The sequence below is a fragment of the Neofelis nebulosa genome, chromosome 2, assembly GCF_028018385.1.
Source record: "Neofelis nebulosa isolate mNeoNeb1 chromosome 2, mNeoNeb1.pri, whole genome shotgun sequence".
Classification (NCBI taxonomy): domain Eukaryota; kingdom Metazoa; phylum Chordata; class Mammalia; order Carnivora; family Felidae; genus Neofelis; species Neofelis nebulosa.
This window is the reverse complement of record NC_080783.1, coordinates 199,642,084-199,713,101: the sequence shown is the minus strand read 5'-3', so window position 1 is coordinate 199,713,101 and position 71,018 is coordinate 199,642,084. Positions and strand designations below refer to the sequence as shown.

General features: G+C 53.3%; 1 long non-coding RNA gene across 1 annotated transcript; it reads left to right on the top strand.

Moving 5' to 3' along the window:
• Positions 1 to 41,259: 41,259 nt before the first annotated feature.
• LOC131505141 (uncharacterized) lies at positions 41,260 to 44,283 on the top strand. Its single transcript, XR_009258289.1, has 2 exons — positions 41,260 to 41,591; positions 44,079 to 44,283. It is a non-coding gene; the product is annotated as an uncharacterized LOC131505141 (long non-coding RNA).
• Positions 44,284 to 71,018: the final 26,735 nt, after the last annotated feature.

Genomic DNA, 71,018 nt, shown 5'->3' with positions numbered 1-71,018 from the left:
ATCCAGCCACAGACCGTCCTCCTTCTCCCAGAGATACTGAGTGTGGCACCCCCAAGCCCCACAGAGGTGCTCCCATACTGACCTGGGCACCGATTGGGCACCCGGTGCCGGATCCCCGATCCGCCCTCCCCAGTGGATGTCCTGAAGGCCAGCACCCCACAGAAGATTTGGGCTCAGTGATCTTAGTGCTGTGTTGGCTGATTCTAATCCAGGCATCAAAGGGCCTACACTTGGAGAAGCTCTGGGATTTTCTCTGATTTGCAGGCCGAAGAGGAGAGCAGGGGGCCGAGGAGCCAGAATGGACTCTGCCTTTTGGAAGGGGTGCCCCGCGGTGTCTTTTAGCCTAAGGGAATGGGGGAGCTCATGGTGGGCACACAGGGTCCCTGCCCCCGCCTCAGCAGCTCTCATTTGTCTGCAAACTCCCGGGGTCCAGTGAGCCTCAGGTGGGGGGTTCCTAACGTCCCTGGCAGAGGTCGGCCAGGCCTGAGTGTTTCTGGAGGAGTGACCGCCATGATCATTCTGTGTGGCGGACGCAGGGGTCCTGGGATCTAGGGTAAACAAACTGTTTTTAACACAGCCCTACGGGGCCGAGGTCTCAGGTTCCTGTCCCGACCCTCCACTAGCCTAGTGTGTCACCCTAGGCAAGTCATTTCCCTTCCCCGGGTCTCTGTCTCCTTGTCTGTAAGGCAGGAAAGCGCTGTGATCCCGCATGCTGCCAGTGGGGACAGATGGCCCTAGAGGCGGGGCGAGCGCTGACTTGGGAACAGACAAAGATATACCGGGTTTAACCCTAGTGCTGCTTCTCATGGAAAGCCTTTCTTGGGGACCCGGTCAGAGGTCCGCATTGGTCTCTTCTCCCTCTATTCCGTGGGGATTCCTGTCCCCACTGCACCACGGCTGCCTCAGCTCCGGGCCACGTCACCCCTCCCTCACTCCCCAGCCCCCGTCGCCATAAATAACTTAACAAAGTCCTCAGCACCCTCGAAAGTCTCGATCAAGTCCACGTTGGACTCCAGGCCCTGTCTGAACTCAGTTCAACTTCGAAAAACTGTGTAGCGACGAAAATAATCTTAAAAGGGATTTCCATTCTTACTCCAATCCCTTAATGAAAATAGAAGGGGGATTCAATTTGTCCCCCCCCCCCCCATGACACTTCGCAAAGGCCCATCCCTCCCCTGGAGCAGCGGCCGACTTCTCCAAGGCCAAGCCCCCCTCCCCCAGTGTCCCCAGAAGCACGCGCATGGCTTTGCCTCTCTGCTACCCTGACCCCTTCCCCGTCCTGTAGGTTAACTCACGCTGCTGGCTCTCTGCTGTCTTTCACTCCGCTATCACTTCTCTGCACCCCGACCTTTAAAAAGTGTCCCACAGAGACAGTGTCTTCCTTCGAGGGCAGGAGAGGGGAGAGGTGGAGTGGGCAGAGCGGAGGGCACAGCACGGTGACACATCTCCTCCTGGTCGTGCAGTTTCTCCATCAACGCCCAGACAAAACTCCCTGCAGCCCCAGGCCCCTTGAGTGTATGAATTTTGAAATTGAGAACGTGACAGTGGTCAAACCCCGAGGGATCAGGGATGGTCTCCCCCCGGTGACTCTCAGTTCCCTGATGCCCCCAACGGCCTCTGGGCAGGTCCGGTCCTGCCATGGCAGAAACCCGCCGGCAAGGAGCCTTCTTACGATGCCAGTGAACCCTCTTCTCGGAGGAGTCATGTGGGCCCTACCTCTCTGTGACTCTGTCTCTGGCGGCCGGACCCCACACACCACAGGCTGTGGAGCCCCGGTGAGGGAGACGGATTTTCCCAGAATCTCCGAGGGTTGTCACATCATCCGGGTCACAGCTGGGGCAGGCGGGACGGTGTGGGTCTCAGCGGGCAGAGCAAAGAGCTTTCGACCCCTGTGGACAGCCAAGTGCTTTCCTTCTCGCGAATGCCCCTCCCTCACGACATCAGAAACACTCCGCTCCGCGTGCCTGCTCTGTGCCCCGCTTTGGATATAGCCCGGCCTTCAAAGTGTCCCCAGTCTGGCTGGGGAGGCAGGCGGGGACACGCCATCGATGAAGCAGTGCGCTGCAGGCTCCAGGGACAGGAACCCAGAGGAATATGCCCGGGAATTGAGTCTGGGGTCAGAGAAGTTTGCCGGGGTCGGGAGTCCCAGGCCTCATAGGTCAGTCAGAGCCATAGGACTTAGTTAACCTCCCCCTTCTCTCTCCTCCTCCCCCTCACTCCCTCCCTCCTCTTTCTCTCTCTCAGGCACCTGTTCCATATTTCTTGTCTAGACCATGATGTTGGAGGGACAGGTGACTAGGACACAGGGGCTGCCCTCTCGGACCTTGCAGCCAGCAGAGGAGAGATGTCCTGGTCGGATCACCGCCCACATCGTTAATTCATCTCTCCTGGGGCAAATGTCACCCAGGAGAGGGCTTTGATGCTCTGAGAGAGACACTATAGGGGCGCCTGGGTGGCTCAGTCAGTTGAGCGTCTGACTTCCGATTTCGGCTCAAGTCACAATCTCGCAGTTCGTGGGATCGAGCCCCGTGTCGGGTTCTGTGCTGTTGGCATGGAGCCTGCTTGGGCTTCTCTCGCTCTTTGCCCCTCCCCCGCTCATGCATGACTGTGCAAGAGCTCTCTCTCAAAATAAATAAAGTAGGGGCGCCTGGGTGGCTCAGTCGGTTGAGCGTCCGACTTCGGCTCAGGTCACGATCTCGTGGTCCGTGAGTTCGAGCCCCGCGTCGGGCCCTGTGCTGACAGCTCAGAGCCTGGAGCCTGCTTCCGATTCTGTGTCTCCCTCTCTCTCTGCCCCTCCCCCGTTCATGCTCTGTCTCTCTCTGTCTCAAAAATAAGTAAAACTTTAAAAAAAAAATTAAAAAAAAATAAATAAATAAAATAAAAATTAAAAAAAAAAAAAATGGAAGAGACACAATAATATAGACTTGACCTGCCGCGAGGAGGCGGGGAAGAGACACAGGGACCGGGAGGGTAATCTCGGCAGAGAAGAGCATGCGTAAAGGTCTTGTGGTGGGTGGGAGCCTGGTGCATTCTGGGAGGCTGAGCGAAGGCTCTAAATGCTGGAGGGCCGAGAGCACAGTTTGGGGAGGCCTGGCCTGACGGAAAGTGGGGAAGGAGGAGGGGTCAGGCTGAGTTGCCCATTGGTGAACCTTCCATTCCCCTGGCCCATGGCTGGGCCATCACTTCCCTACCCCACATACCAGGCGACGCCTTCTCAGAGTCATGCTCTGTGCCAGGTAAGTGGGATTCTGGGACTGACCGAGACCTTACCCCACTGATCCCACCCTTCACCCCCCTGTCTCTGACTCTGCTTTGGGTACTTGCTCTTGACCTCCGAATGACCCGAGAAGGGGCCTTGGTCTGACAGAGAATGGGGGCCCGTGTTCTGACCTGAAAATGGGATAGCGACAGTACGGACGGTGGGTGTGAGGAATAAAAGAGACAGTGTGGGAAGAGGACGGAGCCCCCTAAACCCAGCTACAAGGCTCCTTCCGCCCTGTGCAGCCACACCTCCTGGGGCCCCTCTTTTCTCCAGAACAACATCGAATGTTCACTGAAGCAGAGCACCCCATCCCCCCAGGGTGATAAAAAGATCCCCGCAACTGGATGAGATCCGTGCTGGTCCCACAGGGTGGGCGTTGTCCCAGGGGGAGGACTCCAACTGCCCTCCCACTCCCCCTGTCCCTAGATGGTGACCCAGGCCCCTCCGCTCATAACAACAGAAGGAGGGGGCAGCCCAGCTTTTGTGCCTCACCTGCCGGAGATCGGCTTCCTCCCCACAAGCCCCAAGGGCAGAGCGTGTTGCCTGCACACAGTAGGTGCTCCGGGCTGTCCCTGACACCTGAGGCACCCAGCGAAGTAGCCCAGGCTGAGGCCCACATTCCTAAATATCTAAAATGGTAAACTAAGGCTGCAAACTGGTAAACAGAATCCACCCTGACCAATGCAACTTTGTAACAGCCTGGGCGACCAGGTTTGATTCTCATGTCCTTAGGGCCCCTGGAACTCCAGCCCAGACTGGGAGGAGCCAGACGAGGTCCCTCCTGGGCCCACCCCCGTCTCCGCCCATCCCCAGATCTGCCCCACGCCTCCAGGACCGCACCTGCCGCGGACATCCCAGCGCATGCGTTCAAATGCTTCCAGGACCCCACAAACAGCTGCCCCCGGCAGGCCCGGGGCGCTCACCCCACGGAGGGTCCACCCGCAGCAGACAGACCCAGGGAAGGGGCCCACCAGGCACAGGAAGTGGGCCTCGAGCCTTTCAGACGGGGAATTCTGGGGCCCCGGGGACCAAACGGGAGTCTAGAATGCAGAGGCACCAAGCAGACCGGGCTGGACCCACGTCACCCGCAGACTCCTTGTGCCGTGGGGAGGGGACAGGCGGAGCAGGCTCCCCTCCAGCGTGGGACCCACGGCCTGGACTCTTGCTCAGCTCTCTCTCCACCTGCCAGGCTGTCTGCCCGGTTCTGCTGTGGGAAGGATCCCAGAGGCTGGAACAGGTGCGGGGAGAGTAAGGCTCACAGCCCGGCGCCAAGGCCACAGTCAAAGATCCACAAGGAGGGCCTGGAGCTCACGAGGTGAAGTCCGCCAGCGAAGCGGCCTGGGCTCAAGGGTGCTGTCCAGGTGAGAGGTGCGGCTGGGGCCTCGCCTGGCTGCCTTGCGGGGTGGAGGCAGGGCCCGCGTCTGCTGCACCACTTTCCCAAGTGTCCCCCTCAGAAACCGAAGCCACGAACCTCAGTTAGGAGCCGGTGATTATAGACGGGTCCACAGCAAGACCGCGCGAGTTGGCACCTTTATGGCCCCGCGAAATTGCCCGCATTTCCACACGCGCTGAGCCCTATTTCACGCGGCAGACGAGCATGTTTTCAGGAGCCAGAGCATCCTAGGAGTTCATGAATTTCCTGGGCTCATTCTTTCAAGCTCTTTCGTGAGAAAAAAGCATGAGCAAGAGATGCAGTCGTTTAGAGGGGGAAAAAAAAAGAAAAAAAGGAATGGCTCATAGTGTGTAAATTCTGCCTTTTATATATTGTGTCCTAAAGGATTAGCCTCATTTTCCCAAATTGTCAGCCAGGAGCCCCTCGCTGGTCGTGGGGGAGGGTGTGCTGCAGCCTGAATTGTTCAGAGAGGTGCAAAGTGGTACACTGACAGGTCTGTGCTCCCGGCATAGCGAGGAAGAGGGAAATAGGGCTTTCGGCGGGATATTCGAGGTAACTGGACAGGTCTCACGAGCACAGAGAAACCACCACTGCAGACTGAGCTCACACGTGCCTTGTCATAGCGGGACAGAGAGGCACAGGATGGCATGGGGTCAGGAGACGGACAGCCACAAACCTCCCATGTGAAATTCTGGAGGGGACCCCCGGGGTGAACGGTGGTTGTGGGAATAGCAACCGTCCTCTGGGTCTAGGAGTTCACCGAGTAAAAGGGCCCCGCAGAGCCCCAGCTCGAGGGGACACCTGCTGCCTTTGATCTGTGCGTCTTCTGTGCCCAGCCCTGTGCCGGGCACCCTGCAAGGATTATCTCACTGAGTCCTCACCATGACTTGGAGGAGGGAGGTGCTGTCATGATTCCCATTTTGCAGATGAGGGAACTGAGGCCCGGGGAAGGGGAGGGGCTTGCCTGGAGGTCCCACAGCCAGGAGGCAGTGGAGCAGGACACAAGTCCCAGAAGTGTGACTGTGGAGCCCACGTTCCTGCGCTGGGGTGTCTGGGCCCCGGGGAGGGCAGGAGGGAGCCCCGTCTTTCTGGGACCTTCACATGCGAGGCTCTGGGCCAGGCATGGTGTGTATTTCAGGGCACATCACCTGGTCCTGGGACCGCGGTCATCGGGGGCGGTGTTGGTATCCCCTTCCCTGGCTCAGAGCAATGAGGCAGCCGGCCCGGGGCACAGAGAAGTGTGCGTGGAGCAGATCACTCGCCCCACACCCGGCTCGTCCCCGCGGAAGAGCGGTCCCTGGGGTGCGGCGTCCACCTGGCACCTGCACCTGTCTCCCTCGGGCCCCCCCTCCTCCCGGGCTCGCTGGGCCTCGCGCTGCCTGCTGACCCCGCCCCCGTCACGCAGAGTCACTGCCTGGTCCCAGACGGACCCGCTGGGGGCTGACGGGGAGGGGCCGGCACAGCCCTTCCGGGGAGCGGGGAGCCGCTGGCAGGGGCCTCCTGAGAAGGCACACCCAGTGGGAGCGACTCCTCAGAGGGAGACCTGAGCTGTGATGTTGTCAGAGGCTGATGCCCCGGTGGGACGGAGGCACCAGAGGGTGTCCCTCGCTCTCTGTGGGTGGCCTGGGGTTTGGTCCGGCTCAGCCCTGGCTCACGGTGCGAATTGGGACAGGCCCCGGCCTGTCTAGACCGCAGTATCTCTGCCTGCCAGGCTGTGGGGCCAGCTTCTATGCAGGGGCTTCCTGAGCCCCAAGTCTCTGGGGGCCCCTGAGCCCTTGACAAGATTTTCTGTCACATTTGCACCATCCAGGGTGGCCTGGACCCCGCAAGGTCAAGGAGCCCGTGGCTCAGCCCGAGAGAGGCCTGAGCTGTCTCTGAGCCACCACCCCTCTGCCACGCCCCACCCCCCACTCCACACACGCAGGGGACACTTCATATCTGTCCCCCTGCCAATTTCCAAGATTGATCTCTGAAGTCCCCAACCCTGCTTCACCTCACCCGTCCCTCTCTGATACCTCCCAGCCCCTGACCCCCCTCCCCTCCCATCCACCCGAGGTCAGCACTCCTTTCCAGCCCCTCCCGCCCTTGGTGGACACTCAGCTCCACCTTGTCCCCCATTGCCCAGAAAACAGCTGCTCCCTCCCCGCCCTGAACACCAGGCCTCATGGAAAATTCCAGACATCTTCAAGGTAGACTCCACAACAAAGGTAATGTGGAGCCAGGCCAGCCCTCTCATTCTTAGCATCTCTGGGACACCTGTTCTTTCTTCCTCCCCAGTCACCAACACATCTGGATCGGGGACCGTTCATTTCACACGGACAGAAACCCAGATGGGTTCCTGCTTTGGCTGCATTTCAATGGCTCTCCCTCCCCACCTCCCCCCAGCCAGTTTCATCCGAATCTTTTCCAGCTGCCAGGCTCCCATCACTGGGGCCTCCCGGTTCCCTCCTTCTAAGGATCCTCCTATATTCCAACACATCGCTTTTTTCTCAGTGAAGCGAGTCACCAGCTTTGCAGGAAGTTCATCCTCCCCGGGCCTGAAGGATGGCTCTCCACCTTCCCTCAGCCTCCTCCAGCCCCACGCTGACTTCCCAGTTTCCTGATCTCCAAAGGAAGATGGACTAGGGCGTTTTCTGTGAGAGAAAGTTCTCTCTCCCTGCTCATTAAGGAGGCTCCCCACGAAAGGGGGCCCGCTGGCCATAAACATACTCCCGAGTGGACTGATAGGACGGGCTCATGTGACAACCGTCTGCCGTGGTCGGGGAGTGTTGACATCGCTGGGGCGTTCACTGGGTTGGCCACTGAGCTGAGCTCTCCCCAGACACGGTTTCCTCCAGCCGCTCGAGGAGGGCTCTGATGGCTTCCAACATGCCAGCCTGGCTGGCCGCACCGTGGCTCCCAGGATTCCTTTCTCCTGTGTTTCCCGCAAGGCTGGGGGCAAAGGAGGTCCTCGAGAGACAACTTGTTGGTGCTGATCTGCTGACCCACCCGTCAGGGGGAGGCACGTTGAGCCTACAGTTGGCTTTTCATCCCCCTCTTCCCCCCATCTTCCTTGAGTTTCTCTGACTCCTGGGTCAGGTGTGTGTGTGTGTGTGTGTGTGTGTGTGTGTGTGTTGAGCTCCATGACGAAGGACTCCGGCACCCAAGGTATGCTTGTCACCAAACTATTCTACAAGAATAGACAGGGGTTTCTGCTAGTCCTCATGGGCTGCCTTCCTTCATGCTCTTCCCTCCCCGACTGCCTGGCCGTGGGCGCTGGGCTGCAGCGCTAGATGTGGGAGCAGCCTTGCGGAGACGGCATGGTCAGCCACACCATTCGGCAGAAGCTGAGTCCCCCAATGAATCCTTACCGCGCATGCGCGCATCCTTACCGCGCACACGCACGCGCACACACACATGCACACGTGCACGGGTATATGCATACGGATCGTCTCCTACTGGTTCTGCCGCTCCTGGATGAAACCTGATTGACACCGTGATACAGGTGGAAACCGTTAACACCCTTATTCTCCAGATGACGGCATCAAAGTGCAGAATTCCAGTTTCACGGGTCCACAGATGGGAGAGGAATTTTGCCCCAGGGTGTCTCACACCCAGAAGCTCACCAGATACCTGATTTGGATTATTTAGATGCTTAGATTTGGGGCTTTTGAGCTGACGAGATTGAGATGAACCTTTGCTCTCTGGGTTGATGCTATCCATGGATTGAGGTTTTGGAGGATGTTGGGATGGGGCGAATGAGTTTTGCACGGAGGATAGGTATGAATCTTTGGAGGGCAGAGGGCAGACTGTGGTAGGAAGGACAGTGGCTGTCCAAGGGTATGTCTTTGTCCCCCGCACCTGCATATATGTTACCTTGCATGTTGAAAGGGACTTTGCACACATGACTAAATTGAGGATCTAGAAATGGGGAGTTTGTTCTGGAGTTTCCGTGTGGGTCCAATGTACTCACAAGGGTCCTCGTAAGGGAACGGGAGAGGCAAGGCAGTCAGAAGGAAGTGGGGTGGCAGAATCAGACCAAGCGATGCAGAGGCACAAGTCAAGGGAAGTGGGAGCCTGTAGATGAAAAAGGCAAGGAAAGAAGAGGAAACAAGGAAGGAAAGGAATGTTCTCCTAGGACTTCCAGAAGAAATGGAGCTCTGCCAGTCCTTTTTAGATTTCTTATCTTCAAGACTTAAGATAATAAATGCGTGGAGTTTTGAAGACTTTATTTATTTTTAATGTTTTTTTCTTTCTTTCTCTTTTTTATGTTTATTTTTGAGAGAGAGAGAGAGGTGAGGGCAGAGAGAGAGAGGGAGACACAGAATCCCAAGCAGGCTGGGACAGCCTGAGACAGCTCAGAGCCTGATTTGGGGCTCGAGCTCATGGACCACGAAATCATGACCTGAGCCAGAGTCGGAGGCTTAACTGACCCTTGAAGACTTTATTTCTTTAGGAGTAGTTTTATACTTACAACGAAATTAAGAGGGAGGTACAGAGATTTCTGGCATACCCCCGACCTCGTTCACACACAGCTCCCCCTTAATCGTCACTCAATAGAATCGTGTACTTGTTCCCAAGCATGAGTTTATACTGACATATCATAGTCATCCACAGTCCCTCCTTCACCTTAGGGCTCAATCTTGCTGGTATATGTTCTCTGGGTTTGAGAAAATGTGTAAGGACATGCATCCATCATTATAACATCATATGGAGTATTTTCACTGCCCTAAAAATCCTCTGTGCTCTATTCACACCTCCGTCACTGGCAACTACAAATCCTTCTTTTGTCTCTATAGTGTCTCTTCCAGAATGTCATGTAATTGGGGAAAAAGAAATCAGCAAAGACTTTTCTGCCTTTTGTGGTTTTAACTGAACATCTTATAGGATTTAATTTCTACCTTTCTTAGCATATCAGCTATATGTCTTTCAGTACTTTTTAAATTTTTGCAATATACATTTGCAACTAATGTAAGTCCACTTTCACATAAGGCTACACCACTTCACGGGTAGTATGACTAACTTATAATGATGAAATAATCCTAATTCCTTCCTCTTGTTCCTTGTATCATTGCTGCCTTTCATTTCACTTACCTGTAAGCATACATAAGCATATTATATGTACTCACACACACATACATAAAATAGATATATACAGAAACATACCTAATCAAATACATTGTTGCTATTAATATTTTGAACAAACTATAATCTCTTAAATCTATTAAGAGTAAGAAAAACAAATGTTTTGCTGTTACCTTCCCTTATTCCTTCTTTGATCCTTTTCCTTTCTTTTCGTAGATCCTAATTTCAGACCTGTAGCATATTCCTTCTCTCTAAAGGACTTCTAGCAATTCTTTCAAGGCAGGTCTATGACAACACATTCCCTGAATTTTTTGTTTGTCTGAAAAAGTTTTGATTGCTTCACTTTTGAAGGATAACTTAGCTGGGTATGAAATTCTAGGTCAGTAAATTGTTGTTGTTGTTGTTGTTGTTGTTTTCTCTCCACCCTTCAAATATCTGACTCCACTCTCTCTTTGCTTCTTTGGTTTCTTTCTTTCTTTTTTTAGTGTTTATTTATTTTTGAAAGAGAGAGAGACAGAGCACAAGCCAGGGGAGGGGCAGAGAGAGAGGGAGACACAGAATCCAAAGCAGGCTCTAGGCTCCGAGCTGTCAGTACAGAGCCCAAGGTGGGGCTCAAACTCACAAACCATGAGATGATGTCGGACGCCCAACTGACTGAGCCACCCAAGTGCCCAGCTTTTCTGGTTTCTAAGAAGAGGTTGGATGTCATTCTTACCTTTACTTCTCTATAGGAAAGTCATATTCAGCTTCTGGCTTTCTTCAGAATGTTTTGTTTCTCTTTGAATTTCTGTAGTTTGAAGATGATATACCCAAGAGTAGTTTCGTTTTTGGTGTGTGTGTGTGTGTGTGTGTGTGTGTGTGTGTGTGTGTGTATTCCCTATTTTGGAAGGGGTGGAACTTATCCTGCTTGGTGTTTCCTGCACTCCTGGATCTGATATTGGCAGCTTGTTGCCTGACATTAATTTGGAGAAATTCTTGGGCATTGTTGTTTCAGGTATTTTTTCTGTTCCTTTTTCTTCTCCTTCTGGTCTTCCCATTATATGTATGTTACCCCTTTTGTAATTGTCCCACGGTCCTTGGATAATTTGATTATGTTCTGTGTCTTTGTTCTCTTTTCTTTTTGGCTTTTGGGGATTCTACTGATACATCCTCTAGCCCAGAGATTCTTCCTTCATCTGTGTCCTGTCTACTAACAAGCCCATCAAAGAATTCTTCATTTTGGTCACAGTGCTTTTTATCACTAGCATTTCTTTTTGGTTCCTAGGATTTCCAGCTCTACTTGTATTGCTCATCTGTTCTGGGATGCTGTCTACTTTACCTGCTAGAGCCCATGGCAGATTCGTCATAGTTGTTTTAAATTCCTAGTCTGGAAAAAAATTATTTTTCTTTATTTTTGAGATGCAGAGACAGAGCACAAGTGGGGGAGGGGCAGAGAGGGAGGGAGACACAGAATCTGAAGGAGGTTCCAGCTCCAAGCTGTCAGCACAGAGCCCGAACTCATGAACTGTGAGATCATGACCTGAGCCGGAAGTCAGATGCTCAACTGACTGAGCCACCCAGGCGCCCCCCAGTCTGGAAAAAAATAAATAAATTCCAGTGTTATAACTTTAGTGTCCCTGCCATGTATGTCTCTGATGTCTGCTTTTCCTCTTTACATTGTGTTGACTTTTGATATGCTTTGTAGTTTTTTCTTGAGAGCTGGGTATGATGTGCTGGGTGAAAAGAATGGATCCAAATAGGCTTTTGGTAATATCATGAGGTGTTGGGGGAGGGGGGTGTTCTGTAGTCCTATGGTTAGGGCTCCGTCTTTTAGTGAACCCCGTGCCTCCAGACCTCCAAGCTCACAAGGGCTTCTCAGTTTTTTTCTCCCCCTCTCGGTGGGACAGGATGGTTTGAATAGGCTGGAGTTGTGTATTTCCCTTCGCCAGGTCAGTTGGTCTCTGATGGCCCAGCAGGTTGTGCTCTGGTTAATTAGTTCCCCAGAGGGCAGGCTTGATTAAGAAGCACAGGGTGCTCTGGCCTGTTTCAGAATGCTGTCTTTTCCAGTGTGCCTGCTGGAAGCCTGGGGGAATTTTTCTCCAATATTTACTGTGGAAATCTGGCTGTGTTCCTGCAGAATTTTGTGGGGACCACCTCGTCACTGGGTCCCCCGGAGATTTGACCTCTGAGCTGTCCACACTGAGCATCCTTCAACTCGTCAATTAAGGTTCAGGGTTTCCTGCCCCAGCACTGATTTCCTGCTCTGGTTTCCACTTGGGAACCTCCGCCTCGGTAAGCGGTGCCTCCTGAATTCACCGGCTCTCCGGTCTGAGGGCCACCAGTTTGCCCTGGATCCTCCCTTCTTTCATGCTTCCAAGAAAAGTTGTTGATTTTTCAGTCTGTTCAGCTTTTCACTTGGTGTCAGGATGGAGTGGGGACTTCTCTGCCCTTATATGTAGAGCTGATTTGTGCTGTTTCAAGCCGTGGAGCTTGTGGCGTAATCTGTTACAGCAACAATAGGAAGTTCATAATGATTCTGGTACCTTCTTGTGCTCCTAGTCACATCACAGGCACTGGTGAACCAGTGGCAGTTCGTGTCAATGCTCATCAAGAGCATCCCCCGCGGGCACGGCAGACACACGCCTGTTGCACCTGTCCTGTGTGCGCTGACAGAAGGCCTTCGTGTCCACAAGCATGGTGCCGTGGACCCCAGCGATACCCTCCCCTGCCCACAGCTGACCCCAGCCCCCACGTGTGCCCCACATCCAGCCTAGCAGGCCCTCCTGGCCCTGGGCTCGGTGGTAAATCCATCCTCAGTAAACCCAGAAACCCCCTTCTCGGGGACCCATTCCAAGTACAGAAGGGCCAGCGATATACTCACTAATGGCTACATTCTCTAAGTCACCCCCCGCCGTTGTGGGGCTTTGTAGGCACCAGAGAGACACAAGTTTTGCCCCTTTCTCCTCATAATCTGAGTTAGCCGTTTACAAAGACCCTAATACGGTGGTGTGCCCGCTAAAAAGAAAAAGAAAAAAAGAAAAGCCCTGAATCGACAATTTCTGTGGTGTAACTATTCCCACCATGGCCAATTTCAATCAACCCATGGTTTAACAACTGGCTCACAAAATTCCTGACTATTTAACATTTGGCTCTCGACAGGCCCTCATGAACCAGTCCAAGCCAACTCCGACGCCTGCCCACTGCCCAGCCGGGGAAGCCAGCCTTGCTCCAGCAACAGAAAGACAATAACTTGTTAATTGTTTTGGCTTAATCAGCTCCAAACACAGGGCCGGCCGTGGCGATGGAACTAGGCCCAGGTTTTGGGAAATGTGAATTATCTGCCCCAGGAGCTTCATTACCCTTAGTACTGTCTTATTTGTCTTATATTTATTCATTCTGGCAGAGGAAACCAGCATTGTCCTTCCAGTCTCGTTCTCCCGGCAGAAGTGGAGAGCAGTAGCCAGGAGTGGACCGGCCATAATGAGAGTGATTCGTATGCCAATGACCTCTGTTTCCAGTGTCTTCAGGTTTCACGACCCCGAAAGCTGCCAGGCAGGTGCACCCCCTGGGGATGTGGCTTGGGGCACTGAGGGGGGACAGGCGCACCCCCTGGGGATGTGGCTTGGGGCACTGAGGGAGACGCGCCCCTTTTCCTTATTCCAGAGGAGGAGAGCGGTCCACGTGTCAGATCCAGTGGTACCTTCCCAGCAACACGTGCATTCTGTGCGTCAGCTGTCCCACCAGTGAAATGGGCCCTGGGGTGGTATTAGTGTGTAAGCCTTGGGGGTCTCAGATTTTAAATAAGGGCGGCTTCTGATGTGATGCTAGGACATCAGTGAGCCATGGCAGTATGGAGGCTATAAATAGAAGAGAGCAGGCATGCAGCCCTCCGATTGGACAAGGCTCCGCTCCAGCGGTGGCCAGACCTGTGCACACATTCAGCTGTGAGACGTGTTAAAACACAGTTTCCTGGACCACAGAACAGAACTCCCCAAAACTGCGGCCTGGTGGGAATATTCAGTTTCTAAAATCTCCAAATAATATTGACATTCTATTGCCCACCGATATCAGGCGGTCCTCTCCTTCCCGAGTGAACAGAAGACTCCGCCCCCAGCTTCTTCTGCGGCTGGTTGGGCCATGAACTACTAGTTCCAGCCAATGGGAGTGACGTGTGTCACTTGTGGGCTGAGGACCCCCCTCCCCCCGCCCCAGCTCGCTCCCCTTGTTGAAGGGAATGGGGGCTGCACGTTGAGATGGATGTGACTCATCCCATCACCGGTCACCAGGGACAGCAGTCCCTGAGTGTCACCTGACACGCAGGTGTTTATCAGAAGAGGAAGTCAACCACTTAGATGTTAATCTACTGAGATTTGGGGTTTGTCGGTCACGGAAGCAAAAGCCTAGCCTATTTTAACTAATTCAGGCTCCTTTGAGACTCTGATAAATGCTTTAGACCTTCCTCCCAGGAAAATGCCCTCCCGCCTGTACACCCTCCCTGGGTGTATAATCCCGGAGAGCTGGGAATCGTTGGCCTAAGCCCTGGCTGGTTTCCCACCTCGCGACCTGGTTTATGGGGCAAAGCTGGCGTTCCCTCCCATCTCTGCTCCTCCTCCCTGCACCCTCTCTGCTTCTTGGGGGCAATCCGGGCCTCAGCTCCTACAGCTCCCCCTCCCCCCAACGGGATGGGCCTAAGCCCACGAGCAGGGATGCAGGAATTGTTAAGTTGACCAAAGTTTAAGGCAGAGAATTTGGCATCCCTGAAGCTCATCCAACTCAGAACGTCAGCTCGTTAAAGCTCATGTAGATTCTCCAGGACCTCATTCCTGTTCGGGGCAGGGTAGCGAGACGACTTCAGTTAGACGGAGCCCAAGCTTCGAAACCTGAGGTCTGATGGGGACAACCCCTACCCCACCCTGGTGGCCCTGGCAGCGGAGCTTAGTGTGCGCATGCCCGCGAGTCGATGCACGGCCTTCTCGGAGAGCGAACCCTGCCCACCTTGGTAGCTCCGCCTCTAGGGGAGTGGTGACCAGCCACGCATGGTAAGTCCATTACGCGGGGCTCGCTAATCACCCCGAGAGCGGCGATGCCGACGGGCCGAAAGGAAGAAACGCGTATTAATTATTTCAAGTTGGGGGAGGGGGGAGGATGTGGAATATCACCATGTAATATCCAAAGCCCTTCTCTCCCTCTCTTCCTTGCTCACTCCCCCCGCCCCCACCCCGTATTTGCTGCTGTTACCAATCCGGGGATCTGGGAGACTCAGATCTGAGGGCCTCAGGTTCCTAGCAAGGATGAACCAGTTTTCTGGCAGGCTGGAAGCTCCCAGCAGATCTTCAGGGATCGGACGTGTTGCGAACCCTGAGTCACCTCACCGCGTGTCGTGGGAGAAACACTGCACCCAGAGCCAGAGGATCGAGGCCCAGTCCTGACTCTTCAACTTCCTGCGTGGCTTTGGGTGAGCCACTCAACCTCTCTGACCCTCCTTTTCCTCATTAGTAAAACGGGACTGTTGTAAAGATTAAACCGCCACAGCCCAGTCCCCCCAGCCATCGCCCCAGGGAAGGCCACCCGAGGGCTCCATGGAGGTGGAGAGCTCTTGGGGTACAGTTACCACCCTGCTTACAGGAGAGGACCTGGAGGCTCAGGAGGTTCTGTGCCTCTGCATTGCTCCACTTCTGGGCTCTCGGGCCCTCCCCGTGGGCGTCTCTGTCTCCCCACCCGCCGTTTTTCTGTGTTTCCACCCCACCCCCAGTTTCTGGACTCTCGCTCTTTACTTTTCCACTCTCGGCCACTCTAAGGACCTGACAGCGTCTCTGATGACCCGTCCCGAACTCCAGCCCCTCTCTCTTCGCCTCTCTGTCTCCATCTCAGGCTTTGCCTGGGTCTCCCCGTCTCTCTCTGACTCTGTGCTGCCTATGTAGGTGGCTGCTTGTCTCCCTTCTCTGGGTGTCCCTGTGTGCATCTCTGTCTCTTTTTATCTCTGTCTCTGTCTCTCTCCCACCACACCGGCTGAGGGCAGGGCTTCAAGTAGGTGGGAGAAAGGAGAGAAGGGGGCCTCCGCTCAGCTACCCGGATCATAGCCAGCCCCTCTAACCCCAGCTGCTCCCAGGGACTTTCTCTGGGTAGACCGGGCAGAGAGGGGCCGAGGATGCCTCTGCACCCCGGGATTCTCCCACATCCAGATATGCTATTTCACTGCGTCCTCCCGACTCTGCAGAGCGAAGCAAGCAGGTGTGGACCACACCGTATTCTGCAGAGGGAGAAACCCCAGCCCAGAAAGAGGAACAACTTGCCATAAGACCCTCAATGATTCGGGGGAGAGCTGAGATCTAGACCCCGGTGTTCTGATTCCTTTCCTAGGCTTGCCCAGGGTCTCAGGTCGCCACTCCCTCCTTTGCCCACCCCCCCTAGATCTCCGTGTGCTCGCTCCTTTTTCCGCACTCAGGCCTCAACCCAAATGCTTCCGCCTCCAAGAAGCCCTCCCTGCCCAACTGGAACTAAAGCAGCATTCTTTCCCGGCCCATGTCGCTCTAGTATCTCATCCTGTGTCAGTTTTGTCTTGGCCTTATCACATCGGACTCCTTCTGAATCCCAAATCCCGCCATTAAAATGGTGTCAGTAGTGGCTCACACCCTGGAGGAGGGGAGAGTGGAGGAGAGCCCTGAACCACAGGGCCCTGAACACCAGCTGGCTCAGAGACTGGAAACGGCTGTGGAGGCAGGAGCGCCTGGCATCTCCCAGCTTTGGGGCCGGGGACACAGGAGACCACGGGTGACCTGGCCCTGACTTTGGAACTCCCAAGCAGGTCCGCAAACAGCCACGCACAGAAGCTAAACTGCACAGTCTCAAGTACGAATGTGCCGCAAACATGACCGGCTCGGCCTGGACATCCGTAACTGTCAAGTTCAGAGATGGGGGTGGGACACCTGGGGGTCACAGGTTCACCCCACCGGGATTCACGGCACACCACAGCACACGAGACCAAGCCCCAGCTCTTTCTTCCGCTTCCCTCCCAGCCCGTGACGGCTCTGAAATCAGCTGTTTTTGATTTTTGCAGACAATAATCCATGAGGGAAGTCAGGGAGGTCCCTGAGTGGGCAGGAGGAAGGAAGCCAGTCCCAGCATGTGGGTGCCCTGGGCTCACCTGCCTGGAGGGCAATCCAGCTGGACCTTTCTCTTATGAAGAAAGCCCTGGCCACCACTTGCTTTATTAAGAGCAGTAAATCTAAAAACAGAAAAAAAAAAAAAAAAAAAAAAAGGAAAAGAAGAAATAGAAAAAGAAAAAGAAATAAAAAGCGGTAGATCTCTGAGCTTTCCCATCACTGACCAGGCAGGGTCAGGGAAGCGAATGACATCAGAGGGTCTCAAACAGGTGCTGGCCAAGCCCCTGCCATGATAGGCCTTTCAGCTTTTTTTTTTTTTTAAATATCTATTTATTCATTTTTGAGAGAGAGAGAGACAGAGCATGAGCAGAGGAGGGGCAGAAAGAGAGGGAGACAGAGAATCCAAAACAGGCTCCAGGCTCTGAGATGTCAGCACAGAGCCCCATGTGGGGCTTGAACCCACGAATGGTGAGATCACGACCTGAGCTGAAGTCGGACGCTTAACCCACTGAATCACCCAGGAGCCCCAAACCTTTATGCTTTTAACTGGCCACCTTTACTAACATACATAGCAGGCATTTAGAGGCTCCGTGACTTTCCTTCTCGGGGTCACGGCATCTTTAAGCTGCTCTTGATCCAGCCCTACCTGACGCAGTCCGCACTTGTACACCAAGCACCCATTAGACTCCCCCATGCAGGATGCCACTTTGGGGCATGGGAGGGCGAAGCGTGGGGACCATGTCCCGGCCGGGGATGCCCACGCTGCGTTGAGGGAGACAGAGGCTCGAGGAGGGTCCTGGATGGGATTCCATTGCCCCTCCCATCCCCCCACCCTCCCTCCCGCCCCGGTCCAAGGCCACTTTTCCTCTGAGCAGCTATGTGACCTTGGCTAAGACATGGTTCACATGAATAAAGGGAAACATCACTAGAGGAGGAGGCTAGAAGGGGAAGCGGGGGCCACCCAACATCAATTACAGCAAGAATTGTCCGTGACAGACCCCAGCAGAAGAATGGTCAGCAGGAAAGAGTCATCAATTACAGACCCCAGAGGGGAAAGTGCGCATCTCTTACAGGAAATCACTATCCCAGCAAGTCAGGCAATGAGACACTGTCATCACCTTCCACCCCAGCTTTTCCCCACAGGACTTTCCTTCCCAACAACCCCTCCCACTACCTCCTTCTCCATAAAGCAACATTCCTCTCTGTGGGCTCGACTTGCTACGGCATTGCTACCGGCTGCTTGTTCCACCTTGCAACTCGGTCATTCCCAAATCAACTCACTTTTGCTGGTAAAATCACTGTTAGTTTTTATTTTATTTTTTAACGTTTTAAAAAAAATTTTTTTTACGTTTATTTATTTTTGAAAGACAGAGGCAGAGCATGAGTGGGGAAGGGACAGAGAGAGAGAGAGGGAGCCAGAATCCGAAGCAGGCTCCAGGCTCCCAGCTGTCAGCACAGAGCCCCACGCGGGGCTCGGACTCACGAGCCATGAGATCATGACCTGAGCCAAAGTCGGACGCTTAACAGACTGAGCCACCCAGGCATTCCAGTTTCATTTTTCAGGTAAACAGCATTCGACCTCTCTGAGCCTGCTGCCTCACCTGCTGGGGGCCTTGGGGGTTTATATAGCACCTACCCCACATGGTTGCTGTTGGGATCCAGAGATAATGACCAGGAAGTCCTTCCCCTGGCACTTGATAAATGCTCATCATTGCTCTAAGTGCGCTGGTGCCTGCAATCTTACCCCACGCTGTTCTTCCACAGTGTTCTGAGCTCCGGGCAAATGGTAACACCCCAGTTGACAGACGAGGAATCCAAGGCTCAGAACAGAGAAGGAACTTGCCTAAGGCCACACACAATTTTACGGCAGAAGGCTGAATTTCTACCCCCGGCAGACGCGTCCCACCTGCCTTCAGTTGTCTGCCCCTGCTGAGAAAGGCTGCCAGCCCTCGGTAGTTCTCTGCATATTCTTCTAGAGTGGCATTTGTCAAATGTCCTCTGAAGTCACACACCAGAAGGGGAAGCTTGCAGGCGGGGGCCGGCTCCATTACAGCAGGGGCACCAACCCCAGCCCGCGAGGGAGCTGGGCTTGGATGAGGCCCAGGGGCTCCAGTCGGCTTTCGGAGCCTCCCAGGACTCTGGGCTGAGAGCCAGCCCTGGTCTGTCTCCCACATCTGCCCCGGAAGCTTAACACAATTCCAGGGAGAGCCTTCTGGGGCAGAGATGGCTAGGATGACCACAGGCTCCAGATAAACTTCTAAGCTAAGACCGAGAAGAAACCATGCCAGGGAAAGCCCATTTGACTCTGCCTGTGCACAGGGAGTTCTAGTATCATTAGCTGTGAAAGAAGATTCCCGAGTGAAGTAAGCAGAGCTAAGAGTCATTCAAAATAGGGTCAGAGGGATATTGAGGAAACAGGGCCGGGGCACGTCTTCTGTTTCAACTCTTAGAACATGGTGGACCCTTGACTTTTGTCAATTATCACTGGTCACTTGCACCTTGGCCACCTTCTGGAACACATCTTTCTATTTCAGACTGAAAGAGAGATAATGTAGCATATGTTAGCTTAAAAGCCAATTGTGGATCGGATAGCCAGGTTAATTCCGTCACTGCCTATCATAATTCCTCCAAAACAAGTTATGTGACTTTGAGGAACTTGCTTTTATAAGCTGCTCTCCCTGCTTGGCTTGCGATTTGGAGCACGCTTTCAGCGTGTAGGTCAATGGTGTCTCCTGGATTGGATTGCAATCTCTGAGACGCCCCCCCCCCCCGCCCCCCAGCAAACTTCTGTGATTGCTTTACAGCCTCTTCTCGGCTGATGGAGCTGCTCACTGCTATCGAGCCCTTGCCCGGTGTGCCTGCCACTGTGCTGCATGTCCTACCCTGCCGTTAACAGCCTGCAGAGGTGGGCTCTACTCTTATACCCAGTTCCCGGATGAGGAAGCTGAGGCCGGACCAAGGTCTCAAAGATGGGAAGGCCGGGATTGAAGACCGGGCCTATCATCTGGAAGCTACCTGTCATCACCTTCTCACCTTCCCATCCAGTATGAGAGATGCCAGGTTGAACTCCCTCCAGGTAAGTACCAATAAATGGGCACTAGAGCCCCCCAGAGAGAACACCTGTTTCCTGGTGAGCTTCCTGACATGATCTGAGGTAGGTCCAGGAGGGCATGAAGATGCCAGGGGTCCACCCCGCATTCTCCCCCAGCCCCCAGGAACCCTGCCCCCATCTCAAAGGGGCGGTAGCCTGACTCAGCACCTGAGGTGGTCTCAGCAGGCAGGGGCAGGTGCAAAGGGCAGGGTCTGGCCACGGTCCCCATGTGCCAGTGGGGCAGTGGTTAGAGCACCGGCTTCAGGGGCATGTGGCGTGGAGTTTGAGCTCAGCTCTGTGACTCACTCGCTGTGTGTCCTTAAACAAGTTGCCTTCCCTCTCTGAGCCCACCTGTCCTCACCCGTGAAACGAGGCTGAGGATACCTGTGTTTTTGGATTTCTTCAATCTGTAAATAAGAAAATAACAAAGAGAGCTCATATTATAAAATGTGTACTTTGTGCCAGGCAGTCTGGATTCCCACGCGGGTAGGCTGGGCCCAGAATCTGTGTTCTGAAAAACTGTGAAAAATGAATGCAAAGTCTTTAGAACAGGGCGTGGGATATCCTAAAAACCAGGATACGTTCATGTGTCAGGGTCACCTTAGGCTGGGAAGAAGAGGCCAGGGGGTGGTGGGGGTGCCTGTGTGAATGACAGATTCCACGTGTTCATCTGATAACCACCAAATCAGAACTGCTGGGGCCTGGGGAATCAGCATTTTGAGCAGACATATCCAGCCTTAACCAGGTGATTCTTAAGCTCCTTAAAGAATTAGCATCAGGGACTAAGTGTGCCATGAAAGCAGCTATGAATTGATTTCACAAGTTTTATGATGAAAAATCTAGAGTCTTGTGTTTTGGAGCAAGCCCCTGCCCCACCCCCGCAGCCACCACCAAATAAGCTTCAGCACCATGGACAGCGCCCCCCCCCCCCCCCCCCCCCTTCCTGCGTTCGTTTTCTGGCACATTTCTAGAGAGCCTGCTCCCCACACCACCCACTTCATGAACACATGTGAGCAAGGAGGTGACAAGTGGCTGCAGAGACTGCCCATGACAGGGTGAGCAGGCACAGAGTCACATTGGCCCAAGATGGAATCTCAGCTCTGGCAGTGAATTTCCTTGTTTCTTGTTTCTTTGTTTCCTTGTTTCTTTGACTATATTTTACAATTATTTTCTAAGTGGTTGCCTCTGGGTTTACAACTAACATATTAATTTAAAACAATCCAGTTCAGATTAATACCATATTAGTTAATATCAGATTAACTCTAATAGTATAAAAACATCTTTGCTCCCATTAAAGCCCCATTGTCTCTTCCCTCCTTTGTGCTATGATTGTCTTGGAAATTATCTGTATATGAGCCCAACAATAGATTTATAATTATTGCTTTGTGCAGTTGTTTTTTAAACCCTAAAGAAGAAAATAATTGCCAAAGATTACATTCCTGCTGTTTTGTTTTTGTTTTTTTTGTTTTTGGTTTTTTTTTGTTTGTTTGTTTTTTTACATCCACCTATGCAGATACCTGGACCAATGCTCTTTATTTCTTCTCATGGACTAAGATTATCATCTAATGTCCTTGCAGCCTGAAGCAATCCTTTCCATATTCCTTGTAGGACAGGTCTGCTAGTGACAGATTCCCAGTTTTTGCCTCTCTGGTAATAGCTTAATTTCTCCTTTCATTTTGAAGGATAGTTTTCCCAGATACAGAACTCTTGGTTGACAACTTTTTCTTTAAGCACTTGGAATATGTTATCTCACTGCCTTCTGGCCCCCATGGTTTCTGATGAACAATCAGCTGTTAATACCATTGAGAATTCCTTGTATGTAATGAGTCATTTTTCTCTTTCTGCTTTCAAGATATTCTCTTTGTCTTCGACTTCTTGACAGTCTGACTACTGTGTGTTTAGTGTGTATCTCTTGAATTTATTCCGCTTGGAGTGTGTTGAGTTTCTTGGATGTGTTAGATTAATGTTTTCCATAAAGCTTGGGAATGTTCAGCCACTACGTCAAATATTCTTCCTGATCTTTCACTGTCCTCTCCTTTATGTGTATATTGGTGTGCATGATAGTATCCCATGAGTCTCTGAGACTGCTCATTTTTCTTCATTTCTTGTTCTATTACCAATCGACCTAGCTTCACCTTCACTGATTTTTTTTCTGCCAATTCAAATTGCTGTTGAGTCACTATTGAGTTTTTTCTTTTAGTTTTATGGTTTTTCAACTTAAGAATTTCTACCTGATTCTTGTAAAATATAGTTTCTGTCTCTATCGGTATTCACTATTTGGGAAGATATCAGGTGCATGCACTTCTCTAATTCTTCAGATGTGGTTTCCTTTAGTTATTTGAATATATTCATATTTATATAACAGTTAATTTAAAGTCTTTGTCTAGTAAGTTCAACCTCTGGGCTTCCTCAAGGACATTCACTATTGACTGTTTTTTCTGCCTGTGTATGGGCCATACTTGTTTGTCTCTTTGCATGTCTTGTAATTTTTATTGGAATTTGGACATTTTAAATAATCTAATGGGGCACCTCAGGAAATCAGAGTCCCACTGCCCTCTTTGAAGTTTGTTGTTGCTGTTTTTGTTGTTGTTTCTGCTGCTGCTTCTTTGATTAGGTGAAGTTCCTAAACTAGTTTAGTAAAGTCTGTATTTCTTGGGGTGTGTTGCCATTGAAGTCTCTGCTCAGATAACTTAGTGGTCAGCTAGTGATAAGAGGTTTTCTTTTTTTATGTTTATTTATTTTTGAGAGACAGAGAGAGATGGAGCAGGAGCAGGGGAAGGGCAGAGAGAGAGGGAGACACAGAATCCAAAGCAGGCTCCAGGCTCTGAGCTGTCAGTGCAGAGCCTGATGCTGGGCTTGCACTAACGAACCACGAGATCATGACCTGAGCAGCAGTGGGATGCTTAACCAACTGAACCACCCAGGCACCCTCCTTTGCCCATTTCTAATTGGATTATTTGTCTTTTTTGTTGTTGAGTTATAAGAGGTTTTTTTTTTAAAAAAAACTTACTCTATCCTTATTAGATATATGATTTGCAAGTACATTCTCCCAATATTTGTTTTGCCTTTTCACTTTCTTGACAGTTTCCTCTGAAGAGCAGAAGTTGGTTGTTTTTTAATTTTGATGAAATCCAATTTACCTATTTTTCTTTTGTTACTCATGCTTTAGGTGTCCTACCTAAGAATTTATTGCTAAATCCAAGGTCATGAAGATTTGCTCTTGTGTCTTATTCTGAGTTTTGTAGATTTGGCTCCGACATTTATGTCTGAACCATGTCTTGTATTTTTTTGCATATAGTGTAAGGTAAGGATCTAACTTATTTTTTTTTATGTGGCTATTCAGATGTTACAACATCATTTATTGAAAGGACTATTCTTCCCCTCCCTGCCCCCCACACACCCAAATTGTTTGGAACCTTTGAAGAGAAGCAGACATCTGAGTTTATTTCTAGGCCCTAAGTTCTATCTCATTGACTTATATGTCTGTCTTTATGCCAGTTCTATGCTGTCTTTATTTCCATTGCATTGTGGTCAGTTTTGAAATCAGAAAACCTGACAAAATTCCTCCTTTCCAAAATTGTTTTGGCTATTCTGGGTCATTTGAAATGCCACATGTACTTTAGAATCAGCTTGTTGATTTTTTTTTTACCACTTCTTTAAGTTGGCTTCACACCCAATGTGGGGCTTGAATTCATGACTCTGAGGTCAAGAGTCACATGCTATACCACCTGAGCCAGCTGGGTGCCCCCAGCTTGGTGATTTCTACAAAGAAATCAACTGAGATGCTAGTAGGGATTGTATTGAATATGTAGACCAATTTGGGAACTATTGTTATCTTTAATGATATTGGGCCTTCCAATACCTGAACGTAGACTGTTTTTCCATTTATTAGATCTTCTTTAATTTTATTCAAAATGTTTTATAGTTTTCAGAGTATAAGTAAGTTTTATACTTCCTTTGTTAAATCTATTCCTAATGGTTTATTCTTTTTGATGTCGCTGTAAATGTAATTGCTTTCTTGATTTCATTTTTGGATTGTTCATTGCAAGTATATAGAAATATAATTAATTTTTGTGTATTGATCTTATATCCTTCAACCTTGCTGAACTTATTTATTAGTTCTAATAGATTTTTAATATTTAATATGTTTACTATTTTAAAATATTTAGTTTTTTATTAGTTGTGATAGATTTTGTGGATTACATAGAACTTTTTAAACATAAGATCATGGCATCTGCAGCTAAAGATACTTTAACTTCTTCTTCTCAAATCCAATTCTCTTTTATTTCTTTTTCTTGCCAAATTTCCTTGGCAAGAACCTCTGGTACAATACTGAGTAGAAGTGGGTATGCCCACAGTCACCCTAGAGTGACCACACCCTGTGGGAACATAGGTTTTATTTACATAAATGGGTCAGAATGGGATCATGATTACTTTCCATTTGATGCCAATATACTATTTTACCTAATCACAAACTCCACTTGCCCCCCTGACCCTTTGCTTCTTACACACACAAGTTAATGATTATTGTCTGATTGTTTTCTCCACATTAACATGTGTAAGCTCTTGTTTTCTTCACATTCACCACGTGGGTAATATCTTGTGAACTCAATAAACACGGTGCCGAAACCCTTGTTCAGCACTCTTGTCTCCTCCCAGACATTAGCCTCTCTTGTATTCAATTCTTCTTCCACTCTCTTGCTGGACAAGAGAGAACTCCAGACTCATAGTCTGTGACAATACTCAACTGTTAAGCTCCACCAACTGCCTGCTAATTGCTCTATTGTTTCAACAATGCTTTTGACTTTACCTCACAGACAAATTTAAGCAAATTTGGGCTCCTTTGAAGGGATAGTTCCAGAGCTCAGTATTTGAGATTTATTCTGACCCAAGGAGGACTCTTATACCTATATCTTTTCCTATTCTCTCTGGCAAAATTGCTGGCCTCCAATTTGATCCACTGGATTAATCCAATAAATCTATTAATCTCTTTCCAATTGCCTTTTACCAAAACTTCCACTGATTTTGACAATTCCCATAGGTTTGAACTTCCCCACATTCTGTGGTAAATAAATCGGCTCATTGGGGGTGGGGAGAGGTTGATTTGATGCTCTCTATTCCATGCCCAGCTTCCCCTCTGAGCAAAATAGATTTCTCTGCCTGAGTTCTGGTTCTGGGAGTGGGGACAATGGCACTTCTCTCTGTGTGACCTCCCCATTTCAGGATCTGAGTGTTTCAGGGATGGGGAAACCATACCCCAGGTCTCTTGGGCTTGCTTCTTTCAGTCTGGAACTCCCACTCTGTGACCCAGGGCAAGGGATATCAGGGTTCCATGATTCTCAGTGATGGTGCATTCAACTCCATGAGCAGGTGGGTATTGGACAGAAGGAGGGAACCTCCACCTCTCAGCTGAAGTTGCCTTGGACTTAACCATAGCAACAGGCATCTGGGGGCAGGATGAGAGAAGATTATGTCCTGCTCTTCCTGGGAAGATGAATCTCTAGCTGGAAGCTACAGTGAGAGGGAGCCCCACGTACTTGGCTGTACCATCTTTTTAAAAAAAGGTTTTTTTAATGTTTATTTATCCTTGAGAGGGAGAGACAGACAGACAGACAGAGCTCAAGATGGGGAGGGACAGAGAGAGAGGGAGACACAGAATCTGAAGCAGGCTCCAGGCTGTCAGCACAGAGCCTGATGTGGGGCTTGAACCCATGAACTGCAAGATCATGACCTGAGCTGAAGTAGGACATTTAACCTACTGAACCACCCAGGCACCACCCCCCCCCCCCACCACCACCAAATTTTGAGTAAAGTTTCCATCTGGGAGCTGGGAAGGAGTGGAAAGGGCATGCGTCATGGCCCAAATATCACAGACTTTTCACAGGTCTTTTCAATTTTTAGTACATTTTCTTGAGTAAATGTTTCTTTTATTTTATGCCCACAGGGCCATTTCTAGAGACCTTAAATGTTTGTTTTTGTTTTTTAGTATTTTTCACCAATTTCATAGGAATATGGGTCTGTGGAACTCTACATGCTGTCGTGGCGAAAGAAGAAAGTCCTTATTATTGTTTCTTAACTTTTCTCCTCAAACACACCCTCCTCCCAAGTTCCTGCTGAAAGGTGACTTCATCCACTGAGGCACCCAGACAAGAGTGTTTGGTAGGGGATTCCTTGGTTCTGTCCACTGAGTATCTCAGGACTTCACTTTTCTCGGCACATGGTAGGACTAAGCTCCTCGTCCTCATGGCTCAACAAGGCTTGTTAGGTGCCTAGCTCTGGCCCATCCATTGTGAGTGGAAGTGTCAGGGCACTTAAATGCCAATGTGAGACACTCCCCCCACCCCGATCTGTTACCTTCTGCCCTGGTGACAGGAGACTTTCCAGATACTTCATCAGTTCCAATATCCTGAATGAAGAACAGACAGAGCAAGACCATGGCTGACCCCTGACGGACACAGAGGCTGTACAAGAAACCAGGAGTGAAAGAAAGCCCCACCCCCAACTCTAAATAACAAAGACAAGAGACCACTCAGCGAGCATTGCTCTGTGCTAGGTACAGCTATCACTATCTTATAGAGACCACAATGAAGTTTAGAAAAATCAACCTCCTTGCTTGAGCCCCTGGGAGAGGGGGAGTTGGAGAGTGAACCCACGTATGATCCACACAGCCCTTGCTCTGAACTGTCTCCATTCAGTAACCACACCAGATTCTGGACCTTACTCGCTTCACCCTTGGACCTGGGATGGCTCTTTTGGTGCTGACTGGCTCTGACCATCAGCTTCTTCGCCTGAATTCCTATCTGCCTCCAGGAAGATTCTGCCAAACAGTTTCTGTTTGGCCCTCCAGAGCCACACAGAGTGAATCTAATCTCCTCAGAAACTGCAAAAATAAATTTAATGAACTCCACTATAGTCTGTAATCTCATAGACAGGACGCAAAAGTTTTGTCCTTTGGATTTTTTCCCCATAATTACTAGAACCATGAACATTGGAGGGATTAGAGTCTTGGCTGGGGATGGGAAGAAACTACAAATGAACTGCTCCCCCAAAATAAGACGAGCTGGGATTTGCATGAAATTAAGAGGCTGGTCCAGGCCCATTAACTCCATGGGGACTAACAGTGAACATCTAGGATTTATTTAGGAAACCCAGAAGTGGAGAGATTTGAGGTCTTTCTTTAAAGCACAAATTTATTGGGCGCCTAGGTAGCTGAATCCATTAAGCATCCAACTCTTCATTTCAGCTCAGGTCATGATCTCACGGTTTGTGGGCTCAAGTCCCACATCGGGATCCACACTGACATGGTGGGGTCTGATTGGGATGCTCTCTCTCCCTCTCTCTCTGCCCCTTCCCTGCTCTCTTATGAATTCTCTCTGTCTCTCTCTCTCAACATAAAAGTTAAACTTTAAAAAACCCCACAAATTTATCACTCACGTTCTACTCAATGCTGAAATTGTGAAAGCTTTTTCTCTGAAATCAGGAAAATGAAAAAGATCTGTTTTCACCACTTCTATTCAACATAGTACTGAAAGTTCTAGAGGGAGCAATCAGGCAAGAAAAAACAACAAAAGGCATCCAAATTGGAAAGGAAGAGGTAAGATGATCTTTGTTCACATATGACATGGTCTTATATGTGAAAAATCCTAAAGATTACACCCACCCCCACCCCCACGCAGCCCCCCACAATCCCTGCCACCTTCCCACACACCTATTAGAACTAATATACATAATAAAGTTGCAGGATACAAAACCAACTGACAGAAATCCGTTGCATTTCTGTATATTAACACTGAACTATCTGAAAAGGAAGTTAAGAAAATGATTCTAGGGGCGTCTGCATGGCTCAGTGGGTTACGTGTGTGACTTCGGCTCAGGTCATGATCTCACAGTTTGTGAGTTCAAGCCCTGCGCCGGGCTCTGTGCTGACAGCCTGGAGACTGCTTCGGATTCTGTGTCTCCCTCTCTCTCTCTGCCCCTCCTGCTCACGCTCTGTCTCGCTCTCAAAAATAAATAAACATTAAAAAAAATGTAAGAAAGGAAAATGATTCCACTTGCAAGCATGTCACAAAGAATGAAATATTTAGGAATTAAGTTAATCACCGAAGTAAAAGACTTTCACATTGAAAACTATAAAACATTGCTGAAAGAAATTAAGGAAGATGTAAATAAATGGAAACACATCTCATGTTCATGGATTAAAAGATTCAATATTACGTACTTCATGTTAATTTTTTCCACGACTTTCTTTTTAAGTGATCTCTACACCCAACCTGGAGCTTGAACTTAAAACCCTAAGATTGAGAGTCGCACACTCTACCGACTGAGCCAGCCAGGCATCCCTACACTGCATGTTAATCTTATGTTAATGTCAAGAAGCCCATGCCCCCCAAAACAATTGATACATTCAGTGTCATCCCAATGATTTTTTTTTTTGGCAGGAATAGAAAAATCTACCTTAAAATCCACAGGGAATCTGAAGGGATCCTAATAGTCAAAACAACCTTGAGGAAGAATTTGGAGGTCTCACGCTTCCTGATTTAAAGCTTATTACAAAGCGACAGGAATCAAAACAGTGTGGCATTGGCATAAAGACAAACATCAAGGATCAGTGAAATAGAATAGGCAGCCAAGAAATAAACCCACGGTATAGGGTATAAGAGTTCTGAGACCATTCGGCGTCACTGTTCCTTATTCACAAGTGAGGCTGCTCGCTGCCCTCAGCCTCCACCCCTGCCGGCAGCCCCGGCCTCCCTGCTCCCCGTCCTCTGGCACATTCAGCCTCCCCCAGTGACTCAGCCCATTTCCTCCTCCACCAGGCAGTCCTTTCAGGCTGACTTTTAGGGCAGCCTGGCTGACTGCTTGGCCTTTCTTCCCGCCTCCCTTGCGGATGCTCTCTGCCGTGTTTCCACAGACTCTGGCTCTGGTGCCCACAAGCCAGTCCTGTCCCTCCCCAGGCACCTGGATCTCCCTACATGGGCTCCCACAGGTGTGTTCAAGAGGTAAGCGTGGAACCCGGCTCCTCTGGAGGGACTTGGTCCCGTGTCCTAGATCGGGCTCTGAAAGCAGAGCCCAAAGCAAGGGCTAGGGAAGGGCTCTCAGGAACACAAGTGAGAGGGGCTGAGACAGGGAAGGGTGTGAGTAACTGGGGCTCGGTCTTGCGAGGGACCCTTGGAGGCACTCATGCCCAACGTGCTTCGGATGGAAGCTACACCCTTGAGGGGGTCGGAGTTCCGGGTGGCCCCACAGAGGGCAGAGCAAGGTCCCGCAGTGCTGGATAAAGTCCTCAGACAGGACAGCGGGGAGACTGCAGCGGCTGGTGGCCTTAGAGGTGGCTGAGGATGGAACTCGCCCCAAACTTGGGGATACGTGGCCAGTCTCCGTTGTACTCCCAGCATCCCCTGCGCATTTAGAGAACCTTTTAGTGTTTAACATCTTGGTCCCCTGGGCTGAGTAGGGGCTTGGCAGTGAAGTTGCTCCTGGCCCCTTCCTAGCTGTGTGTCCTTAGACCAGTTCCTTAACCACTCTGAGCTTTCATTTCTTCACCTCTAAAATAAGGCAATGGCAGCTTGGCGGGGACTGAGGTGCTGGGAGATGCTTCAAAGCAGCCACATCACCCCCTTCCCTTGGAACTTGGCCCTCTGAGGTCCCTCTTGCTGGCCACCCAGTGACCTGTCCTCATGGCCCTTTCGAGCATCCCCTCCTTGTCCTCGGGCCCACGTGTGCTCAGCTTCTTCAATACCCTCATCCTCTCCTTCCGGCCACCACCGCATCCTGCCAGCACTTGGTGGATGTCAGCCACCCTTAGATCATGTCGTGCGCTGAGAGAAGGCCTGGGTCGCACAGGGCCGCAGGGCCACTGGCCTGGAGAGGCAGCGGTGGGGACAGGGAAGACCCCCTGTGCTGGACGGGACCTTCGAGCTCAGACTGGGACTCTAAGCCCCCACCCCTGCCTGAACCTTTGTCCCCGTTGTCCCCATGCCCCCCGGAGAGGCAGCAAATGGCCGTGGTTGCATGGTTTGCTCAGCAGGTTGCTCCCTGGGGGCGAGGCTCCTTGGGCTCAGTCATGTTGCAGCCCAGGCTCCCAGGACCCAGCTGGGTTTAGCGGTGCGTGCTCAGTGCGGACTTGTGAATGAATGAGTAGAGTGCATGAGTGACAGCCCCCTCCTGGTGAACACTACGCGCCAGGCCCAGGCAAGGCCCTGGAGCTGGAGCCACCAGCTGGATGCGGCTGCAGTCCTCACAGCCCTGACAGTCTCCCCTGGGTGACAGCTGGGCGAACAGCCCCCACGGGCTCAGGCATGAGGACCGGGCAGTGGGGGAGAAGGGGCCATGGGGGAGAAGGGGCCACGGGGGAAGGGGATCGGCCAGGGCTGTTGGAAGAGGCTTTGAGGAGGATGGAGACCACAGGGAAGACTTGAGGTTCGGTGCTCAGAGGAGGATAAATGGACACTGAGATGTTTGGAGGGAGACGCTCCTTTGGATCAAGGCGGAGCTGGGGGTCTGATGAGTTTCCTGGAGGAGACCTCACACAATTGGGAAATTCTGAAGGGTAATGAAGTACCCGGACTGGGGGCGGGGGGGAGGCCCCCAGGGGAGGGAGCAGGTGAGCAAATACCCCAGGCAGGGACCATGAGGTCTGAGTGGCCGGTGGGGGCCAGGTCACCCCGGTCCCTGTGACCCCTCTAAGAACAGAGGGAGGCCCTGAAGGGTTTTGAGCAGGGAAATGACATGATGGGATTTGCTCTTTGAGCCCACGACCCTGTTAACTGATGGGGAACAGACTGGGTGGCCAGTTGGGGGGGGAACCATGCAGACACGTGATCACACGCCAGACACGCCTGGCTGTGATCAGAGACCAGGAGAGGGACAATGGGGGACTTGAGGTTGGATCAAAGAATAAGAAGCTTTTTGAGCGAGGCGCTGATGGGGGTGGGTGGGGAGCAGCTGGGAGAACCTGTCCCTTAGACCACCCAGGACCTGGTGGCCCGGGTTCTGTGACGACCAGGGTCCTCCTAGCCCTGCCTGCGGGGGTTCTGTTCCCAGAGCCAGTTATTGCCATGACTCTCAGTGGACAAATGCTAATCCCTGGTGGGGAATCCAGGCTGGGGAGCCCTGTGCCTCCCTCTGGATCTTCCCCGATGGGGTAGGTGACCTTGAGCAAGACCCTGCCATCTCTGGGCCTCAGTTTCTCCATCTGCAAAAGGTGGAGGTTCCTTCCAGCTTCAAGCTTTACCCGTTTCCTCCTCTCAGACTCCCCAACCCTTGTAGGAGGGCCAAGGGGCCTGGTGTCAGGTGACCACCAATGAAGTTCCAAACAGGGTCTTCCAGGGAGGCCCCTGGGGCCCAAGGTCGTCCCTGTGGTGGCCTCCGTGAGGACTGAAGGGTTAACTGCTCCTAAGGCTCAGATAAAGCCTCCAAGGCTCACCCACCCTGTGATTAATTCAGTCCCGTAAAGCAGTATTTGCGCTGGATTTAACCGTCATTTCTGATGATAAAGGCACTGAGAAATAAATGGAAAGTGTCAAGGACCAAGTGAGGTGGGGGTCAGGCTTCCTGGGCTTGGGCCTCCGCATTTTGGGCTCTTTCACAGAGAGGACAAATTAGACAAGAGTTTGTAGGATCAAGAACCAGGAAGGCTGGCTGGGGGGCGGGGGGGGGGGTGGGGAACGGAAGGGAGGGGGGCAGCGGGATGCCAGAGCGGTGCAAACCGACTCGCAGAGGTGATGGTTAAATTTGCAGGAATTTTGTCGGCCAGTTGTTAAACACAACCGCAACTTAAAATTAAGTTGTATTAGCTTACCATGAAGAAAATTACATTATAAAAGGGTGGGAAACACTCAAAGCCCATGTCTTCCTAATTGCTTTATGATTCCGTGCTGTCGTATTTGCTTTTGAGGTTATTTCCATCTGTTGCACGGAAATCCTATACACGGGGCTGTTATTCCCCATCGCCTCCAAACTCGCCTGCAGTGACGTCTCATTGGTGCCTTGAAATGGTGGCTTTACCCCAGGGACCGGCAAACACCACAAACCGGGATTTGTTGTTGTTTCTCCTGGAGAGCCAGTTACTAAACATTCACTGGCCCACCACCGAATGTGGGGAAAAGCATAGGGCAAGATCAGAAGGCAGGGGATGCCCCCGTGCACCGTGGGCGGAGGGAGGGACAGCCATCTCACGTCACCCAGCCACCCCGGGGCCTAGAGACGGACAGAGCAAGTCCACAGTGATACAGGAAGCTTCTGGTAAGGGAGACTGGGACCCAGGCCTCCCATCTCCCAGAGAACGGCAGGGACGGGGTCAGAGCGGGTCCTTGCCTATGGAGGGAGCTCGGCTTTAGGGTCCGAGGACCTGGGGAGGGCAGCTAGCCCTCTGTCTCCTGCACAGAGTTCAGGGAGGGGGTGGACCCCTATGAGAAGGGCCACCTCCCTGATGGTCTCTGTCAGGACAATGTGAGCCCGTGCCTCTGGGAGTCCGCAGGGACTGGGATCCCCTCAGCCCGTTCCTGGTCCCTCCAGGAGGGCTCCCGACCCCGGTGAGGACCAGGACTCTACCAGCAGACTGCAGGTTTCTACAGGCAGGACTGTCCCCACCCCCCAACTCCCCATCAGACTGGAGGTATATAAAGCAAGGCTAGTTTTCCACCCAGACTAGGGGCTCCTAATGGCAGGACAGTGTCTCCCAAATCATACTGGGGGATCCAGGGGGACAGGACTGTCTCTCTCTTCAGATTCAGGGCTTTAAGCGATGCTTTTCGTGAGGCTTCCAAGGGCATGACTGTGTCCCTTCTGCAGCCCGAGGCCTTCTCTGAACAAGCCTCCCATACTGGACATCCTCCCACAAACTTTGTGAGACCGGGGTTCTGGGGTGGGGGGAGGGGTAGAGTCTGTGGAAATCCCATGGCTCAGCCAGCTCTGTCCGTGCGAGGAGACTGAGGGCAAGACAAGAAGGAGCTGGAAAGAGCAGAATGCCGAACCTTGGGTACAAGGGAACATCGGGGTTGGGCTGATGTGGACAGGCCCCCCACTGTATCTTCCAGCCGGGGAGGGACCAAGCAGGGCCAGGATCAGGCCCTGACCCTAAGTCCCCACTAATAACTGTGGCACAGGGAGAGCCGGCTTTACTCATCCATGCATCCATCCACTCATTCATTCATTCATTCATTCATCAAGTGTCTCGTGAGCACCAAGTGCCTGGCCCCGTGCAGGGCCCTGGGGATGCAGCAGGGCACAACGCAGACAAGGCCCCAGGGAGCTTGCAGCCTGTGGGGGAGACGAATGATAACACACCAAGGAATGAACAATTTCCGAAAGCGGTAGATGCCGTGATGGGGATAAAGTGGGGTGATGGGGCGAAGGGTCCCCGGGCTGACGTCCTTTCACCATGGGATCTGGGAAGGCTTTGGCTTCAGGCCGGGGTCTGTGGATGAGATGGTCGTCTTTGTTCCCCGGATTCCGGGTGGTGGCCTGGACGGTTGAGCACCGGGGGAGGGGCGCTGTGCAGGGGGTGACGTCAGTGAGCACCCCGGGCCTGAGAAGAGGCCGGCTCGGGGGTGGGGAGCGACAGGGACACTCTGTGCCCCAGGCCCTGAACAAAGCGCTCACGGCGGCTCCCTCTGGTTTGCACGTGCTCGCTCAGGGTGCCGTCCCATCACTAGGCTCAGGGTCACAGTCACCACCGTCATCGCTAGCCTCTGCACTGAGCGTTCACCCTGGCCTTGCCCTAAGTGCTCTGCGTCCGCCCACAGCCGACCCCCGGCACACCTCGGTGTCAGGGACGACATGATCACGCTCCTCCCGATTTGACAGCTGGAGGTGAAGCAACCAGCTCAAGGCCACCACTCGTGCTGAGGGCCGGGTCTGAACCCAGGACCCTGGCTCCGTGTCCCAGGTGTAAACACTGCACCACACGCTCCCTGTGTAGACCCACTGCCCCCCAGGAAGGGGGGGGGGTCCTTGTCCTCACGGGACAGGTGAGGAGACCGAGGCCAAGAGGAGGGGAGGGACCCACCCAAGGTCATACCGGACGGTCCTGCAGTGGAATTTGCACCCTGACGGGGAAGGAGTCCCTGACCTCCTCACGATCTCTCCGCCACCCTGACCCTTTAGCGAGAGAGGCGGCTCACTCCGGGACCCTGAGGGAGTGATCAGTGGAGGGGCCCTGGGTGAGGAGCAGGCCCCTGTTTTCCGACAGACCCCACCCTGCTATTTAGTGGCCTGTGACTCGAGGCCAGTCACTCAGCTGCTCTGAGCCTCAGTTTCCTCCTCTGTAAAATGGGGCAGAAGCAGCTTGTTGGGAGGATGGGAGCCAAGGCAGGCACAGGTGTTTAGCACACACGAGGTGCCATTACCCCCTTGGGGCTGGGGCTCCGGCAGGGGCCTGGCCTTGGGGCCTCATGGTCCCCCCTGTGGATCCTAAGCTCCCACTGGGAGACCCTGGGGGCAGGAGAAGAGGCTGGGCTGGTCTTGGCACGGAGCGTCCCTGGGCCTCGGGAGGGCTCCATCAACTCCCATCCGCTGCAGGAGAGGGTGGCCCTGTGGCTGGCTCAGGACTGACTCAGGTGCCTGGGGTCCAGCAGCCTTGTGGGCGCTTCCCAGTGAATTCCCACTAGCATCGGACAGTGCGGCTGGCGACAAATGGGGTCCATCTGAATGGGCCACAGTCCACAAACTGCGCAGGCACAGGAACCCATGTGGCACCACTGGGTCAGATCGGAAATACCTATCAAGACTGCAGGTGGCAGCTTACCCTGTGGGCCATGGGCCCCCAGCCAAGGTGAGCCCTGCCCCCTGGACAGGACAGCCCGGCCTCTTACCCGTCCCGTCACCTGGGAGGTCACACTGCCCCTCACTAGGGGACGGCCAAGTGTGTGGGTTTTGGCTCAGGAAGTCCCAAGTCCAGCGAACCCTCCAGACCCAGGCAAACTTGGAGGGGTGGCCGCCCTCCCCATCCCTGGCACCCTGGGGCGGACGGATACTAATAACTAACCCTCCCTGAGTGCTCACCTGATGCACAGCTCATCACACGTAATCCTTGTGACAAACATCCTAAAGCCTCCCTCACAGCTCTTGTGTCAGGGGTGCTATGAAATTTACCATCACGTTCAAAGGTGAGGTGTGGCAGGAACCCCATTTCTCAGATGATACTTTTAATAATTGAAAAATCTCTTATCAGCGATGGGGAGAGAGGTTCTGGAAGGAAGAACGTGAAGGGAAGGAGGCGGCGGTGGTCAAAAGATGAGATCCCAGTCCAAAGACTCTCTTGCCTCCCCTGGGTCCCAGTAATCCTGCAGGAAGCTCTGGGGCTGGGGACAAGTGAGGAGATAGAAGCTTCCAGAAAGCAGAGCCTTGTCCCCACGGCCCCTCTCTGTGTCCTCAGCTCCCAGATCAGGGCCTGGCACCCAGAAAGCTCCCAGAAAACGTTTGTTTAAGGACACAGGGATGTGTAAACGCACGGGACAAATCCATGAGGTGGGCATTCGTATCCCCTTCAACAGAGGGGACGGACGCTCAGAGACTTGAAGGTCTTGCCTGAAGTCACCTGACTGGTGAGGGCACAGGGATTAGGAAGGGAGGGGCGGTGGTGGGGCTGGGGGAGCAGCATGGATCCTGGGGACACACAGGCAGAGAGGTCCTGCCTTTAGACAGTAAAGCGCATGTTTTCCAGGCTCCAGCTTTTCCTGGGGAAACAAGCCAGTACCCTTGAGGCCCAGTAGCGGTGGCCTTGGGGGAGAAGGGGGGCAGGGAGAGAGCTGCCTCACCTGCATAGAGGCTCCGCCTCCTCCAATCAGCTGGGCTCTGAGGGGCGGGGACGCCAGGGCCTGGCCAATCACCAGGAGGCTGGGCGCAGAGGCTGGTGGGGCAGGGCCAGGCCCGACCCCTGTGCTCCTGAGGGACCTTCCCCACTGGTTTTTCCCTCCTGGATCCCCTTCAGTCCTCCCAGCAGCCCCCCATCCAGAGCAGGAATAATCCTCTCCACTGTGCAGATGAGGCAGCTGAGAGAGACCAGAGAGGCCCTGTGACTTCCCCAAGGTCACACAGCCAGTGAGCTGCAGAACCAGAACCGACCCAGGCTCTGCCTCCCAGCCCAGGGTGGCGTCCTGTCCCTCTGGCTTCGTCCCTGCTGCCCTGGCCCAGGACCCCGGCCGGACACCCCCACCCCGGGCGTGTCCCCTGTGGCCCCCAGCCCCCTCTTCCCCACCAATCGTCCCCACCCAGGGCTTAGCTCAGAGATGCTGCCCACCCCAAGCCCCCTGCCCAGCCTCATCCCTGAGCCCAGACCCTTTGCTCCAGCGGCTCCCGACATGGGGTCAGGGACCCGCAGAATGTCGGGGCTGACAGGGGTCCCAGGAAGGTCCGGTCCATCCCCCTGGGGGACACGTGGGGGCAGTAGTCCCTCAATGGCCACCCCGTGCCCCCCTCCATCCCACAAGCCCCCCAGGGCCTGACTAGGGGCTCTGCTCTTCTCCCTGCGATTCTCCCCCTGCTTCCTGCCTCACTTCCCCACAGCACAGGCTGCAGATCCAGGTCTAAGGTTTGATTTACAAACTTCCTGGGGAGGGAGGGTGGCTGCAGGGCCGGGTGATTTACTGTGCCGGGAAGTGTTTGCTTCTCATGAAGGATCTTCTTGGCCCCTCCTCACTGAAGGCTGGGATTTACTGAGGCTTCCCTCTCCCAGGGGCGGCCTGGTGGCTTTGGGGCGGTGACAGAGGTAGGGGAGCCAAGGGGAGCCCCACGCAGTGAAGAGCAGACCTACATGGTGGTTGGGGGAAGCAGAGGGACTTGGGGTCACCAGGGGCCTGGGTTTGAATCCCTGCCCGAACACGGGCACACACCTTCTTTGCGCCTCGAGTTCCACCCCCTGCAGCTCAGGAGAGTGAACAAAGAGGCCCCGTTGGCAAAGCTGGCCTGGCTGCCCAAACCAGGACGCCAAGCACAGATGGTTCATATGTCCAGGGGTTATTAGAGGAGCGGCCATTTCCCTGCTAATGAGCTAACAAATCTTGTCTGGAAAGGGCCCTTGGCAAAGAATGGAGCCTGTGAGGCCCAAAGTTCTGCTGTGATCCAGGGGTCAGCAGAATCCTTTCATGCATCTAATTTCTAATAAAGAAATGAGGGACCAGGAGTGGGGGGCGGTGTTGCTGGCTGACTTAGTCAGCTCCGATGACCCGGGTCCGTGAAGACTTGGACAACTCCCAGGGGAGGGGTTGGGAATGGATCCAGAGACCCCAGGTCGATTCACAGCCTCTCAAAGACGTCTCCAGGCCCCGGGGAGACTCGGCGTCTGAGAACAGTCCTGCACTCTTGTGGCCAGCAGCACACATTGTTGGAGGAGGGGGCTCTGGCGTCAGACCCACCAGAACCCAGAGGGGCCACCATCCCCGGCAACTGCACCAGCCCTGTCTCTCCTGAGCCTCGGACTTCTCACCTGGCAAGTGGGCGTGACCGCCCGTCTTGCTTAGCTGTTGTTCCGTTGACGTAATGTGAGCAAACCTCGCATGCGGTGCCTGACGCAGAGTAGGTCTTCAACAGGTCCATGTGACTCTATTGAAGTCCCACAAACCAAATTTTAGTGAAGCCAGACTGCCAGGAGTCAGAGCCCTCCTTGGCCACACACACCAGCCCTGTGACCTTGAGATGTTAACCTCAATGTGCCTCGATTTCCTATCTGTGAAATGGGGCAATAACAGTAGCTCCCTGACAGGGTGGCCGTGAAGGTTGCCTGAGATCATGTGTGTCAAGCGTGAGAACAGAGAGGCGCTCAGGAGGCCCGGACGGTCAGCTTCGTTGCGGTTGTTTGAGGTTGCTGTTCAATGGCCACTGTCCAGCCTGTTCCTTCCAGACCTCTGTATTTTGCCTTGGTGTCCCCCGGGGTCTGTTAGAGACCTCATGGCTTCCTCTGGGTCCCTGTCCCCCTTCTGCTCTAACTCCTGACCCATCACCACCATCACACACACACATACACACACACACACACACACACACATCTCTCCCCCAGCCCCTGACCCAGGGGGCACAAGGACACCTCAGGTTTGTTCCTATTGACAAGGCACAAGGAGGCCTTTCCCTGCCCAGGGCGGGCACGTCCTCACAGCAACCTGGGCACAGAGCAGGGGCTTGGCGGGGCCTCCTTTTCCCTCCCACCTCTCCCTGTGCCTCCCCATGTTTTCTTAGAACCTGGACTCTGACAGCCAAGAGTGGCCCTGCATCGAGAGAGAAGGCTCGGGACGGTGCCCCCCGATGTGCACTGCGCTGGCTGTGGGAGCCTCTCCCCAGTGTTGGAGGGATAGTCCGTGGAAAACCGAGGCCTGGAGGCCAGACCCTTCCACAAACGGGTGGAGTTTTAGCTGCACAGTATGTTTGTTTATTGGGTAAATGAGCTAATGTATGAACTCCGAAGATTTCGTACGAAAATCTGTTGTATTAAAAAAATCAGAATGCAGGCATGCCACAGAAGGGGGTATTCTCACAGCCACAGCTGCCAGAAGATGCAGCCCGGGGGCGCCATCGTCCCCACTGGCCTAGGAGGGTCATTAGCATTACGGCCTCGAGACCCGTGAAGATACTGGAGGCTTGTGACTCTGTCCCAGAGACTCCAGCCTGCTCTGTGTACAGATGGGTAAACTGAGCAAAAGGCGGGGCAGGGACCCATCGGTCCAGCCCATCCTGAAATGCCACTTTGAGGACAGGACTGCCCCTGCCTCGTTTATGGCTGTATCCTTAGTGCCGGAAACTGCCTGGCGCCTCGTGGGTCCTCAGTAAGCATTTGTCGCCTGGTGAATTCGTTGGCGAAGTAAGTCAGAAGCAGAGCCAGGCCTCGTCCCTGCATCTGACTCTCAGGCCAGGGGCCCCCTGATCCCCAGCTGTTTATCCCACAGCTGCCAGGCCCCATGACAGGGATGCCACCCCATCCCCTTCCCCATTCACACGCACGTGTTCATCCATCGCCTCTGTCAGCTCAGATCCCCGACAGCCCGTTCCAAGTGAACCCTGGAAGGGAAGGGAAGCCTTTTGCAGAAATCCTCATTTGTCACTTTTTTTTTTTTGTGCACGAGGACTATTTTTAACATTTTAAAAAAGAGAGGGACCCGCGCACATGCTGTGAGCTGCCCATTTAAGTGGGAGGTGACAGGGCGCACCAGGGAGGCCGTGGTGACCAGGTCCTCACTGCCCCGCGTTCTGGCTCCATGTCTTTGGACAGGGCGCCCGATTCCCTGAGCCTCAGTTTCCTCGCCTGTAAAATGGGGTCATAGCTGCACCTACCCCCCCGGAGGTGTGGTGAGGATTGAGGGAGATAATCCAGGTCAACCGCTGAGCCCAGTGCCTGGCGCACAGTAGGTGCTCAGGGAGGGTGGCCTGCTGGTATTCGATCGCTGCCCTGACCGCCACGGGGAGATCCCAGTGACAGAGGAGGCGTGCCGCGGACCGAGGCCACCAGGAGCGCAGAAATGCTTCTCAGTGACTTGCTCTGTGGCCGGGATCACGGTAGCGCGCGTGTGTGATAAACTGGAGCTCTGTTACGTGCCAGGCCAATTGTTCCGTCCCCGGACAGAGCTTGGCACACAGGTAAACTCAGGGGCCCCTACGGTCAGCACCCCCAGGAGCTCTGGTTCCCCAGGTAAGGAATCTCACAGGTGGCTCTAGTCAAAGCTCTAAGGGATTTCTAGCATCCGCAGTCATGGTGGCAGGGCAGTAACAGGGCCACCTGGGCCCAGCCTCCCCTCCCTTCCCACCCCGACCCCTTCCAGCCAGAACTCCAGGCCCTGCACAGCCCAGCCCTGCCTAAGCCAGAGATGGGAGGTGCCCTGCTGTCCCCCTGCAACAACGCTCTGTCTTCCCAATGAATATATAATCGCCTCTCAGGATGGACTGAGATTCTGGTTGTAATAAAACCATTTTATTACCTCCCTCTACATGGAGCCATTTAATGAACAGCGGCTGCTGGCTGTCCCTGCCCCCTGAGCCAGATGCAAATGAAACACGCTGCACAGTATCATTTAATTAGCTGGGGGAGGGAGAGGGGGTGGGGAGCGAGATGGGAAGAGGGAGGTGACATTATGGAGAGGCGGAGAAAGAGAAGTCTAGAGAGAAGTTGTCAGGGGAGGGGCCGAGAGGAGAGGGAGGGTGGGGAGGAGGGGGCGCTGTGGAAAGACAGGATCCTAAAATGATGTCCTTTGAGCCACCAGACTCAGCGGTGCGCAAAGCTGTTAACCCTTGGACTTCTGGATCGATCAGCCAACAGGTGTTTTGTTGTTTTCTCCGTTTTGCTTAAACCTGCTGGAGTCAGACTTGTGCCCCTGGAACTAAAAGTGTCCCAAATGGTGAAAGTCAATCTTGGCATCAGAGAAGGCCTTGAGGATAAAGAATCACTCTCTATTCAAAGACGGCACAACTATGGCCGGAAGTCTGAAGCATGGTGGCCGAGGCAAGATGAGTGTCTGTGTATCGGGATCAGGGGGCCACAAAGCCTGACAGAAGTTGGGCAACAAGACCATGAATGACAGGCTGAACTCTCACCTCCTATCCCTGGCACCCCCATCTCCCCCAGTAAGCCTGACTTCTCGGCATCCTCAGATCCAACTTGGTCCACGCCTGGAAAGTCCAGAATCAAAGATCCGGGGGACAATCAGGGCTGGAAGCCATTGCGTATACTGCTTCGTTGAATGCCTTCAGTTTCTTTACTTTTGTGGTGGCCAAGGAGCACACGAATATGTTCTCTCGTAGGTATTGTGTGCTCGTGCACACACACGGTGAAGAGTCCAACCGTACAGATAAAGGAAATCACTGTTATGTTACAGATGAGGATAAGGGAGTTGTATGACCCGCCTCCGTTCTTGCCAGGGTTACAGGTGATAGTATGTGTCCACTGCCCAGTGCCTGGCACACAATCAAATGGGTCAAAACTTGTATAAAAGAGAAAACATTAATGGGGCGCCTGGGTGGCTCAGTCGGTTAAGCGTCCGACTTCGGCTCAGGTCATGATCTCGCGGTCCGTGAGTTCGAGCCCCACATTGGTGTCGGGCTCTGTGCTGACAGCTCGGAGCCTGGAGCCTGTTTCAGATTCTGTGTCTCCCTCTTTCTCTGACCCTCCCCCGTTCATGCTCTGCCTTTCTCTGTCTCAAAAATAAATAAATGTTAAAAAAAAAAAAACCAGAAAACATTAAGAGCTGCAAGAGAGAAAAAAAAATTACGTGTTATGCACCGAGGAACCAAATAAGGATATCAGAAACAAAAATAGATGAGAGCAGATTTCTAATTAAAATGATGTAAATGAGTGACATCAGTGAAAATGGCATAGTAAGGATTGCTAAAAAAAAAAAAAAAATCTTTTCCATAAAGTAATGAAAAAAGTGGCAAAAAAAAAAAAAATCCTCCGGATCAACTTTTTCAGAACTCTGGAAATTGACCAAAGGCTTGCAACCATCCTGGGTGCATTTATTCAAGACAATCGGCTGGATGTCAGTAGCAACAGTGAGCTTTGTGACATTTAGCATGCTGTAGTCCTATTCTCCTCTCTCCAACTCCATGGTAACCTTGAAATCTAATGGCCCAGAATGATGGTGAAAAGGGTAGCCTGGCAACCACCGGAGGGGGAAGGAACGACGTTGGAGAATCTTCAAAGCCACATTCTCAGATAACTCTCATTATTTGACCTGTCTGGTGGGAAGATCCTGTCTGGAGCATCCCTAGAAGATCTTACTTGTAAGGCTGTCTTCATTTTACCGGAGTCAGAATTTGCCCTGTGTTAAAAAAAAAAAACAACAACAACTTTCTGCTTGAGGCAGTGGGAGGAGGGGTGCTCGTCAAAACAATTACAGGCAATTGTTTAATTTCATGACAGCCTGAGACAGTGCACATCAATCAGTTGGGGTGTAGGCAATAGATTAAACCCAAAAGCTTAAAAGACAAAACCAGGGAATGGGATGTCCGTAGAGGCTTTGAAAATCTCCAGAATCTCCCTGGGAAGCTAGGATACCTTGAACACGTACGCGCCTTCAGGAAAGACCTGAGAAGGCCCTGATGCTCACCTCTGACCGACCTTGAGCCCTTGTGGAAGCTAAGGTTGAGAGGGTTAGACTACCTGCTTGAGGGTTGAAGGCATGCCCCACCACTCACCCAGAGCCCCTTGGCAAAGACGAGAAAACTTACCTGTTCTCGGCTTTTAAGGAAGTCTCTGTCCAATCATCAGCTGACCACCGGCTGTTTATCTGAACAGGCAATTCAATGGCCACGGGTGACAAAGAACATAGGCTTTATAGAACTATCCTTAAAGAGGGGCGCCTGGGTGGCTCAGTTGGTTAAGCGTCTGACTCTGGCTCAGGTTGCGATCACATGGTATGTGACTTTGAGGCGTGCACTGGGTTCTCTGCTGTCAGTGCAGAGCCTACTTCAGATCCTCTGCCCCCCTCTCTCTGGCCCTCCCCCACTCTCTCCCAAAAATAAATACCGGTGAAAGAAATATCCTTAAAGCAAAAAACCTACACAAATAAGTGCTAAAACAAAAGCAGCACAACAAACCCCTGGGCGGGGGGGGGGGGGGGGGTTGATTTCCAGAGTTGCTACATTGTATTATTTGTAGTGTCCAGTTTTCAACAACAGATTTTAAGATACACAGAGGAGCAGAAAAGCATGGCTCATAGCAAGAAAGAAGCCATCAGTAGAAACCATCTCTGAGGAAGTCAAGACCCTGGACTTACTAGACAAAGACCTCAGGGTAGCCATTTCAAGTATATCCAAAGAACTAAAGGACAATAAGAGAACAACCCTTCAGGGGCACCTGGGTGGCTCAGTTGGTTAGGCGTCCGACTTCAGCTCAGGTCAGGTCACGATCTCACTGTCCGTGAGTTCGAGCCCCGCGTCGGGCTCTGGTCTGATGGCTCGGAGCCTGGAGCCTGCTTCCAATTCTGTGTCTTCCTCTCTCTCTGCCCCTCCCCCCATTCATGCTCTGTCTCTCTCTGTCTCAAAAATAAATAAAAACGTTAAAAAAATTTTTTTTAATAAAAAAAAGAGAACGACCCTTCACCAAATGGAGATCCACAAAGAGATAGAGATTAGTTTTTCAAAAGCACCAGACAGAAACTGGTATGTTGACCAAGAATTCCATAGCCAGAAAGATCACCCTTCAAAAATGGAGATATTAAGACACTCCCCGATAAACAAAACTTGAGACCGTTGGCCCCTAGCAGATCTGCCATTCAGAAAATCCTAAAGGGGAGTGAAAGGCTGAAGTGAAAGGACACGAGACAATAATTCACATCCTCGCGAGGAGATGGAACGCAGCCTTCAGGTCACGGCCATGCAGGTGGCACCACAGTGGACATCTTGGGGCTTTCCCTCTACTCCCCTTACACTTCTCAGCTCAGCTGCAACATCGAGCCTGCAACTTCTATTTCAGCTCCATTCACATTCATTCCTCCAATTCCATTCCCACAACCACTACCAGTTACGCATTCATTTATTCACTAAGGGATGTATTTATACATCAAAGTATGTATCCATTGGAAAGTCTGTAATTGATGACATTTTGTCGCACAGAGGCCTTGCGAAGTCGCACATCAGATTCGCTATGGAAGCGCACCTTGGTATTCTTTCCTTGTGTGCCACAATTTAGCAACATTAACCGACTCCAGTGGAAGTTCTAGTGGCACAAACAGAACTCTGAAATCTCATAAGAGTTTTGTACAACGTCTGGCCTCCCAGTGGCTTATAAAGTTACACGTTCTTTTCCCATCGGACCCAGACCTCCTTTTTTCTAGATATCGGACCCTAGTGAACTGAAAATTTATGTTCACACAAACACCCGTACACAAATAATAATATAGTACGCGGCTTATAACATAAGTGGAAGTAAGATATATGGCAACAATTGCATAGCCACAGGACAGATTTCTGAAAGATTCCTAAACTCTACGGAAGCAGCACAATATCATGTAGGTAGACTGTGTTAGGTTCACCATCTATACTATTAACACTAAAGCAACCACTAACATAACAAAACAAAGAGTTATAGCTAATAAACCAACACAGAAGACCGAGTAGAATTCTAAATGATACTCAGTCCAAAAGAAGGCAGAGAAAGGAGAAAGGCATCCAAAGAACAGATTGGACTTACAGAAAACAGATGGAAAGGTGATAGAGTTGAACCCAACAATATCACTATGACCATCTCCTTTGTTTTTTTTTTTTCAGGGAAGTAAACCGAGGCACAGGGACAGAAAGGAGCTCGTCCTAAGTTACAGAGCCAGGAAGGAGTAGGGCCAGCCTTCAATTCAGCCTGTCGACCCGTGCTCATAACGTCACAAGGAATTCGCCCCTGGCCCTAAGGATTCTGGAAACTTCTGTTCCCCAGCCAGATTCCCCAGTCAACGTGGACACGTAACTGGATGGGGCTGTAGAGATGATCTGTTCAACCCTTTCATTTTACATCTGGGGAAACTGTGGCCTAGAGAGGCAAAGGGGCTCATTGAAGGTCACAGTCCAAAGTAGGGGCCCCGCTGGGATTGTGACCCAGCCACCAGCCCAGTTGTCTCTCCCCACCTCCAGCTGCCGGGGTCATCACCGCTGCTCCCAGTTCCTTTCCTGCCCCTCCCAACCTGCTGTGACAGCACCTGGCCCTTGATCCCCTCATGTCCCAGCAGACATTAATTACGAGCGCTCATGATTGTATTTTAATCATTTTGCAAATGCTCCCAGGTGTTTTCCAGCAGACATTTTTCTCGATTATTTTCCTCCATATAAACAGGTTCAAGAGTCATCAGTCTCCCATAATTGGAGAACACCGGGCTCCTCTGATATTGCTGCCTGCTGTCTTCTCAGAGGGCTTCTGGCCTTTGGAGTCGGGAAGCCCATTAGAGATCACTGATGCAGATTGGGGAAACTGAGGCCCAGAGGAGGAGGGGTTCCCTGAGGTCACCCTGCAGGGTAGAAGCTGAAGCAGAACCTGAACTCGGATCTCTAGCCTCCTGCACCTGCTCCGTCACCACAGCCTCTTTGCCGAGCCTCAAGCGTGACCTTGAGATTCAGTTTCCAGGTGATGTCATGATGTCAAGGTCACCGAGCACAAAGTCATCTGATTTCCTTTTGAAATAGCTTCGTAAAACAAATGGTTCACCCTCAGAGGAAAATTCAACAGATACGAAACAGAAAGAAACCAGAAGGCTTTAGGGAGGTCATGATCTCACCCTTCCCGAGTTCGAGCCCCGAGTCAGAGTCTGTGCTGACAGCTCAGAGCCTGGAGCCTGTTTCAGATTCTGTGTCTCCCTCTCTCTCTGCGAGAAATAGTTGGGGGTATCCCTTCCTGTTCTCCTCCTGGATTCAACTCTGTCTCTGCAGCTCCTGACGCCCCAGGGCAGGGACCAGGCCAGGTCTTAACAAAGGCGCCCACAGGTGGTCTGGGCCTGACTGCCCGCTGGAAACCGCCTGGACTCTGGCTGCCACCCAGACTGGCCTTCGGCTTCCTCACTTGGGTCTTGGGGGCCCACCCCACCTGGTCTGCAGCTCCAGAAGTGGGGCTTTTGCTGCCCTTCCAGCTCCTCTGCGCTTGCCTCCACTTCCCTCGGGGGCCCTGCTTCCCACAGCCAGACCTCCGAGATCAGCCGACCCGCCTGCCTCCGGCTCACTTCTCAACTTCACTCGTCCTCCCAGGCTTGTGCAACGTGGGGTAGTCATGGTGGGGAGGAGGTGACTAAGACGGGGTCTCCCCCACCCAGCAGCTCCTCTCCAACCTGCCGCCGCCCTGCCCTTTCCCTGCATGAGCTGTTTTCAGGGCACGCTATAGGACCTGGCCTGATGGAGCACATATCGTTTTCCTCAGGCTCCTAGAATGGAAGAGGTGCGAGGGCAGCAGGGAGTCTCTGCAATGCGCCTTTACAGCCCTTGTGCCTGGAACAGCGCCCCTAGAGGCTTAACAAATAAGTGCTCGGCGATGTCTGCGCTGTGAATGACTGTGTACAGGCGGAGCTCCTGGTCCAGAGGAGGGGAGAGAGCAAACGCTCAAGTAGCCACGGTTACAGGGATGTCTAAGAAGGAGTCAAGGGCGTGAAGGAGGAGGGAGACCTGGCCAGCGCTGACGCACACAACGCCGCGTTTGTACCGGGCTCTGAGACCGGAGCCGACGCTGGGCACGTCAGTCCCTGACCCAGGAGCTCTTCTGCAAATGGAAGGAGACAGACAAGTCCCCAGGAAGCCTATCCGAGGGCTAAGCTCCAGAGCAGGACGCGCGGCGAGGCCTGCCGGAGGAGACGCCAGCCTCTATTGAGCTACTCAACTCCGTCCTTGGTGACGGCCGCTTGAGTTGGGTCTTCGGCACTTTGAGCCAAAGGATTCAAGCCGCTTTCACCAAAGAGGGAGTTGCCTAGCCTGCAGCACTGGGAAAGAGCGAGGCACAGCTGGATTCGGGGGCTCCGATGATTCCCCTGGGTCGCTCATTCTGTCTCAACATCTCCTTATTATACTTCTGCATGGGCGCGCCTTTCTCTTTGCTCTCTCTTTTTATGAGGGAGGGGAAGGGAAGGGAAGCAGAGGCGTAGCTTTCAACCTCGCTTCTAGGGACTCCCGGTGTAGAGAGACGCTCTCTCTCCCGGGGGGTGGGGGTGGGGCGCATAGAAAGTCCCGGTCAAGGATTCTGATGGCCTGATTTCGCTCTCCTGCTCTCTTGGACCAATCACTAGTTCTTGGGTCCCTGGAGTGCTATGATTGGTCCAGCCAAGGCTCGTACCTTGTCAAAGGAGTGCGATAGAGTCACTGACTGATAACCTGGCCAGACTCTCAGGGCCCCCGGGGGGTACAAAAGGCTTAGTTTTCTGGAGGAAGGCTGGTAGGAGAGATGGTCCTGAGAATAGAGGGGGAAACAGACAGGCCGAAACAGTGTGCGTGCCAATTACAGCAAACAGCCTTGTTCCCCTGTATCGAGAAAGAGACCAGGTCTCAGAGAAACGAAGCAATCGCTGTAAATCAGCAGAGGGCAGAACAGGACCCTGAACCCTTCTCCGCTGGACACAGATGCCCTGTGCTTTTAACAGCCCAGCGACGGCGCTCCCCGCCGAGTCCGGCTTCTGTGGCATCTACTAGCTCCACCCCCTGAGTTCCGACCGGTTTAAGTTCATAATTCCTACCCACACAGGAAGATCCTCGAAGCTCAGGCACGCAGGCCCCTCGCAGGCCCCAGCACTTACAGATCTCATCCTCGTGATGGATTTAACTGGAGGCTCCCTTTCCTTCTGGATCACAGCACGCGGAAAAACACCGCTCCTGGCAGTTTCTTGTCCACGGAGCAGGGCTGAGGGGGGCACATCAAAGAGAGGAGAGGCCAGACTGATATTGCCAGAGGCAACATTAGCGGGGAGATAGAGAGAGCATTAAGGTGGCTGAAGGGTGATCTGTCTGACATATGAACGTACCCTCCAGTGAAGCACAGTGCTCAGATCGCTCAGACGAGCCTCCTCTTCTTCCGGGGTAGGGGTGGGGGTGGGGGCTTCCGGCCTGCCCATTTCATCTAAGGGGCGATTCATGGCCATACAGCTTGCTGGGGCTGGAGGGAGCCTCTGGTCCCAACTTGTTCCCTTAACAGATGAGAAAACAGAGCCCAGAAGAGGCCCAGGTCCATGCCCAAGCTCAAAGAGCAAGTTAGGCATCCGTTCCCATCGACTGAGGGTGTCTGTGCGCCAGGCCTGGGCCTGGACGCTTGCACATTACTTGTTTAATCCTGGTACGACAGCCCCGCAGGGTGGATGTCATTATCCCCATTTTCTCCGAGGCTCTGAGAGATTAAACGACGTGCTCAGGGACACAGAGCTGAGTTTCCAACTGTTTGGAATTAGCACCAAAGTCCAAGCCGTGGGCCATCGTGCGGGGCCCTCCGTCCATGGGCTGTGTGCTCTGCTCTGTCACAGCGTGGCGTGATGCTGGGGCCCTGCTGGCCCCGTTTCCCAGGTCCCCTTGCGCCCCAGCCTCCAGGTAGCCCCAGATGCGGGAGGGTGGAGTGGAGAACCGAAAAGCAGAGGGGGGAGAAGCTGTTTGCGTCCCCCTCTCTGCTCCTGGAAGAGGTTCTGGCTGCATCCGGTGGCCGCCAGTTCTGTGGCTCTTTGGCAGCTCTGGGAGGGGGGTCTGTGGTGACAGGGGTGGGGGCGGGGGGGTGGAGGGAAGGAATGGAGGCGGGGTGCAAAGCCGGGCTCACAGCGCCTCCCCACCAACCAGGCCCCAGGCCCTCTCATCATTCCCTTTTTACCATTCCAGCCCTTGAACACATTTATAATCAGCTCCCTGCGTCAAATCCCCCCTGCAGCTCCTCGTGTAGTGTCTGTGTTCTCTAAATGAGCCTGAATCATACAGCCTTTGGCATCAGCAGTGACGTCGGGAACAAAACCTTCACTGACAGGGCTTGAGGCTGGGCTGTCTGCCTGATGAGGCTGGAGTGCAGTGGGCGAGGACGAGGACCTCGATGCCAGGGGGCGGGGGGACCACAGCCTTCGCCCCTGAAATGCCCCTGTGGCTGGCTGCTTTGTCAGACCAGCGGCTGCTGCACTGATGGCCTCTGTTACAAGGCAGAGGAGTGTGGGGGCTACTTAGGACATGGCCGGACCCTTTGCAGAAGGCCAATGACAAGTGCAGTGTTTCAACTCCCCGCGCTGGAAAACCAGAGGCCTTCCTTCTCTGGTGACCCTAAAGGAAGCTTTGGTTTTGTGGCCAGGAGGCGGACACAAATGGCCGTATCTAAAATGCCATCTTCGAGTTGAACTCAACTGTCCTGCACTTGAAAGTGAAGGCATTGACGGGGAAAGGAGGCACTGCCCAAGAATGAGGTACAAGGCTCGCAGGCCTCTCTGAACTTTGGCAGCTGCCTTCAGGACACGCGTGTGCCTCACGCTGTCCGCTTTTTAGCGACTGGCACGGCTGAGCGGGGCTCCGAGCCAGAAGGGGTTCCCGTCTCCGGGGCCGGCTGCCCTGACACCTGGGCCTCAGGACCCAGGCTGTCCGGCGGCACCCGACTCCGTGCAGGTGGGGACGCTGCATGGGGCCAGCCCCGGGCCCCGACGGGAGCCTCACGCACCAGCCTCTTTTGCAAAGAGCTGTTGGCTTTTCACTGGGACCTGGTAGAGGTGGGATGGCTGACCTGGGGCTGCCACATGATGGGGAACCCCGGAGGGGCCCATCTAGCCCTGGGGCGGTACCGTGCAGCGTCCAGCCGGGGCCAGGCAGCAGAGGCATCTGTAAACTAGGGCTCCAGCTCGTCCTGGAGGCAGGCGACTTGCAGGAACAGGTGGCGACTCTCCCAGCACCCTGGCCACTTGCATCACCGCCTTGCCTTCAACCCACATGACTGGCCTTGTGTGACACTTTCCATCACCCGCCGTCCAGGCATACCTTGGAGACGTCACGGGCTCCGTCCCCGACCGCCACCAGAGAGCAAGTTCAGTGATTCTCTTGGTGTTTCAGTGAATTAGGAGAGTCATGTTTACATGATACTCGAGTCTCTGCGTGTGTGACAGCATTAACATCTAGAAACGCCATGTATTTACCTTAATTAAAAAAATACGTCATTGCTAAAAAACGCCCACTGTCATCTGAGCTGTCGGTAAGTCATAATCTGACTTGCTTTTCGAGGGTCTCGCCTCGATGCTGATGGCTGCTGACAGCTGGGGGTGGTGGGTGCTGAAGGCTGGGGCGGCGGGGGCCGGTTCTTCAAAATAAGACAACAGTGAAATTTATCTCATTGATGGGCTCTTCCCTACACTTGAACACTGAGAGGCCACTGTAGGGTAATAAATTGGCCTAATTTCAAGATGATTGTATCTCAGCGAGCAGGGAGGGCTGAGGAGATGGGGGGCGGTGGGGGGAGGAAGTGGGGGGGGGAGATGGGGGAAGGGCTGGTCCCGGGAGCAGTCAGCACACCCAACATTTATCGGTTAAGTTCACCGCCTTCTGTGGGCGTGGTCAATAATAACATCAAAGATCAATGATCACAGATCCCCATAACAAATATTATAATAATGGGAAGCTTTGAAATATCGTGAGAATTACCAAAATGTGACCCAGAGTGAGCAAATGCTGTTGGAAAATGGTGCCGACACACTTGTTCAGGGCCGGGTTTCCACAAACCTTTAGTTGGTAAAAAAAAAAACTCATCGTCTGCAAAGCTCAATAAAGCAACAAAACCAGGTATTTGTTCCCTGCGGCTGCTGTAACAGATCCTCACAAATTTGGTGGCCATGCTCTCACTAAAGGCGTTGGGGGAGAGCCTTCCCTGCCTCCTACAGTTATGGATGGATGCTTCCGGGACCTGTGGGACCTTCCAGTCTCCAGCTTTCGCCCCCTCCCCACAGGACCCTCTGCACTCGTCTCTGGGTCTTCTCTTCTGTCTCTCATAGGGACACACAGGGACATTGTCATTGGATTCAAGATCCACCCTAATGCAAGGTGATGTCATCTTGACATCCTTACTTACATCTGCAAAGACCTCTTTTCCAGGTAAGGTCACATTCTGAGGTTCTGGGTGGATATATCTTTGAGGGGGGCCACAGGAAATCCATTCAATCCATTGCCCCAGCTGACGCGATGGCACCGGCTGAAATGACCCGTGCGGCACTCCAGAGTGACCCAATGACAGGAAGGAAAGAGCAGCCTTCCCGGGGGCAGGCCTTCAAGTGGTTCATCTCTTTGTCCGCTTAGCCCGGATGCGGAAATGGCCAGAGGCAAAGATCCGCCCCATACACAGGCAGTGACAAGTTTGGCTAAATGATAGAGGGCTTTGAGAGAACCAGCTGGAAGGGTTGCTGACAGGCAGGAAGGCGAGGAAGTGTGTGGACGGGCCTCTCCGCACTGCCTACAGGGTGAGGACGTTAGGGACCTGCACGGATGCTCACTGACTGCACAGGAAGTGGCTCTGGGGGCCCCTGCAGCAGCCACGGGCCGTCAGCCACAGCGGCTCGTGGGCACAGGCTCTAGGGGACCTGGGGTGGGTCTGGCAGTGGAGGCCGAGGGGGCCCCAGAAGCAGCGTCTCCCCCAGCCAGGGCCCCTCCCTGTACTGCACTTGGCTCAGCAGCCCCTGCGGGAACTAATCTCTGTGTTGTCTCTGCTTCCCTTTGGCGCCTGCGGCCCTTCCAAAGCTTTTGCAACTGGTTCCTTCTTTCTTTTTCAATGTTTTATTTTATTTTTGAGAGCGTGCAAGCAGGGGAGGGGCAGAGGCGGGGAGTGGGGACAGAAGATCCGAAGAGGGCTTCCTCTGAGCTGCTGACACCAGTGAGCCCGATGTGGGGCTCGAACTCACGAACTGTGAGATCACGACCTGAGCCGAAGTTGGACTCTCAACCTGACTGAGCCATCCAGGAGTCCCACACTGGTTCCTTTTATCAAAGTCCTCTGTGTGAAACACCTGCTGTGGTGTCTGCGAGACCAACGGTGGCCCTGGCCTTCAGGGGTCTTGGGACCTGTACTGCATGGGGTGGGCTTCCTCATGGCTTCAGCAGAGCACCTGTGGCTTGTCTGGGCCACCCCCCACCCCCCACCCCAGAGGAAGGCTGGCCCATCACTGTTCCCACCTGCCACCTTGTAGACACGGCCCCTTCCAAATCATGAAAGTGGACCTCCCAAGACAGGAGAGAGAGACAGAGACAGAGGGCGATGGTATTATGATGACACAGCGTTCAATGCCCCATCCAGACGCGGGATCGAATTCACAAGTTCATCGAATGCCAGAGCCAGACCTCCTCCGCCCCCATCCTAGCCCGTCCCAGTTCTGAGTTCTGAAGACAAAGCCCATAGACGTTAGGTGAGCTCTTCAAGGCCACAGGCCAGGGAGTGCCAGCTGGAGACAAGAGCCTGGGGCTCCAGACTCCTATCCTGGGCACCACACACCGGTCCATCTCAGGCGGGCACAGACGTAGCCCAGACAGCGTCTGGCGTTGTGATACATAACGTGTGTATCTCCCGTGCGGTGTGATGCCTAGTTCGATTTCAATGACTAACAAGGGAAAGATGACATCGCCATCCGGGCGATAAGAACGGCTCCTGACGTGAGGCATAGCTCCTTCCACCCCAAGCTCCCGCCAGCGCCTGCAGTCGCCGCAAGGGTGATTACATTTTACATAGTTTTCTTTTTTAATACTTCAATAAATATTGCCTGTGAAAATCAATTGGCATTTTCTGTACTTAATGCGTAATAACTGGTCTTATAAATTTAAATTATCCCTATAAATCTAAATTAAATGCCCAGGTTTCAGTGTATTTAGGACACTTAATTAATAAAGCGCTAGCACATAACCGCTACTAATCTGTTTACTTCGAGCCGGCTTTCACGTTCGAAGCACGTCGTTCTCTCCGGCGTGTGGGTGGGAGGGAGGAGCAGTTTGCCCCGGGCGGTGGGCACTGCCCGCCTTCACGGTGCCCTCCAGGGCTCCCTACCTGGGTCTCCACGTGTCCAGCTGCTTCCTGCTTCTGGGTCACCTCCCTGCCAGCACCCAAGGACGAAGTGGCCAGAGCCACGTGTAGACGGAAGAACCCTGGGCAGGAATCAGGAGGCCTGGCTCAACTACGAATGTGCCGGGTGGCCGTTAAGTTGCTTGCCCTCTCGGGGCCTCAGTTTCCCCTTCTACATAATAAGGAAAAGACTGGATTACCGTGGAGGGCCTTCTCTGCGCCCCTGGGGAGCAAAGCTCTGAGAAGCTTTGAGAAGCTTCTGAGAGAGGTCAGCCTGCTCCCCCGCTCAGTTCGTGTACATGTCATGTAAATATCAGCTGCTGTGCCTCCCCCAGGATGGCTTCTCTCCTTTAGTTTCTCAAATGGTTGTCAAAACTGGATAAAAAGATTTGGAGGAAGCGGTATGAAACCCACGGGGATATAGTAGAGCCGAAATAGCAGTAATCAGTGACTGTGTCTTTCCCTGGTCTCACTCTGTGCCCCCACCTGTTGGGTCCGGGACCCCCTACCTCTGCTCCCACTTTGGATGGCCCACAGTCCAGGGCTCTGCGTGACAGTGTCTCTGAGCATCCGGGAGAAGGAAGGGCGCACCTCCGGGATGGAATGTAGCACCCGACAAAGCCGAGAGACCCCCCTCCCCTCCCCTCCTTGTGCTGCCATCCCCAAATTCCGTGGCAGAAATTGGCACAGCCTGTCTTCAGGGTCTTGGCACCCCCACGGTCCCAGAATCTTCCTTGAGAGTCAAGTCTGTGCCCCCACCCCTCCCAAAGGAGTCTGTCTCCAGGAGGCTCCCAGAAGACATCCCGGCAGTGAGCCTGGGGAGGTTCCTTACTCTGAAGAGGGCAGAAAGCAAAGGGTCGCCAGGCCACTTGTGATCCGACTCCAGGAAGAGGCTGAAATGAGGCCAGATTGGCATCTCGGCTGTGACTGTGGGAGCATTGTGGCCTGGGGATCCCCGGGGTATGCATGGGGCCAGCCAAGGGGACCTTGGGAGGTCTGACGGTGGTCCCCCATGGCAAGGCACTGGGGACAGCGATGGGAAGTGTGTGTCCTAGGGGGCACCGTGGAAAGGCCATCCTGAGATCATGGAGAAACAGCCAGGACTGGGTGGGGCCCTTCTAGGACATGAACAGCACTGGAATAGCGGGGGCTCGAACAGCTTCTCTGTGCTTCTGCTGGTGCCCAGGCTGCAGCTCTGGTTGTCAGCCAGACAACCCACCCCAGCCCCTTCACCCATCTGAGTCATCCCCATCCGCCTCCACCCCGAGTTTGCCCCGACAAGGTCTGTTTCTGCAGACCTTGCTGCTTCTAGGAACCACCATGCCTGCCTCGAGTGACCCAAAGCCTTCTAACTGGTCCCCAGCCCACCCTCCTCACCGCCCCTCCCCCAGCCTACCCTCCTGGCCACCCTTCCCCCAAACCACTCTCCCCACCTTCCCAGATCAATTCTCCACCCAGCTCACCCTCCTCCCCCACCCTTCTCCATCAGCCCACCCCACAAGCAGCGGGATTATGATCTTTCTAAAATGGACCACCTGCAGAAACTCTCCATGGCCTTCCATCCCCAAGGTCTCTCACCGGACTCAGGGTCAAGGTAGAATCCCTTCATGTGACCCTAAAGATCCCTGGGGATCCAGCCCCCACTGCTTGTTCTGTCTTCTCAATTCTTGGTCACCCCCCATCCTGCACGACCTACCTGGGTCATACGGACCCACCTGCCGTCCCGCCAATGTGTGTCGGGTCACTTGTTCTCTCTTGGGCTTTTGCAGAAGCTCTTCGCTCTGCCCCAAGAGCCCCTCCTCCTTTACTGACCACCGCCCCTGGGGCTCCTGGGGCTCCCCAGGGTGTCCTCCTTTCAGGGAGGCCTGCCCTGACCTCCCCACACTGCTCGGGGCTCCCTTTGTGCCCCCACATCCCCCAGCACCAGCAACTGCCCTGTGGATGTAAACACAGTTGTGCATGGATCCAGAACAGATCCCTGTTCTGTCGGTGACTAGCTGGGTGGCCTTGGGCAAGTCACTTAACATGCGAACGGTAGTTTTTCTTCATTTATTCCGTGGAGTTAACAGACCCTACCTTGTAGGTACGTTCCATGAGGCAGGGATTGTGTCTGTCTTGCTCCTTGTGGCACCAGCACAATACTAACAATTGCTGACGTTTATCAAGAACTCACTTAGCTGTGCCAGGAATCAACGACAGCACTTTGCATGGACTCTCTACTTCCATCCTTACCAACACACTGTGAGATAAATAACATTGTTACCGAATCGTAGAGGTGAGAAAACGGAGGCACAGAGAGGTTAAGTCGCTTGCCCCGGGACACACAGCCGGCAGTGGCACAGATGGACTGTGAACCCCGGCCGTCAGATTTCCTCGTGTGCCCACCTAACCAGGGTGCCCTGCTGCCCGGCACGCAGTGGGTGCTCACTAAATAGTTGTTGGGTAGTGGACGAACACAGCACGACTTGCTCAAGGACACACGGGCTCTTGGCCCAGCTTCTACTTCTGTTGCCTCAAGATTTCGGGGAAATGCTGGGTCACCGACGAGGCGGGGGAGCCCCTGAGCTTGTATCCTCCCCCATCCCCGGGAAGGCCCCACCTCTGGCACACTCAGGCTCCTGGACCCAGAGCTGGGCAGGTTTCTGGACACCCTCTCAGGACCTTCTGTGATGAAGGTAAATGTATTTGCTTGTATGTCAGCTTCGGCTACTTTTTGACTTTTCCGGCTTACTTCAGCTGTGTCTATTTTTATCTGTTTAAAGTAACAGATGCACTCTTTCCCCAACAGAGTGGGAGAGACTGTAAAAGCCAGTGACTGTAGCCAGAGGTCCTTGATTCTATGAATGGGGCCATTCTCTCCTGAGGAAGACAGGAGAAGGGGCGTCCCATCGCTCTGGCCACAATTGCTGGGTGGGGAGGGGCTTCAGGGAGACTGTCCCCTTTCCAGGTGGGGGGGCAGCTGGGCATGTGGGCAGGCACTGGGTGAGGGGCCTGAATTTAGGTGTGATGAGCAGAGGCAGAGGATTCTGGAGGTGATGGCAGGACCGCATCTGAGCAGAGGGAGAAGGCGGGGGGGGGGGGGGGGGGGGGCGGGGCGCGGAACCTCCAGGAGCAACTGAAGGGTTTTGGAGGGGGGCGTGCTGTTGGCCACCTTGTAGAAAGGCCACCCGTGCACCCTGCCCTCAGTCTCCACCCCCTCAGAGAGAAGAGCCCCGATCTGCTCCATGGGCTCTCGGGACCAGCAGGTGAGGGCTAGCCTACGTCCCACAGGTCAGCTGGGAGCTGCTTTCTTGTCTGTCCCTTCATCTTTATGGATGACGGTTGTTATTTTTAAATTCAGAAGGAACATTGCAACCATAGCTGTGGGCGAAGAAGGAACACCCGCCCACAAATGACCCAAACCCCAGCCACCTGGACCAATCATTTCCATCTTGGGGCCTCAGTTTCCTTGTCCGTAAAATGGGACTTGTAGAGTCAAGGCTCTAAAGCCCTTTCCGGTGCAGACATCAAGGTTCCTTCTGGTTCCACCTGGTCTCAGCCACCTTCGTGGGTCACCGTGAGGTCGGTGTGCAGAAGGAGTCAGTTCATCAGGAATTCACCATCTTCTTCAGTCCTCACAACAGTCCTTCCAGGGGGTGTCCCTGTGACCCCCTCCCCCCAGCCCCACTCCAGATGAGGAGAGACCCAGCGTCACTCAGATGGCGAGGTGTTTAAACCAGGCTGGAGCCACTCCGGAGCCCAGGCTTCACCACCCTCTACCCAGAAGCTGTGAGGCTTGGAGCAGGTGGCCACACCTCTCTGTGCCTCAGCCTCCCATCTGGAAAAAAAAGGCTAGTGCTTCCCTGGAGGGGCCAATGTGCAGAGGAAATAGGTCAGCGCAGGTCAGGTGTCGGACTAGGCACTGAGTATACAGTTAGTGCTCGTTATGCTGTCTGGAGGCGGGCTAAGACTCCTCATCTCAGCTGGAGGACAATGGCGAGAGGGCCCGCGGAGAGAACTGGAACCCGTGCGGTAAGTGATCAGTGGGGAGACGCCTCCTTCCCACCCTCGCTCTCCAAGCCCCAGGTCCCAACCGCTGTGCCGAATTTCTTGGAGAAAAGCAGCACGAACGCGATGTGTAAGTCAGTCGGAGCCTCTGATCCCGATGAGTGAAAGGAAAGGCCTCTCCCAGAGTCACTCAGAAACCCCCCGGCCAAGTGCAGGTGCAAGGTCCCTGCCTTCCATGTGGAAGCCAGGCCCCGTCTGGCCACCTGTCCTCCTTGCCACCTGTCGCTCGGCTTGCCTCGGGTCGGCCGCGCGGAACTCGCCACCGGGGATACAATAGCGAGTAATCCGCCTGTGCCCCGGCCGTCGTGCTTTCCCGAAGCAGCTCAGAGTCTCGTGGGGGGAACACAGCTATCTAAGAGTCACAGAAACAAATTGGGAATCAGGATGTGACACATTCCGTGGAGAAGGGCAGTGTGATGGGTCTGCATCTGTGTCTGTGCATGGGCACACGAGTGTGTGAATGTGTGTGTGTGTGGGGGGTGTGCATGCGTGCATATGTGTGCCTGTGCGGGTGCACACATGAGTATATTTTTGTGCACATGCTTATGCATGCATGGGATGCAACTGCGTGCATGCGGGTGCATGTGTGTGTGTGTGTAGTCGGGGAGGGCAGGGAAGTGTTCTCTCTCTCTCCCTCTCTCTCTCTTTCTCTATCTCCCTCTCTCCACACACACACACACACACACACACACACACAAAACCTCTTCTGATTGGCTGACACAGTAAGACCAGTGTCTTCCTGGCCTTCTCTCCCTAGCCCAGCTCCCACCCTCTGCTCTCCCGCCCCCTCTCTCTGCCCCCTGCTCCCCACTCTGCCCTGCAGGAGGACCCGGCCGCAGGCCCCTGGGAAAGTCAGCTGTATACTTGTCGCTGCGGACCCTGGAGCTGCCTGATTCCCAGCCCACAGTGAATAACTTGGGTGAAGCTCTTTGCTGACTGAGCTCAAAGACTCAGGGGCTGTCGGTGTGAACAGACCTCCTTGCTTTACGGCTCCCTCGTACGAGGGCCAGTGGAGTAAGTTACCCAGGTGACTGGTAACCCCAAGGACATTTGCGTACTCGCGCTCGCATGGCAACGGGTCAATGAACCCGTTCTAGCTCGTGTTTCTGAGACGATATGGCCCCCTCTTCCCCTTGTGAGGACGGGGCTGAGCTCTCTGGCTCTCTGCTGTCTGTGCGTCCCTCACACTGATGTCTGCTCAGCGAGTGCCCATCTCCTGCAGGGTCCCCGGTGCTGCCCAGAGCGGGGAGCTGAGCAGGGCTGGTGGGCACTGAGCCCTCGCTGTGGCCCTCCCACCTCCTTCCCCACAGCTGGCTTGTCCCACCCACAAACCTCCCGATTTCACCGTGCAGGAGTCTCGCAGAGACCTGGGAATCCGTTAGAGTCCTGATAAACGAACACACAGAGAAAACACGGCCCGTGTCCCTCCTGTTTCTCTGTTATCGATCGACGCGCGACTCCCTCTTTCCTATCATCTCAAATCTCCACCCATCCATCTCCTCCTTCCGCCCTGCCTCCTGGACCCGAGTGTTCAATTCCTTTAAAAACCAGAGCAATGACTGAAGAGCCAACACTGGAGAAAACATCGCCTGCCCCCAAGCTGGGCAGGGGGCGCTGAGCGGCTCAGATCAGCCGGGCGGTGGGGCAGCGGGAGGACTGAGCCGGTGGGCGGGCAGCACCCTCACAGCACCGAGGACCCAGCCTGGGCCTGCAGTGCGCACGTCACTCCTCGCCAGTTCCTCCCCCTCCTGTGCCTTAGCTTCTCTGGTGGGAAATGGAGAGAGAATATTGACACCACCTCTTAGGGGCGCGATAAAGAGGAAATACATCCATTTGGATAACCCAAGGGCTAAGTGCGCAGGACGCACGAAATGGGCTTAGCTGCCACCGCCACCATCATTGTCATCTTACTGAGCCTTCACCTGTCTGCCGGGACAGGTGTTAATGTTTCCATTTCACGGACGGGGACACTGAGTCTCAGAGGGGACCCCCTTGCTCCAAGTCCCGCCTCTCGGAGCCCGTGAGGACAGCTTGCACGTAGGCATAGAGAGGATGTTTCCTGGGAGCTCCCTCTGTGCCAGGTGCTGCCCTCGGCCCTCGGGAAGCCTGTCGCGGGCTACCGCTGCCACGTCACTGGAGGGAGGGGCTATTCCTGATGGTTCTGAGTTAGAGATGTGCAGGTGGGACTTGCAGAGGAACCACCCGCTCAGGGGCCCAGGAGAGCCAAGGCTTGAACCCAGACCTGCCTGATTTCAGACCCCGGGGCGTTAGCCAGCCGTTCATCAATCAGCTCACGTGTTCAGCCGGGACTTTTTGCGCACCGACCCTGTGCGGGCACTCTGCTGGGCAAGGGGACCCCTGTGAACAGGATGGACCCAGTCCCCTGCAGGTGGGACTAGCATTCCGGTGCAGGGAAAAGGAACAAACATCCGACTGTGGAGCACCAGGGGTGCCAAGGGCCGTGACGAAAGTAAAGCAGGGTTAGGGGGCAGAGAGCGGAAGGGCGTCAGGGCACTGAGATGTCTGCAGATTGAAGACAAGCATGCATTTTCATTAGGAGGGATCTGAAGAGACCGACTGTCCCCACGCTGCCTGACTTTAACTCAGGGTTTATGTGTCTTCTTTCTGGAGTCAAGCGACTCAGCCCACGGCACCCAGAGACTGTGGGAAGGAGGGGATGTCCAACCAGCCCCCTCCCCGGGGCAGTGCGGAGTCTATTACACAACGAGATCCCCCATCGGGGCTGATTGATGTCACCATGAACCACTCTCCGGGGACCATTGTCTAGAGGGGGAGAAGGACACATGGATGCACCCTAAGCAAGGGGGAGACTGATGCTTTCACAGAGGGACTCTGCCCCGGGATGGGGCTCTGGGAGCAGAGATCAGGAAAGCCTTCCCAGAGCAGGTGACACTTGGTGTGGCCCTTGAACCAAGAGCGTACTTTCCCTGATGGAAACGCCGTGGGGCAGGTGGAGGCCACTCTGAGAAGAGGACACAGCAGGTGCATCATTGAAGCTCAGGGTCAGGAGCACAGGTGCCAGAGTCAGCAGTTAAGGTGACATCTGGTGGTCGGTGCTGGGTGACACCTCATCCGTAGACCCTGATGGCCCCACCCAGAAGGTGCGTGGGGACTGAGGGAGTTAGCCCACCGCGTGCCCTTCCAGGTGCCCGGATCCGGTGCTTGGTGACATTAGTGATCCAGGGGACAGAGCCCAGAGGCAGCGGGTAGGATGACGACAGGTGCAGGGAGGGCACAGGCTCTGAGCCCAGATGCCAGTGGCCCTGACTGGGCTCTAGTCCCCCTCGCTGGGCCCCAGCTTCCCATCTGTAAGTGGGGGGTGGGGGTCAGGCCCACCTTGCAAGGCTGCCGGAAGCATCGGTGACAAACCGGCCCCAAACCGGAGCTCAGGGCAGGCGTCCACGTGGTTTGAGGGCTCGGCAGCAGGCAGATCCATGGGATACGAGGGGTTTGGGGATTAGCAACAGGGAGGTGATAATAGAGGCTGTCAAGGGAGAGTTTCTTTACCCTGGCAGGCCAAGGCAAAATCAGAAAGGCCTCCAGGAAAGTCTCTGCTCTACATGCTGCCTTAGGCTCCTGAGGTGGGGATGAATGCTAGTCCCCCCGGTGTCTTAAGGAAGGACACGCGTGCATAACCAAAGCCTGGGGGACGAGAGTCTGAGTTTTCTCACTTCCTCAGCTCCACGAGGCACAATCGGTTCCATGTTACAGGTGAGGAAACAGAGGCTCAGAGAAGGAAGTCACCTGCCGGAAGTCACACGGTCCAGGTTTGATCCAACCGGTTTTGTAAGGCTGCCTGAACGGGGCAGACTTTTGGGTTTCTACCTCTTGGAATCCAGTGAAACATTCGGTTAAGCATCCGACTTCGGCACATGTCGTGATCTCACGGTTCATGGGTTCAGGCCCCGTGTCAGGCTCCACACGGATAGTGCTGAGCCTGCTTGGGATTCTCTCTCTCCCTCTCTCTCTCTGCCCCTCCCCGACTTCTGCTTTCTCTCTCTCTTTCAAAAAAAAAATAAACTTAAAAAAAACTGTATACAGATATAGAATCTGAAGTTCAGAGAGGCCTAGTGAACTGCTTGAGGCTGCACAGCGGGTGAGGCACAGAGTCCCGCTCACATCCTGCCCACCCGAGTTTCGGGCCACTGACCTATGACTTCCTAGGCGGCTTTCCCTGGCTTTAGCCACACTCATGGGTGTTAGTGAGTCATGAACGGTGGGTCAGGGGCCAGCGGCCTTCCAGCCTGCTTCCTGCCCGATGTTTCCATGATTCCCATCCATAAAGACTCACCGACTAACGTATGTTCTCTCACTTAACCCTCCTTACTACCCTTCATGGCAGGAGAGGTGAGGCCCACGACAGAGGTATGGAAACTGTGGCTCAGAGAGAGCAGACACGTAGACCCAGGTTTTGGAGTCACTGGGATTCGAACAAGTTGCTGTGGTCGCAGAGCCAAAGTGGAGCCACCTCGTCCTGCCCCCTGCCTTGCTGAGACCCCGCTAACCTGCCACCTGCACAGCGCATGTCTCAGTTCGGCCGGATCATAAGTGCTGTCCAAGTTCACCAGGTCCCGCCCGCCCCACCCCCACGGTTCACCTTGAATGCAGGGAGCCTCCTGTTCCTTTGTGGGATCTGAGGACGTGGCCGGGAGCCCACAGGACTCACGCGCGGGTTCCGACTACAGCCCCGTGGGTTGGCATTATCAAACTTAATATCATGCTCAATTTGATCTCCATGATTTCCAAGCTCAGCAAAGCCGATTTTTCCTCATTAATCTGCATTTATACTTAAAGGCAGTGCACCAAAGTTCAACCCTTTTTGACTTCGTTGAATGAACACAGAAAGGTCAGAAGACTTTTTCACAATCAGAAAGCATCTCCCTCTCGCTGGCTCTCCTCCCTCCTCTTAGCCGTCCTCCCGACCCTCCACATCCTGCTGCTCTGGTCCTACTCACCACGGCTCTGTCCCCACGCCCCGGGTCAGGAAGGGCACATTGCCGCTGGCAATGAAGGGAAAGATGCAGAACGGCTTCGCGGTGGAGAGCCAGCCTGGGTCACACAGATCCAGACGTGAGCTCACGCTTTCCTGCGTCCTCCAGAGCAGGAAACAGCCAATCTCTGAGCCTTGACTTGAACCTGTGCAAAATAACGGTAAGAACTGTACCGCTTCACAGGGCAGCTATCAGGATTCAAAGAGAAAATACACTTGGGGAACTTCTCACTGGGCCTGGCATGAGGGAACTGACCGGTCAGCTATGTTGAACAAACTGTCACTTGGGGTGCTAAAGGCCTCTCCACCGGGCATCCGGAGGCGGGGCTTCTAGGTCCGCCTTGGCCCTGACCATGAGTGAGGTACCTAGCTCTCAGGCAAGGTTGGGGGTAGGGGTGGGGGGTGGCGTCTGGTTTTTCAGCCAGGCAATCAGGGGATAAGATTGAGCCCAATCAGAGTCCAGACAGAGTGGAGCTGTCCCAGTGGAAGGACCATCGGGAGTCAGTCATGGGATCAGTGGGGGAAACTGACATCTTCAGACTTGCTCATTAGTAAGTGACAGGCCACAGTCTCATGGCCAGTTCTGGTCTCAGTTCCATGCCTGGACTCGGGGACCATGGGAGCTGACAAGGCCCCAAGAAAGTACTTTGACCCGAACGAAGATGAACATGTAACGTGTCAATATGTATGGGATGCAACGGAAACAACTAGAGGGAACTGAACAGCACTGAACGCCGACGTGAGACACGAAGGGAGGTTTCAAATAAATGACCTCACATCCCACCTTAAGAAACTAGAAAAAGAAGAGCAAATTCAGCGGCACCTGGGTGGCTCAGTCGGTTGGGCGTCCGACTTCGGCTCAGGTCATGATCTCATGGTCCGTGAGTTCGAGCCCCGCGTCGGGCTCTGTGCTGACAGCTCAGAGCCTGGAGCCTGCTTCGGATTCTGTGTCTGCCTCTCTCTCTGCCCCTCCCCTGCTCATGCTCTGTCTCTCAAAAAAATAAATAAATGTAAAAAAAAAAAAAGAAGAGTACATTCAAAGGAAATAATAAAGCTAAGAGCTGATATTAGTGAAACCGAAAACAGGAAAATAGAGAAAATCATCAAACCAAAAGCTGATGGTCTGAGAAGATCAACCACATGACATATATATATATATATATATATATATATATATATATATATATCCAGAGTGATCAGTTAGAAAAAGAGAGAAAAGACAAATCACTGCATCAATAATAAGAAGGGTGAAATCACTCTTCTACGGATATTCAAAGGATAATAAGGGGATAGTAGTGACAGTGTTTTCACAGTACATTTGGCAACATCATATGAATGGTCGAATTCCTTGAAAGACTCAACCTACCAAAGCTTACTCAAGAAGAAACAGATACACTTCCATAGCCCTCCCTTTATCTTGTCAAGAGGTTGAATTTTAACCACGAGCCTTCCTATAAAGAAAACTCCAGGACCACACAACTTCCCTAGTAAATTCGATCAAACACGTAAGGAAGAAATAATACAAGTTCTATAGGAACAATATCAACTCTACGATTCTACGAATGGTGCCTCCCAAACTTGTTTTACGAGGCTGGCATCATCCTGATACCAAAACCTGACAACAACATTACGAGAATGGACATCTACAAGCCGAGAGCCCTCAAGAACACGATGTAAAAATTCTAAACATTATTTTATCACATAAAATCCAATGATACATAAAAAAGAAAAGAAGCTGGTCATGACCCAGTGGGGTTATCCCACGGATGCAAGACTGGTTTAACATTAAAAAATGAAGAAAGTAAGTTCATTATATTGACAAATGAAGAAGGAAAGATCCTCTGACCAACTGAACAGATGCCAAAAAAGCATTTGACAAAATCCAATCTCCATTCCTGGTGATGAGTGTCGGCAAAGTAGGACCAGAAGGAAACTTCCTTGGCCTGACACAGGGACAGGGTGTCTACGACAATCCTAGACCTAACGTTGTGCATTATGGCAAAAGATTGAATGCTGTCACATTAGGATCAAGGCACAAGAGTAGGATGCCTACTCCCACCACTTCTATTCAACATTGTTCTGGAAGTTCCAGCTGGCACAGCACTATTTGAAAGAAAGAAAGAAAGAAAGAAAGAAAGAAAGAAAGAAAGAAAAGAAGGAAGGAAGGAAGGAAGGAAGGAAGGAAGGAAGGAAGGAAGAAAGGAAGGAAGGAAGGAAGAAAGAAAAAGAGAAAGAAAGGGAGAAAGATGCACTCAGGTTGTTAACAAAAAAGTAAAACTGACTTTGCTTGCAGGTGACATGATCACCTACCTAGAAAATCTGATGGAATCTATAAAAAAATAGCTACTAGAAATAGTGTGTTCAGCAAGGTTGTGTGATACAAAATTAATGTACAAAAATCAATTGTATTTCTATATACTAGCAACGAACGATCAAAATTGAAATTAATGAAACAACACCCTCTACAATACCATCAAGAAATATAACGTACTCAGGGATAAACCTGGCAAATGGTGTGTACAACCTGTCCCCTGTATAAAACATCGCTGAGAGAAATGAAAAACCCAAGAAATACAGGGATATACCATGTTCGTGACTCAGAAGCCTCAATATGGTTGAGATGTTAATTCTTTCCACATTGATCTTGAGATGAATTTTTGAAATTCGATCCGTATACAGAACGTCAAGTGAATTATACATCCAAACATAAACTATAACTACAAAACTATAAAACTATAAACTTCTGGGGGAAATCATAGGAGAGTATCTCTGCGACCCAGGGTCAGGCAGAGATTTCTTAGACAGCATGCCAAGAACGCAATCCAGAAGAGAACAAATTGATACATGGGGCTTCATAAATATTTAGAAGTTCTGCTCTTCAAAAGGCACTGTTAGGGGAATGAGAAGACAAGCCAGAGAAAATCTTTGCTGACACAATAAGCAGTTGCCTGCCGTGTATTTAGAGGACTCTGGTAACTCAATAGTAAAAAACAAAAAAACAACAAAAACAAAAAACAAAAAAAGCGAGCAACTTGATGTTAAAAAATGGAAAAAGATTTGAACAGACCCTTCACCAAACGACCTATATGGGTGGGAAACAACTACTTGCAAAACGCTTTGCTGTCCTTGATGATGAGGGCTCTGTATGTCAAAGCCACAGGGAGATCCCAACACCACTCACCCAAAAATAAGAAAAAACTGACCAAACCAAGTGTTGGTGAGGCTGTGGAAGAAATGGAATTCTCCTGGGCTCTGCTGGCGTGTAGAATGTTACAGTCACTTTGGAAAAGTGGGCAGGTTTTTGTTCTTTTTTCCCTGTAAAGTAAGACGTATGCATACCGTAAGACCCAGCCATGCCCTTCCTAGGTATTTACCCAAGAGAAGTGAAAACATATGTCCATACAAAGACTCCTACGTGAATGTTCATAGCTGTTTTATTTGTAATCGCTCAAAACAAAGCCACTGAAATGTCCATCGACAGAAAAATGGCCAGATGAATTGTAGATCCATGCAATAGAATACTACTCCATTTTAAAAATGAATAAACTCTTGATATACACGTGAGAATGAATGAGTCTAAAAAGAACGGGGCTAAGTGAAAGAATCCAGGCAAAAACGAGAGAGAGAGAGAATGCCCCCTTTGATTCCATTGACATAACATTCTAGAAAATGTAAGTTAACTTTTGTAGTGACAGAAAGCAGACCTGTGGTTGCCTGGGGAGGAGGGGGCGGGCTTTCGGGGTACATGACAAAGAAGCAGGAGGGAAATTGGGGGGATGATGGCTACTTTCATTATCCTGATTGTGGTGACGGTCTCACGAATGCATACATATGTCAAAACTTCTCAAATCATCACTTTAATTATGTCTTTAAATATGTCGCTTGAAATATGTTCAGTTTATCCTATGTCAATTATATCTCAATGAAACGGTTAAAAATAGCCACGGCGCGGGGCGCCTGGGTGGCGCAGTCGGTTAAGCGTCCGACTTCAGCCAGGTCACGATCTCGCAGTCCGTGAGTTCGAGCCCCACGTCAGGCTCTGGGCTGATGGCTCGGAGCCTGGAGCCTGCTTCCGGTTCTGTGTCTCCCTCTCTCTCTGCCCCTCCCCCGTTCATGCTCTGTCTCTCTCTGTCCCAAAAATAAATAAAAAACGTTGAAAAAAAAATTTAAAAAAAAAAAAAAAAAAAAAAAATAGCCACGGCGGCTGATGAGCTCTGGAGAGGAAAGAGGTGTCTCCCATCCAAGAAGAAGTGGCCTGAGTCCTCGGGGCCAGGGCGGGAATTCAGCAAGGGACACTGAGGCAGGTGAGCCGGACAGATGGGAGGGCAGGCAGGCCGGTGTCACGGAGTCATAGTGTTTCCAGAAGGAGGGGCTGTTGTTCCCCGTGGCACGTACCTCCCAGCAGAGACGTGGTCCTGAGACGAGGCAGCATGAGGCTTGCCAGTGACCTTGACAAGTCAGGAAGCTGTGGCGGGTACAGCGTGAAGCGTGATGAAGATGACAGGGTGGAAGGAGCGAGAATGGCCACAAGGGCAGTCGAAGATGGAACCCGAGGGGCAACGGGAGGCTTGACATGCGAAGAAGCAGGAATGTATGACTTTGGGAGGGTTGGGGGGGGCGGCAAGCAGGCAGGCATGACTACCAAGGTCAAGGTAAGCAGGTGCCAGCCAGGGTGCCCTCGTCCCTGCGAGAACCGAGTACGACTAGTCCCAGACAGTCTGGGGCCACCGGCGGTCCTGAGTCCCAGGACTTCTCCCGTGCTTGGGCTCCTCTGTCCGCCCGGCTCGGTCTCTTTCTTTCTGGGTTATTTCAAGTGCAAAGCTCAGCTCCGTCACTGGTTTCTAAAATATCCACCCACACCAAGCGTTTCTGAATTTATTAGCTTTATGGCATATTTGCGGGGAGACACTATCACCTCACTGGCTGTTCTCCCCGGAGTCCACACCCCCCTTCCCTGGAAGAGGCAGACCTCCTTATCTTGTAGACTGCTTTCACCCGCTTCCCTCTAGAAAGTCTCGGCACCTGCCGGCTCCATACCCTTGAGTTACTGGCTCTCATCACTCCGCGGATTTCTCTTTTTAGCCAAATATACTTTTCCTAAGAAGGATTTGGACGCACAACAATGTCTTCTTCGTGCTTCATAGGCATTATCATCCCTGCTCTGCAGATGAAGAAACAGAGGCCCAGGGAAGGTAAGCAACTTGTCGGGGGTCACACAGCCAGGGAGACTTTCGGGCAGCGGAAGCTCCTTCTGGGGTGTGGTGGCGAGCCCTTGGGTTCTGTTCGGGGGGACCTGGGTGTGATCCCGACTCTACCACTAACTGGCTGTGATAGTGCCAGGTCACAGGGCATCTGTGGGGCCAGTGAGGTGACACATCTCAGGCATTAGCCAAGCCCAGGCACCTTTAGGTCGCCAACTAAATGCAGTACTGTTGATCCTTTTGCTAAGTTGACCGCACCTGCAGAGACCCCCCCTGCCTTAGGCCCTACACCCGCCTTTCCTCTCCCCCACCTTCCCTGCCATGGGATCGCTGTTCCTTTCTGTTTCCCCAAACCGGATTAAAACTCACATGCTTCGGGACACCCTCCCCAGTTCACCCTACTTAAAATCCTGCCTGGCGGTCTGGTGAGTGGGGAGATGCGAATGGGGAATTAAACAGACTTAGACTCGGGGCGCCTGGGTGGCTCAGTCGGTTAAGCGGCCGGCTTCGCCCAGGTCATGATCTCGCGGTCCGTGAGTTCGAGCCCCGCGTCGGGCTCTGTGCTGACAGCTCAGAGCCTGGAGCCTGTTTCGGATTCTGTGTCTCCCTCTCTCTGACCCTCCCCCGTTCATGCTTTGTCTCTCTCTGTCTCAAAAATAAATAAACGCAAAAAAAAAAAAAATTTAAACAGACTTAGACTCAAATCTGTCTTCTCCCCCCCACCAGTTAGGAGGCCTTAGTCCCTCTACAGTGCCTCGGTTTCCTTATCTGCGCAGTGGGGACAGTGCTCGGGACGCAGGGAAAGGGCAGGTGTGAGAAGAGCTTTGCAAACAAGTGGCCAACTACCTCCTCGTTTGCTCTGTGTCCCTTTGGCAACCTGAGTGCCTAACCTGTGTCACCTCCTTTGGGTTGGGTGGGGGCCCACCTTCCAGAAATGGCCACCCCTGGGGAGGGAGGCGACCTGGAGTTAGAGTCCAGGGTCCTGGATGTGAGTCAAGCCCCTCCCCTGGCCCCGTGTGCCCCCCTGGCCCTCCTCACTGTGCTCCAGCATCCCCAAATAGCCCTCATGCTGCACCCTCTCCCGCCCGGAACAGCCACTCCCCTGCATGTGTGGAGACGCGAGCACACCCAAGCTCTCTCCTCCTGCTCCTCTTCCTCCCCTGGGAAGCCCTCCCTGACTTCCAGACTGCCCAGTCCCCGTGGCGCTCCATGGTGCACGGAAAATTGGTGGCCTCTCTCCCATCTTCAGTTGTGAATGCCGTGGGGATAGAGGCCACGTCTGCTTGACTTGCCCTTGTACCCCCGAGCTTCACATAACGCCCGCTGTGGCTTCTGTGGACTCTTAATGACACGTGGGGCCACTTAATGACACTGCGAGACCTGGGCCGGTCTCTACCCCCTTTCTGGAATATTGTTCCCTCAGCAGTTTAAGGAAAGGGCTTTGGGGAGGATGGTCTCCATTGCTTCTGCCCTTGACTTTGAAGGTAGCCTTCAGTCCTGTAGAGACAGCTGCTGCCCACAGTGTGACGGTGTCACTGCGGGAAGCCTGTGCCCTCGTTTTAAGTAGCTCTATCTCAGAGCCCTGGGGTCACTCTCCCCAAGGGCAGCAGAGGGTAATGGGGATGGATGTCAAGTCTGAGCGGGAGCCCTGGCCCTGGAAATAATCCGCCGGCCCATCTAGGGGACCAAACCAGAAGGTCACTTAGGTCACTGTACTGGGCGCAGGCTACAGCCACCAGCCAATCATCTGTGGCCTGACAGCAGCAGTAACGGGTGGCTCTGAGATTTCCTTGATCTCAGATCATCCAAATCTCCAGCGGGAGGGCCAGGCTGCCGGAGTCCCGTCCTGTTCCAATAGCGACGGGCGGGGCACCCCCTCGGATCCGGGCTGTTCTGGGGACTCAGGCAGCTCCCACTGTCCGCTGGTGTGGTGACCCTTCTCCCCGGGGGGGGGGGTGGCGGGGGAGGGGTTGGCGGGTTCTGGCAGGAGCGGCCTCCAACCCATTTGCTCCGTGTATGTCTGCAGAGACGAGACTTTCCCGGGGCCGTGGAGAAACTCCCATGCTGCTCCGGTGACCCTATGCTAGTGATCTGAGCTCACTCCCTGTGGGTTTTGTTACCTGTGAAATGAAGGGCTAGAAAGGCCCACCTGGTGGACCTCCAGAGAGACCTGAGGGAGCTAATGGAGCAGAGAGGCGGGCTGGCCCGGACGCTGCTGGTTGTGGCAGGAATCAACTCAAACTGGCTTAAGTAGACAAGGGGAGTGCTAATAATGACACGGGAACATGCCTGCTGCGACCAACAGAGGATGGCCGCCCACATCTCCAGTGGAGAGAACATCCCAGATGGAACCACATTCCCTCAGTCCCAACCCCGCCCCCCCCCCCCCCCACCATTTCCGGGAGAGAGAACCCACCTGGTCCAACTTGGATCAGTTCTCCTCTATCCTCTTTGGCTTCACTGGCTCCAGCTGGACCTACAAGTGTGGCTTCTGGGAGGTCCCCTGTAGGGGAAGAGGGCTGGGAGGGGGTCACCAGGAGCTGGACAAAAGCTCTCAGAAGCACCAGCCTGCTCTGGAGAGGCTGGCTGACGCCTGGAAGGGCCCTGTGCTCAGGGCATCCACACGGGGTGGGGACCCAGATGCGTCCCAGGGTGTGACACAGGGCGTGATGACCAGCATGAGCTCTGGGAAGATGAGTACAGGCAGGGCTCAGTGGGGGGGTGAGGACCAGGCCCTCCACACCCTGCCCCCTGCTTCTCCGTCCCTGCCGGGTAGACCCTGGGATCTTCCAGGGGAGGCCGGGCGAGCCTCAGAGCCAGGCCAGGGCAGGGTCAGGACTGCGCACAGAGCCTCTGGTGCACACTTGGCTTTGGGACAGTGGCATTCAGGCCGCGAGGCAGCGGGGGGGTTAGCTGTTTCCTGGCTCTGCCCCAACAATGAGACCCCATCAGCCCAGGTCTCTTGGCAACTGCTCCAAAGATCCAACAAACCCTCAGCTACAATCCGGAGCCCGGGAGGGAAGCAGGAAATGATTCATCTGCTTTCTCAGACATGAAGGCAACTCTGCATTATTAATATTTACTCAGGGGCTTCTCCAAGGGCCCCACACAGCAAACGAATCACGGGGAGGGAAGGGCACAGATCACAAGCGTTGCTGAGGCAGCCGGCTGTTGCCAAATGGGGCAAGGTGACTCCCAGGGGTCACAGCTGAAAGGGGCCTGGTAGCTCTCTCTGCCTTCCCCATTTTACAGAGTGGGAAACTGAGGCCCGGAGACGACAGAGGACCCGACCAAGGAAACCCAGCAGGGATATTGGCAAGGGAGGAGACAGCATCTGAGAGCATGGGGGATGGGAAGCAGTGAGCCTCAGGTCTCTCGTCTGTAAAATGGGAATCCAGGAACCGGCTGGTGGATGCTGTTTGACTAAGATGTGACATTGTGTCTGGTAAAGAGCAGGTCCTGCAAAGATGGCACCAGAGAGAGGTCACGGTGAGGATGCTGGGGGCGCTCGCTGCCTTTCTGTTCCCCCATTTGTGCTTTGAGAGCCTGGTGAAAAGGGCTGGCTGGGTCCGCGGGTCATTAGAGCTGATGGTGAATAAAGTTGAAGCGTGTGGGGTAGTGAGAAGGCTCAGGAGTGGGGGTCCTATGGGGAGAGGGAGTCAACCAGAGAGAGAGAGAGAGAGAGAGAGAGAGAGAGAGAGAGAGAGAGATACTGCATTCTGGTAAGAGGGGCCCCTGTCCCTGGTCCAGGTCCTGGTGCCTCAGTAGTTCTGGCTGCATTCTTGCACTCTGGCATCGGAGACACCGGAGTCCCACCAACCCCCTCTCCCTATGGTCACAGGGGTCCAGAGCCAGGCAGCCAGCTGACCTCAGGAGGGAGATCACCGCCTGGCAGCACCCAGGTCCCGAGGGTCCCTGCACACCCGGCCCGGTGTCCTTAGTGCCTCTCTCTCTCTCTCTCTCTCTCTCTCTCTCTCTCTCTCGATCCTGCTCTTCCCCTCCCCCCAGCTCCCTCTCTTCTTTGCTCCCCCCTCCCAGCCCCTTCAGCGATCATTCACGCATCCCACCTTCTGTTGCCCACCTCTGTCTGTTCAGCCCCTGGGGCTGGCCCCGGGGACACCGAAGGGGACGAGGCATGTCCCTACCCTCAGGGACCCCCCAGTCTGGCTGGGGACACATAGGAATCCATCACAACCCAGAGTGGTCAGTGCCGGGACAGGGCAGATGCAGGAGGGCCGGGGAGCCTGGGGTGGGGGGAGGGAACCCAGCCCTGGACAGGGGTGTCAGGGAGGACCTCTGGGAGGAGGGGATCATGCTGAGGCCTGAGGGAGAAGCAGGGAGCCAGGGGGAGGGGTCCATGGGGAGAAGTCAGTATAGGCAGAGGCAACCTGGCACCTGCGAAGGTCTGGCAGACAGGAAGAGCCCCCCTCGCCCCCCCCTCCCCCCCCAAGCAGCGG